General features: G+C 38.8%; 1 protein-coding gene across 1 annotated transcript; it reads left to right on the plus strand.

The window, feature by feature from the left end:
- Positions 1–6,503: 6,503 nt before the first annotated feature.
- On the plus strand, positions 6,504–50,682 carry LOC127673246 (zinc finger protein 431-like). The gene is made up of 4 exons (XM_052168837.1): positions 6,504–6,524; positions 8,939–8,999; positions 10,204–10,917; positions 49,626–50,682. The coding sequence occupies exons 1-4, from the start codon at positions 6,504–6,506 to the stop codon at positions 50,654–50,656; spliced, it is 1,827 nt and encodes a 608-aa protein (XP_052024797.1). The 3' UTR covers positions 50,657–50,682.
- Positions 50,683–72,089: the final 21,407 nt, after the last annotated feature.

Raw genomic sequence — 72,089 nt, forward strand, 5'->3', positions numbered from 1 at the left:
ATCAGGAATATATTTCATGAAAATCTTCCCTTTCATCCCAAATTTTTCTATGTCCTTGGTCATTCAGTAAAAATAAAATTATCTACAATTTTTAACATTATTTTCCAACAAATTCTTCAGTTTTAACACATTTTTCAATATATTACTTTAATTTTCTCGGAAATGTTTTACATGTAAACCCTCAATTTTATCAAAAAATGTTTCTAGTTTATTTTTCAATCGTTTTAGGAATTTTTTATGTCTACTGTTTATCTGTATTATTTTTCAAATAAAACCTTCACTATTTCAAGTTCTACTTTATTTTTTTCACAAATATTTTCAGTGAATGTTTCTACTACCTTTTTCAATGAGTTTAGAAATAGTTTATATGTCTAATATTTTATCTGTACTATCTTTTCTGATATCTTCAATTATAATACATTTCCTGTATATTACGTCAATTGTATTAGAAATATTTTCCATCAAAATCTTCAATTTTATCAAAAATTTTTTCTAGGTTATTGGACAATGTTCTATTTTCTATGTTTACTATTTTACTATTATTATTTTCCATTTAATTCTTCAATTTGAACACACACATATATCTTCAATATCACTACAGATATTAGTTAAGATAAACTTTAATTTTATCAGAAAATATTTCTATATAATTTTACAATTATTTAGAGATGTTTTTTATGTACACAAAATTATCTGAATAATTTCCAGTGAAAATCTTCAATTTAACACTACTTTTCTATATATTGTTTAAATTATATCAGAAACAAATTCCTTGAAAATCATGAATTTTATGAGAAAATGTTTCTAGGTGCTTGATTTAGTAAAGATAATTTTTTTTTACCATTATTATTTTCCAACAGATTTTTCAATTTTAACACATTATTTTTCAAATTATTCCTAAAATTGAATTTGTCTACACATTTAGTTCTCTTTTTCAACTTTTTATGTCTATTTATTTTCAATGCCAAATCTTAATTTTAAATAAATTTTCTATATATTTCTTCAGTTTTATAAGAAGTATTTTCCATGAAAGGCATCAATTTGATTAGAATTTTTTTACATGGTTTGTCAGGCAGTTTTGATGTATTATCTATGTTTACACTTTCATGTGTATTATTTTACATCAAATTCTTCAATTTTAACACACATATTTATATATTTCTTCAAATTCAGTGAAAATGTCACATTGGCCTCACTGTCAGTCACTCAGAGACTGCTGGCCCTGCACCTGACTTCACGCCAACCCCGCCTCTCGCCCATCTATTTCAGCCCCAGGCGGGAGCCATGTTGGCATCCCTGTCTGTTACCCGGCAAACTCTAGCACCACCCCTGACGTCACCGCAGTGCCCGCCCTGCATTCAGCCTCCTGGAATGATGTCATTTCCTGTCTTTAATTTTTATGAATGAAAGTGGGCTGGGAGTTTGAATGTGCATGAAGGTCTGGCAGAGGCGGGAAGGAGGTGAGTGCGCGCATTTAGCGTCTGCTGGGATTGCAGAGCTTCCTGGGCTCTGAGCAGCCCGGCCTGGAATTGTGGAACAGGACCGCATTCTCATGCGCATTCGGATGTAGATAGTGCTCCATGCTGCGGGTGTCTGTGAGCTCTGGAGTAACTCCGTACTATCCTCCTGTCGTCTCCACAGATGCGGTCTGTAAGTTTGGAGAGGCCGGGCAAGACGCGGGCTTCCCGCTCTGGAAAGTTTGCAGGGGGACAGAGTTCAAACCCTCTCTGTGCTCCTCTGGGCAGGGACAGTGGGCAGGCAAGGCACGGGCTTCCCGCTCTGCTCTGGAAAGTGTGCAGCGGGGCAGAAGTGCAAACCCTCTCTGTGCTCCTCCAGGCAGGGACAGTGGCTGGGAAAGGTGCGGGCTTCCCGCTCTGGAAAGTTTGCAGCAGGGCAGAGTGCAAATCCTCTCTGTGATCCTCCAGGCGGGCACAGTGGCCTCCTAGCACGACCCTCCTGTGGGAACAGAAGCCAAGCCTTTGCCGCCCTGGATCACTGGTCTGTGCGCCCTGCCCTCACTTCTGTGTGTGACCTGGTGAGACAGGTAGGGAATTCACAGGCCAATAAACTGCATCCTGTTCCTTAAAGACACAGGCTGGGCTGTGAAACGACAAAGACCTGGTAGAGTTTACAGAGGTCTGGGCTGGTGCTTTCCCAATTAACATTAATGATAAAGTTGCAGCTGGCTGGGGTCAAGGGCTGTAGGTTTGGCAGGGCTAGGTCCCAGTGTAACTTGTTTTTTGTTGTTGTTGTTGTTGTTGTTGTTAGTTTTGTTAATTATTTCTGTAGTGGTTTTTTTTTATTGCTTTATTTTAGTTGCTTAGTGTTTCAATTATTGTTCAGTAAAGGGACATTCCCCCAATCTGTTTGGTATTTTGCATGCTTTTACATTAACTCTGGCTATATATTTATAATAACTCTGGCTATTCTTATACAGGCACCTTCTTTAGTTTAGGACATTTTCATTTAGGATTTTATTGGAAATGTTTTCTAGACATTTATGCTGATTGATCTTCTTCACTCTCGCCCTCACCTTCTCCTTCTGAGGTGTTCCCTGTGGGTGTGCAGCTTGAATGCTTCTCTGTGTCCTGCTCTGAGCTCTGCTGTTGTGTGCTGGGAGGGGACCTCAGGGAAGTTCTGAAATCAAGATATGGTGAGTACACAATATCTGCCCACAATGGGGAGGAAAATGAGGCTGAGCAGTGGGTGCTGGGGTGGTGGGTCCTCTATGGGGTTGGATTAGAAGCATCAGCCAGATGTGACTTCCTGTGAGGTTTCTAGTGGTTCTTCTTACTTGCAAGTTCAGGCCATGACCTCTGAATAACTTCAGTATCATGGCTGATTGTAATTCTGTCCAGAACATCTGGACCAGTTGCTTTTTTTGTAGAAGCATGGGTGGTTTCTATGACTATGTATTACCTGGGTCCAAACCTTTTTGTCTTTTATAATATACATTAAGAAGGCAGGGTCAGGCCTGGAGAGATGGCTCAAAGGTTAAGAGCTCTGGCTGTTCTTACACAGACCAGGAGTTCAATTCTTAGCAATCACATGGAGGCTCACAAGTATATGTAATGGGATCTGGTGCCTTCCTCTGCCCTGCAAGAATACATGCAGGGAGAACTTTGTATAAGTAATTAATTGATTCCTTAAAAATAAGAATGTGGGTATGAAAATAAGAGTTGTAATTTCATACATTTCTAGTTTTTTTGTATAGTTTGTTAAATTTTTTGCAGCAGTTTTTTTAAATATTTCTTTATCTTATATGTTTAGTGTTTTATTATGTGACAAAGGCACTTGTCACACTCTGTTTAGTATTTTTGATGGTTCTTGTACATTACCAGACACCTTCTTTAGTTTAGGAAAATTTTCATTTATGATTTTATTGGAAATATATGACAGACCTTTATCATCATCATATTCTTCTTCTTCTTCTTCTTCTTCTTCTTCTTCTTCTTCTTCTTCTTCTTCTTCTTCTTCTTCTTCTTCTTCTTCTTCTTCTTCCTCCTCCTCCTCCTCCTCTTCCTCCTCCTCCTCCTCTTCCTCCTCCTCCTCCTCCTCTTTCTCTTCCTTCTTCTCTTCCTTCTCCTCCTTCTTCCTCTTATTCCTCTTCCTCCTCTTCCTCCTCTTCTTCCTCCTCCTCCTCCTCCTCTTCTTCCTCTTCCTGTTCCTCTTCCTGTTACTCTTCCTACTCCTCCTCTCCTCCTCCTCCTCCTCATTTGTATTTTCTCCTTCTTATATGTTGCAGAAATCTTTGTTGTTTAATGCCAGGAAAGTTTTATAATCCAGATTTTTTTTTGACCAATGTGACCATTTTTTTGTATTAATTATTTTTCTTTTTTTATTAAATCTATTCTTTATTTACATTTTACATTTTGTAACTGTCCTGGTTCTCCCCGCCCTCGAAAATTGCATTAAGCCATCTCCCCTTCCTCAATCAACCCTCCCCCGCTCCCTTGTCCTGATATTCCTCTACTCTATGGCATCAAGCCTTTCCAGGGGCAAGGTCCTCTCCTCCCCTTGGTGTCTAAAAAGGCTGTCCCCTGCGGCCTGTGCGTCTAGAGCCATGAACAATTCCATATGTACTCTTTGATTGATGATTTTTTCCCCTGAGAGCTCTGAGAGTACTGGGTCACTCATTGTTCCTTCTGTGGTGCTGCAAACTCCTTAAGCTCCTTGGGTTCTTTCTCTAGTTCCCCCATTGGGGACAAGTGATATCTCACAGTTATTATTAGGAAAATATATGCAAAATAGTCTGTCCGCTGGGCAGTGGTGGCACAAGTCTTTAATCCCAGCACTTGTGAGGCAGAGGGAGGCACATTTCTCAGTTTGAGGCCAGCCTGGTTTACAGAGTGAGTTCCAGGACAGCCAGGACTACACTGAGATACCCTGTCTCGAAAAATCTAAAAAAAAAAAAAAAAAAAAAAAAAAAAAAAAAATCTGTCCAATTCTAGTGCTTTAAATTTTACTATAAATACCAATTCCATATTTACCACATCACGGTTGCTTTAATTGTTATTTTCTGTTCAATGATTGAAATGGAATGGAAAATAAGATGGCTGATGATACTCAGAAGTCCCGGCTCTTGTTCTTTCTAGAAAATGTGCTTTCAGACAGCTTTTTAAGAAGATAAATGGGTGACCTTGAACTGGAACTATATAGAATCAAGGTAGAACACATAGTAGTGTATGTATGTGTGTTTATCTATCTATCTATCTATCTATCTATCTATCTATATATATATATATATATATTTATATATATATATCCTTCTTTATTAAGACTTAAATATTACCACCAAATGATACAATATGTTTAACAAATAAATCCACAATATATTGTCAGAACATTAATTCAGGAGTGGGGAATAAACAATTTTTATTCCCTCTTTCTACGTTTCAATAACACGACACTTTAAAAGTATCATAGTTTATCAAGGGATAAAGGTAAAATTATTGTTTTTCCCTAAAGAAAATTGGCAAAGCATTTCTTTTAGAAAAAAAGATTTATTTATTTCTTTCATGTATGTGAGCATAATATCCCTGCCTTCATACACAGAAGAAGAGGGCATAGGATCCCATGACAGATGGTAGTGATTCACCTTATGGTTGCTGGGAATTGAACTCAGAACCTCTGGAAGAGCAGCTAGTGCTCTTAACTTCTGAGCCTTCCCTCAAGTCCTGAAGCACATTCTATACATCAAAAGCAATTTACTCAGGATGTTTTTAGTCAAATTCACATGACCTAACTAGTTATTCCCCCTAGAAATTATACAAATACTTTATGAATAGAATGAACTTAGTCAAAGTTAACCAGTTTACTTTACTTGTAATCTATTGGTGTTAAGAAAAATATGTGAAGAATTAATCATGATTCCATGTGAATATTCTATATATAAGTAATAAAATTCAAATTTCATTAAGCCATGAATTTATATTTATTGCTTGTCCAAGATACTTTTTCCATAATTTTGATTGATTATCTTGTGAAAACTTCACATCAAAATCGTTAGTAAGCATACTTTTGGTTTGTACAGAAAGTAAACCATACATATCTACAGCAGAAGAGTACTGAAGGCCATTTTATCTCAGAGGAAAATTAGCTACATGACAGTGAGACCCAGCATAGGGTAGCCCAATTATTCTTTGCTGGCAGCAGTCTGTCTTGCCCTTGGCAACTTATCCCTTGATTATCTGTTTGATTTTGTGAACATCAAAGTCATCTCTTCCTTTGTTAGTATGCTAGTTTGGAAGTGCTAAGGATAAAATTTTCGGTTCTTTACAGAAACCAATGAATGAATAAGGTAGAAGCTATCAGAATAAGAATAAAACAAAACATTAAGATATAAAATGAATAACCTATAGGTCTGATATTTTATGTAATAGGGATTCTATTGACTCTGTGAGACCACCAAGAATAATGATGGAGACCATCACATTACAATTTTGTCTTGTACCATTGGTTATATTTACTAAGGCCTTGGTGAAGACAAATGGCCCATGCAATATTTATGCTATCATTAAAAAAGATGGCCTTTCAAATCTCTGCATGAATAGGCATATCTCTCTTACTGAGGCCAGACAAGGCAGCCAAATTTGGGGAACAATTAGGACAGACAGACATCAGCATAAGGGACATCTCCTGCTCCATTTGTTGGGGGAAACACATGAAGACTGAGTAGCCTTTCTACTACATCCATGGTAGAAGATTCATTCCAGAATGTGTATTCTCTTTAGTTGGTGATTCAGTCCCAGAGAGTCTCCTATTGTCCAGGTTAGTGGACACTGGCGGTCTTCTTATGGACTTCCTATTCATTCCGAGACCCTCAATCCTTTCCCCAACTCTTCCAAAAGACCCGCTGTGCTCTTTTAGGGCTGTGGGTGTCTGTATCTGTTTCAGTCAGGGGCTGGGTAGAGACTCTCAGAGGACAAGAATGCTATGCTGCTCTCTGGAAGTATAATAACATATATCCTCAGTAATGTCAGGGATTGGATTTTGCCCACGAGATGGGTCTCAAGTTGGGCACGGTACAGTCTGGCCATCCCTCATAGTCTGCTCCACCTTTTCACCTGCATTAATAGTAGACAGGAAAAAATTGGGTGGAAATGATTTTGGATCAGTTTGTGACCTTAACTCCCCACTCAGTGTCCTGTCAGACTGCAGGATCTAGCATCTTCAGAGTCCATATCTCATTACCATGCATTTCTGCTAAGATTACCCCCCATCGACTCCTTATTGCCCTCCAATTTGTTATCTTTAGCACATCCTAAAGATACACCACCCTTCCATCCACACCTGCTGTAGATTTTAATTCATTGTCTTGGCACTCTGGTCCTCTCTTGTCTCTCACCCCATCTGTTCCTGTTCTCTCTCCTTTCCCATTTCTTATCTGCTCTCTTATCCAGTTCTCTCTCTTCTATCTTCCTGATATGACTGCTTTATTCCCCCTTTTGAGTGAGATTCAACCATGCTCCTTTGGGTCTTCCTTCCTGTTTGCTTCTTTTGATCTATGGAGAGCAGTGTGGATATCCTATACTTTATGACTAATATTCACTTGTAAATGGGAACAGACCTGTTTGTCCTTTTGTGTCTGGATTATCTCAGACTGTGTCATAGTTTCTAGTTGTATCCATTTGCGTAGAAAATTCATGATGCCCTTGCTTTTAATAGCTGAATATTATTAAAATTTGAAAATGAGATGCATTTTCTCTATCCATATTTCAGTTGAGTGGCATCTGGACATTTTCAAGTTTCTAGCTCTTTTAAATAAAACAGATGTGAACTTTCTGTAGCAAATGTTTTGGTGGGTATATGCCTGAGGAGGTACCCTAAGTGAAATTCTTCCTCCTGCTAGGTCATGATTTATTTGAACGTGTGAGCAAATTATTTCCCAGGAACAGGAAGGAACATTAAATAAAATCTGCTGCAATTGTAGACCAAGTGAGACAGTGTCCATCAACGTAGAAGCCACCCTTGATAGGATCACACATTTTATGCTGGTTCTGGAAACTGACAGATGAAAATTTCAAGGCCATGGGTTCTTCCTTTATGGTTTCAGTTTTGCAGCATTCTAGCCATCTTTGGCAGAGTCAGAGTCTCAGTTAATGCTCTGAGAGTTCATTGCATAGAAGTTGTGAGGATGATGCTTAAGTTGCATTTTGGACCCAGAGGATGTAGAGATACCTAAGACATTGATAAATCCTCTAAGAATAGAGACATACAGAGGTTGGAAATTCCCAAAGTGAGAGATGTATGAGAAGTTACAGGAAGAGGAGCATCTAAGCCCTTAGAAACTGAAGTCCAATGTGTTTAAGACGAAGCTACAGGATTTGGTGTTTGTCCTGCTGTGTTTCTTGCCTTGGTCCAGACTTCTCTCCATATGTGCAAATTCCGATTTATTGGAAGGGAAGGAGTATTCTGTACCATTGCTTGTTGGAAGGATACAACATGCTTTCTGACTTTGCAATATGTGGCTTTCAACATATTGCCTTGAGTTTCAGAGGAGACTTTAGAATTTTGAACAGTGTGAGATCTCCTATAGACTATGAGGATCAAAGTAGACGGAATGCATTTTCACCACAGGATGAGCGTGAACCTATTATGACCAGGGTCACAATGCAGTTGATTGAAAATTAAACATGTAGATAGGATGATGTTTTTGAATATTTGTCTGTTCTGTCTGGCTTCCATTGTAGTTTTTGGGAAGGTCTTGTATGAGGAGCCTTTCCAGATACCAATTTTCAGAAAGGACAGTGATTATAGACTGGAAATATTTATTTCTTCCTTACAGTTTTTCTATCTCCAATAGTTTATATATTTTTCATATCCATAGTCCCTGTCTCCATGAAAGGTCCTTTTCCCTCACAAACTCTTTCCTCTCAATCCCCTCTGCTTTTCCTGTTAGAAAATGTGGGTCACATGGGTATCCCCACACCATTCAATTTTATTCAAAAATTACATGGTGATTAGATTATAACTTCTGTGTCAAGAAGTAAGTGGAGGAAGCACCAGAATTAAACGAATATATTGTCAAGAAAGCACACCTTTATTTTTATACTGATATCAGTATCATTTTTTGTTGTACACATGTGTGGGACATTTTAGGATGCAGTGACTTATGATGATGTGCATGTGAACTTCACTGCCCAAGAATGGAATTTACTTGATTCTTCTCAGAAAAATCTCTACAAAGATGTGATGTTGGAGACCTACTGGAACCTCACTGTTATAGGTAAGACTTTGAAATTTCTTTTGATTTTCAAAATAAGGAATAGATGATTCTTGGTTATTGGTCATCTCCTTTATTTTAATTGAGAGCCAGGAATATTGAGTTGAATAAATTGGGTTCAATGCTGTGAAAAGTAACACTACCTTGAATTTTACCTAAATTCCAATATCGTGCAATAAAGTATATCATTCCTGTTCTGGTACTGTGTTTTAGGGTCCTATTGGCAAGACCATCATATTGAAGAACAATGCCAAAATTTTAGAAGTCATGAAAGGTAATTTCCTTGTTGAAACTGATACAAATATGCCTCTGTCAAAATTTTAATATCTTCTGGATGCTCTAAAGTAAAGCAAGCATATTAAATTTCAGTCCTTTACATGTAGCTATGATTATAATATTCTTGCAAAAACATACATCTCATTGTAGGTTATCTGAATTGTGTATGCAAGGCAATCCCTTAATAAAGATGACAAGTAAACAATGCCTTTAGAGATAACTTAATTTGATTTATAGCTCCATTAGAGCTATGTGGTAATTCTTCAGTTTTATAAAATCTCATAATATTTAGATGTTACAAATTAAATTATGGTAAATGTATGACCAAAACTCTATAATAAGCTAATACTCCATGGTAAAGTTGGTGATATTCGTATTCTTTCAGTGACATTGATAAGTTTATTCAGAGGTCTGTTTATGAAAGTCTAGATTGTTGTCATGGAGAAACCTTAATCCATGTATCAGATGTCTATGAGGAACAAAATGTCAAAAAATATGAAGGCAATATGTGAGAAAACCTTTCATTTGTTCTTCTTTTATAGGTTTATGATGTATCACAATGAATTATAGACTCATGAGCATAGGGATATTGATATAAGTAATGTAATTTTTTTCTCCCAAAACCATACAGGAATATGTAGTATTTTACTTTTGGCAAATTTTCTGAATATGATTGAAGTTTGTAATTAATTGGTTTTCTAATTTTATGCCAAACTTCCACAAAATCAAACTGTAGAAAATTATTTTGTGTACTAGAATTTGGAAAATCTTGTCTTTCTCCTGGTTCACTTTGAATGTGATATTATTTACAGTACAGAAAATATTATGAATTGAAACAGTGTTATGAATCTCTGAGTTGTTCCTTTTTTTCTTTAGATACAAAGTACAATAGGAAGTATATTTCTTCATATGGCAATGCCATATAAAAACAGATGTTATAAATATGATCCATGCAATAACTATCACACGTATCTTCAGTAACCCATAATGCAGGACAACACCAAGAACATATGATGCGATAAAAACATAAGATCTGATGCTTCTATACCATTAAAACCAAATTGTAAACTTAATTCATACTGATAAAACAATTGATCAGGGTAATGAATGTAGTAAAGATTTCACATGTGCCAATTACTGTTGCAGGCATGTAAAAAGTCATAGTGGAGAGAAACCCTATGAATATAATCAATGTGGTAAAGCCTTTGCAAGATCCAGTCATCCTCAGTATCATTTGGGGATACATACTGGAGAGAAAACTAATAATTGTAATCGACGTGGTAAAGCCTTTGCAGGACCCTGTGATCTCCAATATCATAAAAGAACACATACTGGAGAGAAACCTTATGAATGTAATCAATGTCGTAAGACCTTTTCATGTAACGGTAGTCTCCAAAGACATAAAATAACTCATAGTGTAGAAAAACCTTATGAATGTAATCTGTGTGGTAAAGCCTTTGCAAGATCCAGTTATCTCAAGTGTCATAAAAGAACACATACTGGAGAGAAGCCTTTTGAATGTAATGTATGTGGTAAAGCTTTTACAGTAGCCAGTAATCTTCAATATCATAAACGAACACATACTGGAGAGAAACCTTATGAATGCAATCAATGTGGTAAAGCCTTTACAGTATCCAGGAATCTTCAATATCATAAAAGAACACATACCGGAGAGAAACCTTATGAATGTAATCAGTGTGGTAAAACCTTTACAGCATCCAGTAATCTTAAATATCATAAAAGAACACATACTGGAGAGAAACCTTATGAATGTAATCAATGTGGTAAAGCCTTTGCAGTTCAGTGTAACCTCAAAAGACATAAAAGAACACATACTGGAGAGAAACCTTACAAATGTAATCAATGTGGTAAAGCCTTTACAGCTTCCAGTAATCTTAAATATCATAAAAGAACACATTAACCTTATGAATATAATCGAAGTGGTAATATATTCACAAGGGAAAAGTCTTCAAATTCTATGTACTGGAGAGAAACCTAAGTTTGAAAATGCAAGGCATCATCAGGAAGTTGAATGAAGTTAAATCCTGTCATCAAGGAAATTCAATGGTATTAAAGGAATGGCTGCATTAGGTTAAGATTCCATCCAGCTAAACATATGGATTTGCAGTTGTAGGAATACAAACTGTATCATTTTATGAATTATTATTACCTGGTTTTGTTTTCTTGTGGAGATTTGAAAATACAAATATGTGTCAAACTGAGAAGGGATGGATCTTGACTGCTTTTATGGGTTTTCAATTTAGAATCTGAAATGAAAAGCTTAGGTTCAGCCACGTTGTGACATGATTTTTACCACAGCATTCAGGATACAGAGCCCTGCAGATCTCTGAGTTCAAGGTTAATGTACTGGGAAAGTTCGAGGACCATAAAGCTTAGGCAGTGAAGTTTTGGAAAAATAGAAAGTGGATGATAATGTAATAGAAGTGTCCATGTTTCAGCCACATCAAGTGGCAGAACTCAGCAGCTTTGTCTATGTGGCTCTGGATTTAAAGACAAAATAGAATGTACTAGTGAGTCAACGAATACTTAATAGTTTTAGTTCAAGAATTAGAGGAGATGGAGAAGATATCAGCATCACTGTGTTAAAATATTCTGGGAAGTGTTTTCTGAGTGACAAGGAATGTGTGCTACAGAGATCAAGGTAGGACCTAGTGGTGCAGTTGGACTTCGTCATATGTAAGAATCACCAGGTTGTATTGTTTTTGAAAGCATGAAGTTGTCATGCAGAGCAGCTGAGGCTTGGCATCATTGAGTAAGTGTAAGGGAGACTATGGGTCAGGCATTGTTGTAGCAGAAGAACTCAGCATCCTGAAGGTGCAAGTACCAGGGGATGGGCAGCAAGAACAGAAGGATCAGGAGAGTGGTGTCAAACAGAGCTAACAGTGATACAGGGGGCAATGTGGGAAACGTGACCCAATCTTTTTGGAGGAACACAGAAGATTCTTTGTGGATCTTGGACATTGAAAGGAGAAGTTCTGATACTGAAGTTATTTTGGAGACACCTAAGATCTTGAGATATTTTAACTGTGTCATACCTGCTCAGGAAAACTGCTTTAAGGGAATAAAACTATTCAAAGAAAAAGAATTCTGCTACATTGAACAAAGCAGAAAGGTGTTGGAGATCTGAAGAACACTTTGAGAGCAGATGTGGAGACGCAGAGTTTGGAGATTGCTCAGCTGGTTTGGTCTTATTTAGGTCCAGTATTTCCTTATGCTGCCTTTAGGAATGGTGAAGTATAAACTGTAAATTTGGAGATACATGGTGTGCTTTTTTTGAACACGATTACATGATAGGATTAATTTCAGAAGAGTCTTTGATCTTTGCACATTATTGAGAATGCTATATACAGTTTTTGAAGTAGAAGCTCATGTATTCTACTTGTTTAAGTATGATACCTATGTTCTAATGTGTTTGGACAATCATAAGATGGCCACGAAGTGGAATGTAGTAATTTAAATATGCCACAGTAAGTGAGTCATATTATGAAGTAGTGTGGCCTTGTTGGAGGAAGTGCATCACTGTGTTAGTGGGCTTTGATATTACTACAAGTGCTGAAGAGATCCTTCTCTTAGATCCCTGGAAGACAATCTCTTCCTAGCTCCCTTTGGATTAAGATGCAGAACTCTCAACTAAGTGGGTCTTTTATACAAGTTTCCTTTTTCATTATTTCTTTTTTAGCAATGGAAATGAAAGAAAAAAAATATTGTGACTTCATTTAATGTTGTTAAGACTGAACAATTCTGTAGTCTTCATTTTCATGAAGGAAAATGTGTTGGAGAGAAACCTCATGAATGTGTTTAGTATAATGAAGCCTTTGTACACTTCTATAGTGTTCATCATAATGAAACCATTCATACTGGAGAGAAATTTTATGAACGTTATCAATGTTGTAAAGCATTTATGTTATGGGATCGACTGAATTCCAACACAATTCAAACTCTAGTACAATTCAAATGACAAGAAATTTTTGTAGTCAACTTGTTACTTATAAATCAAAACCACAAAAATATATGCAGACACCTAGCCATTGAATTTTTTTTGTATATTTTAGTTAGTTATATATCCAACAACTTTCCTGAACATGTCTATCAGCTCAGGAATTGCCTTTGTGTAATTTTGGTTCATTATGCATATGACTATGTCATCTTCAAATAAATGTAATTTTACCTACTCCTTTCTAATTCATATTGCGTTCATCCCCTTCTGTTATATTGCTCTAATTAAACTTTTAGATAGAACTTTGGACAGAGAATGAACCACCTTGTCTTGTATGTGAATTAGTGGAATTAATTTTGAATATCTCTGCCTTTAATTTAATGTTGGCTATAGACTTGCTGTAACATGATGTTAGTATGTTTACAGATATTCATTGTGTCCTTATTTACCCCAAGTATTTGTCCATAAAGTGGTGTTGGATATTGTCAGAGAATTTTCATCACCTAATGAAATCACCTAATGCTGTATATGTCTATATACATAAATAAATCATTTTTAATGTTGTTTATCTTAGTTTGATTTAATTATGGTAAGTTGATTCTATCCAAGGAATTACCTATTTTTTCAGCATATCCAAATCAGTGGAGGACAGGTTTTTAAAAACTAGGTTTTAATTGTACTGTGAATTTTTTCATTTTCTGTTATTTTTCCCCATTTTCATTTTAGATTTCAGTAACTTTGATATTCTCTATATTTCAATAAGGGATTGCCTGTCTTGTCTAATAAAATAATCATAGGATCAACTCCATGATTCATTGATTCCTTATTTTCTTCTCTTTCTATTTTATTGATTTCAGCCCCCAGTTGAATAATTTTTTGATGTCTACACCATTTCATAATTGTTCATTCACTTCTTTCAGTTCTAGACTATAAATTATGTTCTCAAGTTACCAATATATGAACTTTCCAATTTTTTTAATATGGGCATTTTTGCTATAAACATTCTTCTAAGAACCACTTTATTTTCCTGGTGTTAAATAGAATTGTGCATATTCATATTCATTAGATTCTAGAAAATCTCTAATTTTTTCCTCTATTTCTGCTTTAACCTATTTTTCATTCAGTAGTGTGGTTTGCAGGTTCTGTGTGTTTTTATGCCTTGTATTCTTCCTGGTTTTGTTGATATCAAGCTGTAATTCATGGTGGTCTGATAAGACACATGACGTTGTTTCAATTTCCTTGTATATATAAAAACTGGCAATGTGTCTGAATATGTGGTCAGTTTATGAATAAGTTTCATGAGGTGGTGAGCAGAAGGTATATTATCTTTTATTTCAGTAGAATGTTCTGTAAATATCAGCTGTATTCATTTCCATGCTATCAGTTAGCAGGAATATGTCTCTGTTTAGTTTTGGTCTGGAGAATTTGTCCATTGCTGAGATGGGTATTGAAATCACTTAGAATTTGTGTATGAGAGTAATTAGATCATTTTAGCTCAAAAATTTTTTTCTTTTACATAGGTTGCTTACCATGTATTTTAGGCAAAGATAATCAAAATTACATTGTAATCTTTTGTGATATTATTCCTTTGAGGAATATGTAAAACATTTCGATTCTTTTGATTATTTGAGGGGGGTGTAAAAATCTATTTTGCTAAATTCTAAAATGGCTATACCAGCTTGCTTTTTTGGTTCACTTGATTTCATTTGAGTATGTATTGGCACCCCTTTACCTTGCAGCAATGTCTGTTCTTTATTTTAAGTTGTAATTCCTGTATACAACAGAAGGATAGGTTTCTGGTAGCATCCATTTTGTTAGCCTGTGCCTTTTTATTGGTGAATTGAGATAATGGATATTGAAAGAGTTAATGAATAGCGATTGTTAACTTCTGGAATTTTGTTGTTGTTGTTATTGTTATTGTGGATACTGCTGGTTGTGTTGGTATTAGTGTGTGTGTGTCCGTCCAATTTCCCTTCTTTTGCAGATAGCACAAGATATTTTGCAACCTGTGTATCATTAACTGCTTTGAGTTGGATACTTCTTCTATCACTTTGTGTAGGTCGTCTGTATTTGTAGACAGATATTACTCAAATTTGACTTTATTGTGGACTGTCTTATTTTTCCATTTGTGTTGATTAAACTTTTTCTACATATAATAATCTCCACATCTGTAGTTTCTGCAGCACATGTGTTCAAACTTTTCTAGCATTAACAGACTCCAGTGAAAAGTTATCTGTGATTCCAATACATCTTACTTCATATGTTTTTTGGCTTTTATACCTTTGCAGCCTTTAATATTATTTCTTTTATTGTATGTTTTGATTATTATTCAGGGAAGAGACTTCATTTTATGGTCCATTCTGTTTGGTGCTTTTATAATTCTTGTACTTTGATAGGTACCTAGCTATTTAGGTTGCGGAATTTGTATGTTTTTGTTTCCAATACTTTCTGAAACTTTGATCTAGTGTTCTTCCTCTATTCTTAGCATTCTAATGTTTTGTCCGTTCACAGCGTCCTGGATTTTCTGGATATTTTATGTCAGAAAGTATTAGATTTAGCTTTTTTTTTGGCCGATGTGTCCATCCCTTCTATTGTTGCTTCAATGCCTGAGATTTGTCTTCCATTTCTGTATTCTCTCAGTGAACCTTGCCTCACTGGTTCCAATGTTCACACCTAAAGTTTTATTTCCATTATTCCCTCAGTTTGTATTTTCTTCATTGCTTCTATTTCATAGTCCCTAAGAGTTTGTTTCTTTCAACCCTTGGTTTATGTTTTCTTGACTCTACTCACAGAATTTATTGGTTTCCTGCACTTATTTTTTCTGTTTTCCTGGCTGTCTTTCATGTATTGCTTGATTTCCTCCAAATGTGTTATCCTGGATTTCTTAAAGTGATTTAGTCATTTCCTCTTTAAGGACCTCGAGGAACTTCTTATAGTTGGCTTCAAAGCCTTTGTCTTATAATGCAGCAATGTTGGGATATTTAAGACCTTCTTTGTTAATATAAATGGACCCACAGTCATTAACCAGAGAGGGATCAATGTTTGTCCTTATTACATCATCTTTTGCCAACATCATGGAATGGAATGGTGTTATCACTTCTCGAAGTGAAAAGTTCCTTTGCATGTGGATGAACTTGATATATAATAGTTTGTTTCCATACAATGAAATTTATTGTGGGGACCACCTAAGAAACCATGATAGAAACAGAATGAATACTACCTAATTGATTCTATCTTTATTTCTTTAAAAATTCAATAATTAATCTCAAACGCATTACTGTTATAATCTCTTGTTTGGTTTAATTCCCCTACAATTCCAGATAATTAAGAATCCCTTCATGTTTTTTTTTCAAGTCCTATTGATTGTTTATTTCTGTCCTCAGAAAAGCTGTCTGTAGCTGAGGCTTCCTCTATTCATGTAATTGAAAATTGCTTTGAGCACCCCATCATTTCTCTGCTACTCAGTGCAGGAACATGTGTCTTTCAACTCTTACAGACTATTCATTGACTGTTCAGTAAAAAGCAATAATAAAACAGTAAGTGGGTTTCCTCCAACCTCTCCCTCTTCTTGGGGCTTAAAATGAAGAGGTGCCTGTGCTAGAATCAATTTCTAAGTCCATCTTTGAAGCATGGCTGGTCACAGTACAAAAAGGGTTGGAAAAAGAAGGTAAAAGCTTCCCTGCTTTGACTCTGATTTGTATTAGTAAGGAGTTGAGAGGTAGTTAATTGTAGATGATCAATAAATGTCCTGACTGGCCATTTCTTGGATCTGCACACTAGACAATCAAGAATCTAGATAAAATACTTTATGTTTAACCAATATACTTTAAGTTTTTTTTGGTAATGTTTTGTTAAAAATAATTTATGTTAAACCATATTGCTGTAGTTACACTAGTTCCACCAAAATTGGAAATCTGGGCATCATGATGAGTCCCTATCTACAAGGAAAATTATTTTCAAGATTTAAACTATTCAGCTTGAGAGAAAAAATTATAAGCAAAATTTATGTGTTCTAATACGAGATCGTAGACTCTGGACACATGGCCATGAAGCATGGTACATTTTACAATAATTTTGGGATTATAATGATATCATTTCTTCCGTGCCTTCCAAGTTTAATTATTAAAATGCATAAAGCCTAATACGGGGGATAAGAAAGGTAGATGGTGCTTCAGTTCCCAGGCTTGGTGTCTGAGGTTGAGACCATGAAGGAGAGAGAAGAGGAAGAAAAATGGGCCATGGGTTTGGTGGATTGGCCAGGAGGACTGGCCTGGGTGTATGAGCAGCCTAGTTAGAACATGGCAAGTCATGTCTCACTGTTATTAACAGGAACTATACAACATAGTCTGTCCAACTGTAGAGCTTTAAGTCTTATTATAAATACCAAGTCTTTTGTGTCTTTTTTTTTTTGTTTGTTTTTGGATTTGGTTTTTTTCGAGACAGGGTTTCTCTGTGTAGCCCTGGCTGTCCTGGAACTCACTCTGTAGACCAGGCTGGCCTCAAACTCAGAGATCCGCCTGCCTCTGCCTCCCAGAGTGTCTTTTGTGTCTTTTATTTTTACCTTTATGATTCAAGTGTAGTAAAAAAATAAATAATTAATGAATATTTCCCACAACAAGGTGTCTTTAATTATTGTTTCTGTCTGATGATTGAAATGGATTGAAAATTATGATGGCAGAGGATACTCAATAGTCCTGGTTCTTGTTCCTTCCAAAAAAAGTCACAGTTTAATCAAAAGTATAACATGTGACAAATAGTCTACACAACAGGTATGTCCTAAAATGTGTAATAATTTCACTCTAATTCCTATGGTTTGTTGCTACTTTGTTTCCAACCCAAATCCCCAATATAAGAAAGCTTAGCTCAATCAGTTAACCAAATAAGGTACAAGCCTAGATTGGGCAGAACTCCAACTACTCTATTTCCATCTCTGTTATCCCATACAACTTGCAGCTTCTCCAGGCCCCCAGCTTCTCTCTCTGCTGCCTCTCCATTCATCTCCTGTAGTTCCTCCAGCTCCTGTTTACCCCACAACTTGGAGAAATGGGGCTTTGCAGATCAGTTTTAGGGGTTGGATTCGCTGCTGCTGCTGCTACTGCTGCTGCTGCTACTGCTGCCCTTACAATTCTCTAGTGATGACTCAGTTTACCACTGAGAAGTTGTTGATAGGATAAGGTAAGTCCACATCTTGATGTTTCTCCTTATGGCCTATGAATGACCCATCTGTCTTCAAAAGGAAGTATCTTGGCCTCCAATTTCTTTTCATATTCTCCCAGCTGCCATCTTATGAATCCTGTGCTTCCTTTCCACCTGTAGGTGCCACTAAACAGGACTCTGTTTTAAAAGGTCCTTTGGAGAAACTCCTGTCCATATTGTCTAGAAATTGGCAGTTTGGCTCACAGGTCAGCAGGCAGTGGCAGATCAAGCCACTCACAAACATGTCATGGATACATCAGCAGTCCAGGTCAGTAGAGTCAGGTTAGCAACAATGGTGAAAGACCCCTCTTCTGATCCCAACCTTCTTTCACTATGGTAACATCGCTCATGATGGCTCCCCCAACTTGGTCAAAGTAGCTACATTTTTTTAAAATATAGTTATTAAATACATATTTGTGGTCCAGATACAGAGGTCACACATGGATCTGGAGGTTGTCTGGTAGGGGAAGGCCATGAAAACCTGCCGTATAAAAGATACATCACATAATGGCCAGCATGAGGTTTTGTTTTCTTATTAAGCAGCAGCAAAGCCTGCTTTCAAACAAGACACTGGCATTGTTTATCTCAAGAGAAGCCTAATGAGGTGGAAGCAGAGATTGAGAGCTGGAGCAAAAGCATCTGAGTATGAGAAATAAATCAGAAACCTGTAGAGCAGTTCATAGCCTAGATGTCAGCACTGTGGTGAACAGTGAAGAGAGGAGGCAGCTAGGCTAAAAATTGACTTAGTGAAATCCTTACTTCAGAAGATGAGCACATCTCTTGGTACATGGTGTGTAGTTACTGATCTAGTAAATGCCTTTTAGCCAATTTATCTCCATTAACATCAATTTAATTGATGCAATTTGTTTTATTTTAGAAGCAATTTGCTTTATTTGGCATTGACAGTGGTATACCTTTATATTTTTGCCTTGAGAATATATTATGTTTGCAGTCCTGTGTCTTAAATAAGGTAGAAGGGATCTTGATCATCTGTGTCTTCCGATAAATAACATATTAATGATATAAAGTGCACATTATGTAGAAATTACCAAGAGAGCACAAGGTGTCAATTAATTTGAACTCATTGTTAATCCATAAGGGCATCAGAGGACTGAAAATAAATCCTCCTAAAATTGAGTAGTCTTCTAATTCAGTAAAATGCTTAGGAATCTAGTGGTGTAGGGTACACAGAAACATTAATTACAAGGTGGAAGATAAGTCATTGTACTTGGCCCTTCCCACTACAAAGAAAAAAGCACAAAAGTTAGTGTGCCTATTAGGACTCTGGAGACACCGCAATCCTCACTTGGATTTGTTACCCAGCCAGGATTCCAAGTTGTTGAGAAAGCTGACACTCTGACCGAGAGATGAAAACAAAGGTTACAGTGTATTCTATGTATCTGATGCTCTGTCAGTCAGGCTGTGAGAAACCCATCTCACCAGACACTCCCCAACAGTTGTGTATCTAAATTTGTCAACATATGTCCAAATTCTCCATTTCCTAAACAGCTCTCATCTGTCCCTCAGACATTTCCAAAAATATTCTATAACTGAATTAACGACAGTATATCACACACGACTGCCTCCAGGTGTGGACTAAATGTCACAAATCTAACAACACCCCTTTAATCTTTGCAGATCACAGTTCCTATTATCCAGGAGATGAGTGTTTTCTGGAGGGAGATAATGACCACCAAGCCTGAGCATGGACAGTGATCTCTAGCCTGGTCTCTAGAGTCCTTCCTTGCATGGGAAGGATATAGCTGTGAAGCCCTATGTGGCCATATAGTTATAAATTTCATATTCTCATGGAAAAGATAATTTTTTGCCTTGAATGTTAAGAATCCGAAATACAGTCTCAAAATTAATCCAGAATTAGCTCACCTGTGATCCTAATCTGGAGGCTCAGAGATACAAGTTTCTGACCTGGATCTTAGCGAGGAGATTTTGAAGCATAGTTTCTGTGAATTCCAAAAGATTGAGATAAGGAGATCTCCAAGTTCAAGATCATTTGGGATTAAAGTCACAGTAGCACTTTGCTTTAATCTGGGCCAAGTCCCCTGCTGGAGACTGAGAATCCTTTAATCTGGGCCACACCCCCTGCTGGAGACTGACAGCCTTAAATCTGGGCCACACCCTCTCCTGGAGACCTACATAAGGACATTGGAAGGAGGCAGACACTCTTCTTTGCCTGCTTGCCTCATGGGACTGAGCGACTGCTCGATCCTTGGACGTGTATCTAGAGCAACTGCTGACCATGGTTGGGGAGTTGGACTGCAGACTGTGAGTCCTCGAGAAACTCCCTAAATATATAGAGACCACCCATATGTTCTGTGACTCAGAAGAACCCTGACTAATAAAAACATTGGAATGGGAGAGTGGGGAATTGTGATGGGACAGTGGGGCCTTGTGATGGGACAGTGGGGCATTGTGATGGGACATCAGGGAATTGTGATGTGAAAATGTATCATTGTGATGGGACAGGGGGCATTGTGATGGGTCATTTTGTCACTGTGATGTGATAGAGGGGCACTATGATCAGAGAATGAGGCATTGTGATGGGACAGTGGGGCATTGTGATGGGAGAGTGGGGCATTGGTTTGGGACGATGGGGCATTGTGATGTGACAATGTGACATTGTGATGGGACAGTGGGGAATTGTGATGGGACAGTGGGACACTGTGATGGAACAATGGGGCATTGTGATGGGACAATGGGACATTGTGATGGGACAATGGGGCATTGTGATGGGACAGTAGGGTACTGTGATGGGGCACTGTGATGAGACAATGGGGCACTGTGATGGGACAATGGGATACTGTGATGGGACAATGGGATACTGTAATGGGACAATGGGATACTGTGATGGGACAGTGGGGCACTGTGAAAGGACAATGGGACATTGTGATGGGACAATGGGGAATTGTGATGTGACAATGTGTCATTGTGATGGGACAGTGGGGAATTATGACGGGACAGTGGGGCACTGTGATGGGACAGTGGGACATTGTGATGGGACAAAATACCAGTATGCCAACACGGAACACAAAAAATGCATTCACAAATGTGTAATGTTTCCAAGCTACGAAGACCCCTTGTGTATGGCTCTTGCCTTAATAGCCTTCTATTTCTCTGCATTCACAGCTGTGGTACTCTGTGTCTTTGTCAAGCACCATGACACTCCTATTGTGAGGGCCAATAACAGAATCCTCAACTACCTATTATTTATTTCCCTCATTTTCTGTGTTCCTTTTTCTTCATTGGCCATCCTAACAAATCAACCTGTATCTTGGAGCAAATTACATTGGGTATTGTTTTCAGGGTGGCTGTTTCCACAGCTCTGGCCAAAGCAGTCACTGTGGTTCTGGCTTGCAAAGTCACAGACCCCGGAAGAAGGTTGAGAATATTCCTTGTATCTGGAACATCCAACTACATTATTCCCATATGCTCCCTGTTTCATTGTATTCTGTGTGCAATATGGCTAGGTGTTTCTCCTCCCATTGTTGATATTGATGAACATTCTGAGTATGGCCACATCATCACTGTGTGCAACAAGGGCTCAGTTGCTGCATTCTACTGTGTCCTGGGATACTTGGCCTGCCTGGCCTTGGAAGCTTCACTGTTGCTTTCTTTGCAAGGAATCTGCCTGACACATTCAACGAAGCCAAGTACTTGACCTTCAGCCTGCTGGTGTTCCGCAGTGTCTGGGTCACCTTCCTCCCTGTCTACCATAGCACCAAGGACAAGGTCATGGTTGCTGTGGAGATCTTCTCCATCTTGCCATCCAGTACAGGGATGCTTGGATGCATCTTTGTGCCCAAGGTCTACATCATTTTAATAAGACCAGACAGAAATTCTATCCAAAATTTCAGGGAGAAATCATATTTCTTAAAAAATAGTTAAAGATTTATGTGAAAGTTTGGCACATATCTATCAAATCTTGGATTACAGTGCATGTATCTAGTTTTAAAATCACTCTCACTGGCTCCTCTAGTGATGGCTGGAAGTATCATATCTGCCAATCTGGTAAACTTTCTCCATAAAATCTTAACTCATTCACTTACTTTGTTTACTCTGGAAGAAATACAATTTGCATATCCTTTTAAAAAATGTATTCATCATTTTGCTTTTGTGGACATTTCTCCCCTAGTAACTTATAATAAAATTTGATAATTCAGTTGAACCTATGACCTTGGACAGAAAGAATATAGATGTAATGTTCTCGCCTATCATAGTCATATGTTCTTTGGTGGATAGGAACAAGCATTATATTTTGAGGAATAAAACAGGAGTAATGGAAATTACGGTTATGAATAGTTGTTATGTTTTGGAGAACAATCATGAGTAATGAAAGCTACCTAGATATTGTTAAGTAGTAAGGTCAGCTATAACCTGGCACTTAAATTTAGTTTGAACTTAAGTTTAAATGGACGTTGTTAGCAAAAAGGCAGTCCTTAGGACAAATTTCTTTTTGCTTGTTCCCAACATTTATATATTATAGTCATACATATACACGCACATATATATGTAAGTCATCATATATATATATATATATATATATATATATTAAATACATCATATCAAATGTACAACAGAACACATCTTACAAATGCAATAAGTATGATAAGACATTTTCACAACACATTTATCTATAGATATATAAATGAACCCATCCTGGAGAGAAACGCTATGCATAAGAAATGTGTTAAAGCCTCTGCTTGTAACAGTAGTCTTAGAAAAATACTATGAAGAAGTCATAAGAAAAGTCATAATTCAGATAAACCCCATAAATTTAGACGATGGGTTAATGTTTTGCACTTTCTGGCATCGTTGTACAAGAGGAAACTCTTTGGTATGCAATCAATCTACTAAAGCCCTTACATTTTACAGTAGTCTTTGAAAACAATCAAGATTACCAAACCTAATCTGTGACTACAAAGAATTAGTCAAGATCTGAAGCAACACACTTACATTGTTTCACTGAAGATTATATATTTTTCTTAAAAGAAAAAAACTGTGACAAGTGTCAAGAATCAATTTAAACTTTATGATGCCCCTCGATTTTATTTGCACTTGTAACAGGTATTGAGGAAAGACACATGAAGGCAACAGTAAGGAAACCTTTTTGTATTTCACAATGCTCTTAAGTTACATGAAAGAACTTTTGCAGTTGTAAAAATTTATGGCGTGTACTAGTGCCTTTTGTGTTGTACTCATAAATTATAACGTCTAAGGTTACCTCTGAATGAGTTTAATTTGTTTTATGATTCCAGAGGGATATGGGTTGACCATGAAAGTGGAAACACAGCAAGTGTCTCTCAAGTGGGAGAATTAGCCTGAGGCAGAGAGACTTTTCAAATTGCTTATCCTATGCACGTCTTCACCTAATTGTTCATCCCTGGACCATATACACACAACCAACAGAAATGCACTCAGCATATAGTATTCTTATATTTGTACATACTTTCTAAAACATACTTAAAATGATTGACTTGGTAGATGTAGTGAAGGCAATGGGACAGCACAAGACATAACAAAATATACTTTAATTAAAAGTTAAAATAATTTTTCAATAAAAGTGCAGGTAGACCAGCAGAAAGCTAGTGAAGAACATTGTGAACTAAAAGAAAACATTTTTCATTCCTAGAACAACTTGGTAGGCGATCCACTCCTGTAAATACAGTCCCAAAGGATCTGATGCTCCTCTGGCCTTGCAGGAACTGCACAAAGATATACGCAGGCAACACATCCAAGCACATAAAATAAAAATGATACTAAAAATGAATTCACTATAGTCCTGTCTTAGCCACGAGACAGAGCACAGTCAGGGCGAGTTAAAATGGACTCCTTCTGGTCTGGATTCAGCCGCAGCTGTGGACATCCTTGGAACCAGCCTCCTTAGAGTCAAAACCGACCATATACTGAGGATAGAATAGCAGAACATAGCTGTTCATCTGAGATCTACAACCATGGTGCTGTTAGAACACTTTTCCTTGATGTTATCTGTATTATTTGTCCTTGAAATGTCTGCAAAAAATTGAGCTGAGAATTTGAGGGGGCTTGTATTAAATCTGATGACTGCTGCTTTTGGATTGCTGTCACCATATTAGGTTAAATCTACATATTTTTAAATCCACATATTTTTGAATATTAGAGATGTTTCAGTCTTATTTTTATTTACTCTTTTACTTTTTATTACTTCCATTTTTTTTAGTTCAGTTGTTACCACTCTCCTGGTACACAATCCCAGAATTCCCCAGCCCATTCCTCTTCTCCTGTCTCTCCAATAGCATGTCTCAATCCTCCAACACACAGCTCAAAGTATTAGAAAAAAAATCTCCAAAAACCTCATTAAAAAACCCTTCTTCAACTAAAAAAAAAGGCCATCAACATATAAGAAGCCTATAGATCCCCAAATAATTTAGAGCATAAATAAAATTTTCTTGTCACACTATATTCCAAACACTAAGTGTGAGAGCTGATCCTGTGTCACAGTTCTCCATACCCAAATACTGTAGTGAGAGAGCGGGTCTCCCAGGAGTTCTGATAAGCCTGTGAGTAGAGGTAAGAATACCACTTCTGCTCAAAGCGACCCCGACAGAGCACTCAGTTCGACAGAACTGAGCAGCAGCCTGGGACATGATCCTTTTATTCTCTGCCTGCACCCAGAGCTGATCCCCTGCCACAGTGATCCATATCCAAATTCTGTGTGGAGAGAGTTGATCTCCCAGAAATTCCATCACACCTGTAAGCTCCACCTCTGCTCAAATCCCCGGACCATGAGAGAGCCACACAGAGCCATCAGAACCCAGGAACCAAGGGACAGCTGGGGACAGGATCCTTCTAGATGCTGTCTGCACCTTGGAGGTAGCTGATTATATGCCAATTATTTCCATACAAAAATTCCTCCTGGAGAGAACTGTTCTCTCAGGAGTACTGACACACAGACTCGCAGGAGAGACAAGCCTCAATCAGAGACAGATCAGCTAACATCAGAGATAACCAGAGAGCAGGACACAAGGGCAAGATCATAAGCAACAGAACCCATGGCAAATTGGTATCATCAACATCTAGTTCTCCCACCTGAGCAAGCCCTGGATACCCCAACACACAAGAAAAGGAAGTCTCTGATTTAAAATGATATCTCCTGATGACGATAGAGGACTTTAAGAAGAGCAGAAATAACTCTCTTAAAGATATACAGAACACAGGAAAACATCCAGTATCCCTTAATGAGGGCAAACAAAAATCCCTTAATGGTTTTCAGAAAAAGGCAAATAAAAAGTGGAAGGAACTGAACAAAACCATCCGGGATCTAAAAATGGAAATAGATACAATAAAGAATTCATAAAGGGAGACAACCCTGGAGATAGGATACCTAGAAAAGTGATCGGGAGTCGTAGATGCAAACATCAATAAAATGCAAGAAAGAGAAGAAAGAATCTCAGGTGTAGAAGATGCCGTAGAAAATACTGACAGAATAGTCAAAGAAAATGTAAATGCAAAAATTCCTTAACCAAAAATATCCAGGAAATCCAGGACAAAATGAGAAGGCCAAATCTAAGGTAATAGATGCAGAAGAGAGCAAAAATTCCCAACCTAAAGGGCCGGTAAATATCTTCAACAAAATTACAGAGGAAAACTCCCCTAACCTTAAGAAAGAGATGCCCATGAATATATCAGACAACTAAAGAACTCCAAATAGACTGGACTAGAAAAGAAATTTCTACTCTCACATAATCTATGCACCAAATGCACAATTCAAAGAAAGAATATTTAAAGCAGTAAGGGAGAATGGTTAAGTAACATAAACACAGGTCTATCAGAATTTCACCAGACTTCATATCAGAAAATATGAAAGCCAGAAGATCCTGGGCAGGTGTTATACACACCTTAACCGTTCCTATGGGCAGCCATCCTAGCCCCAAAATCAGGCCATTCCAAGGCACAAAAGGTCTGTCACTGCTTTTTCCTAATTTCTACTGATAAATTCCGTCCTCAAGCCCTAATTTCCATCCAATGGTCCTTAGTCAAAGACAAAGGGGTTGTCACTGTCTTCCCCATGACAAAAACAAAAAACAAAAGGTACAAGAACAAAACACAAACAATAAACACTAGCACGTCCAAGCACACTCGTTCGTGTCTGGACTTAAACAGCCAAACACAACTTCTGACGGGGTGGGATTCTGCTTCCACTCCCTTCTCGGTAGAAGAAGCACTCTGTCCCCTTCGTTCCTGAAAACCACAGTCAGGTCCCCCTGACCGTTCCATCACCCTTGGAGAGTCCTCCAAGCTTGCAGCCTCCGGGACTCTAGGACGTCTCCCTCTGTGGCAGCTGGGTCCTTATGGCCTGCAGGGGCAGCTGCAAACAAACTGTGGAGTGGAATTCTGCTTCCACTCCTATCTGTTAACAAACTGAAACCAAAACACACACACAGAGGTGCGGCACTCAGACACTCAGGACATTTAGAACAAAAACATTGCCAGCGCACACACATACAAACATACCTCCAAGGGGGTCTTCGAGGTTCCTGGGTGCCACCTATATCCCCGTACGGGCCACCAAATGTAGGACCTCCTTTTTGGGGAGTCCCCCACTCCGTTCTCGGGATAGTGTACACCCAAGGAAACATGAGAGACCAACTTGATGGAAACACAGGAGGCAGTTTATTATCAGAGCTCCAGGGCCGACATGTATCTCACACAGGAGACAGAGGAGTGGACCCTGAGGCTCAAAAGTTAGGGGATTATATAGGAAAAGTCAAGGCGTTTTGGCGTGGTCACACATGATTTGCTGATACAAACATTGTTGGGGAATTCTGGCGCACGGAGGGGCTTTTTGGCATACATACAGCTCGGACCATCAGCAATGTAGGAGGGTGATTTATTTTGTTAGCAGGAGGTCACTTCGACATTAGTAAACTGCATCCAAGAGACAGGAGAGAGGAGACTCCAGTCCAGATGGTGTATGACCCATAGGAGTTTTCCCAGGCATGTCCCTTATCTTTTATGGCCGGTCTGTTTGTGGAATGACTCAATCACAACCTTGCTTCAAGCTTGTCTGGCGTGCCCGGGCTCTAAGTCTGCCTGCTGCCTCAACTATGGATTCTGAGAAATCCTAGCTCCCTTCAATGTCTACCATTTATCTGTATTATTTTTCAATTAAAACCTGCACTATTTCAAGTTCTACTTAATTTTTTCACAAATATCTTCAGTAAATGATTCTACTACCCTTTTCAATTAGTTTAGAAATATTTTATATGTCTAATATTTCATCTGTATTATCTTTTCTGATATCTTAAATTATACTGTATTTCCTGTATATTACTTCAATTGTATTAGAAATATTTCCATCAAAATCTTCAATTTTATTAAAATTGTTTCTAGGTTCTTAGACAATGTTCTAAGTATATTTTCTATGTTTACTAATTTACTATTATTATTTTCCAACTAATTCTTCAATTTTAACACATATCTATATATATTTCTTCAATATTACTTGAATATTAGTTAAGAGAAACTTTAATTTTAACAGAAAATATTTCTATTTAATTTTTCAATTATTTAGAGATGTTTTTATGTACACAATACTATCTGAATAATTTCCCATGATAAATCTTTAACACTATTTTCCTATACACTGCTTCAATTTTATCAGAAATATTTTCCATGAAAATCATTAATTTAATAAGAAAAGTGTAAGTTCTTGATTTAGTAAAGATGATTTATCTTTTACCATTATTATTTTCCAACATATTCTTCAATTTTAACACTTTATTTTTCAATTTTTTCCTAAAATTGAGTTTGCCTACACATTTAGTTTTCTTTGTCAACTTTTTATGTGTATTTATTTTCAATGCCAAATCTTAATTTAAATAAATTTTCTGTATATTTCTTCAATTTTATAAGAAGTATTTTCCAAGAACCCTGGTATCCCTCAACAGAAGAGTGGATGCAAAAAATGTGGCATATCTACACAATGGAGTACTATTCAGCCATTAGAAACAATGAATTCTTGAAATTCTTAGGCAAATGGATGGAGCTGGAGAACATCATACTAAGTGAGGTAACCCAGACTTAAAAGGTGAATCATGGTATGCACTCACTAATAAGTGGATATTAACCTAGAAAACTGGAATACCCAAAAATACCAAGAAGTATTTTCAATGAAAGCAATTTTCAATTTGATTAGAAATTTTTTACATGGTTTGTCAAGCAGTTTTGATGTATTATCTATGTGTACACTTTCATGTGTATTATTTTAAATCAAATTCTTCAATTTTAATACATATAATTATATATTTCTTCAAATTCAGTGAAAATGTCACATTGGCATCACTGTCAGTCACTCAGAGACTGCTGACCCTGCCCCTGATGTCACGCCAACCCCGCCCCTCGCCCGCCAGTCTATCTCAGCCCCTGGCGGGAGCCATGTTGGATTCCCTGACTGACACCCAGCAACCGCTGGCCACGCCCCCTGACATTCCCTGAGCCCGACCACGCCCAGTGACCTTGCACCTCAGCCCCTGGCGGGCGCCATGTTAGAGTCCCTGTCTGGCACCCGGCAACTGCTGGCCCCACCCCTGAAGTCACCACAGTGCCCGCCCTGCATCCAGCCTCCTGGAATGTCGTCATTTCCTGTCTTTAATTTTTATGAATGAAAGAGGACTGGGAGTTTGAATGTGCAAGTTAGTCAGAGGTCTGGCAGAGGCGGGAAGGAGGTGAGCGCGCGCATTTACAGCTGCTGGGATTGCTGAGCTTCCCGGGCTCTGAGCAGCCAGGCCTGGAATTGTGGAATGGGACCGCATTGCCATGCGCATCTGGATGAAGATAGTGCTCCATGCTGCGGGTGTCTGTGAGCTCTCAAGTCACACCACGCTATCCTACTGTCGTCTCCACAGAAGCAGTCTGTAAGTTTGGAGAGGCCAGGCAAGACGCTGGCTTCCCGCTGTGTAAAGTTTACAGTGGGGCGGAGTGCAAACCCTCTCTGTGCTCTGGGCAGGGACAGTGGCCAGGCAAGGCACGGGCTTCCCGCTCTGGAAAGTTTGCAGCAGGGCTGAGTGCAAATCCTCGCTCTGATCCTCCGGGCAGGGACAATGGCTGGGCAAGGCGCAGGCTTCCCGCTCTGCTCTGGAAACTTTGCAGCAGGGCAGAGTGCAAACTCTCTCTGTGCTCCGGGCAGGAACAGTGGCCGGGCAAAGCGCAGGCTTCCTGCTCTGGAAAGTTTGCAGCGGGGCAGAGTGCAAACCCTCTCTGTGCTCCTCCAGGCGGGGACAGTGGCCTCCTAGCACAACCCTCCTGTGGGAATGGCCTGGCCGACCTGGATCTCTGGGCTGTGCGCCCGGCCCTGGCTTCTGGCTGTGAGCTGGTAAGACAGGTAGGGAATTCACAGGACAATAAACTGCATCCTGTTCCTTAATGACACAGGCTGGGCTGTGACATGACAAAGACCTGGTAGAGTTTACAGAGGTCTGGGCTGGCGCTTTTCCAAGGAACATAAATGATCAAGCTGGAGCTGGCTGGGGTCAAAGGCTGTGGGATGGGTGGGGCTAGGTCCCAGGATATTTTTTTTCTTTAGTTTTGTTAATTATTTATGTAGTAGTTATTTATATTGTTTTCCTTTGATGCTTGCTGTTTTGATTACTGTGCAGCAAAGACACTTTTCAACAATCTGTTTGATATTTTGGATGCTTCTTTTACATTAACAGGCACCTCCATTAGTTTAAGAAAGTTTTCATTTATGGTTTTATTTGGAAATGTTTTCTATACATTTATGCTGATTGAGCGTTTTCCCTGTGGCTGTGCAGCTTGAAGGGTTCTCTGTGTCCTGCTCTGAGCTCTGCTGTTGTGTGTTCTGAGGGGACCTCAGGGAAGCTCTGAAATCAAGACATGGTAAGTAAAGGATCACTGCCCACAATGGGGAGGAACATGCAGCTGGGCTGTGTGCATTGGGGTGGTGGGTCCTCTATGGGGTTGGATCAGAAGCATGAGCCAGATCTGACTTCCTGTGAGGTTTCTAGTGGTTCTTCTTACTTGCAATTTCAGGCCATGACCTCTGAAAAACTTCAGTATCATGGCTGATTGTAATTCTGTCCAAAACATCTGGACCATTTGCTTTTTTGTAGCAGCATGGGTGGTTTCTATGACTATGCATCACCTGTGTCCAAACCTTTTTGTCTTTTATAATATACATTAAGAAGGCAGGAATAGGCCTGGAGAGATGGCTCAGAGGTTAACAGCTCTGGCTGTTCCAACACAGGTCAGGAGTTCAATTCTTAGCAACAACGTGGTGGCTCATAACCAAAGGAAATGGAATCTTTTGCACTCTTCTGCTCCGCAGGAATACGTGCAGAGATAATATTGTATAAGTAATGAATTAATCCTAAAAAATAAGACAATAGGTATGAATCTAATAATTCTGATATGTTTAGTGTGTTGATTATTAAGTGGCAAAGGGACTTTTTCTCACTCTGTTTGGTATTGTTGATGCTTCTTGTACGTGACCAGGCACCTTATTTAGTTTAAGAAAGTTTTCATTTATGATTTTATTGGAAATGTTTTCCCAACCTTTATCATCATCAACTTCTTCTTCTTCTCCTCCTTCTTCTTCTTCTTCTTCTTCTTCTTCTTCTTCTTCTTCTTCTTCTTCTTCTTCTTCTTCTTCTTCTTCTTCTTCTTCTTCTTCTTCTTCTGCTTTTCCTCCTTCTCCTCCTTCTCCTCCTCCTCTTCCTCTTTCTTCTCCTTCTCCTCCTCTTTCTCCTCCTCCTCCTCCTTACTTTTTCCAGTCGTTTGTGAGTTGGCCTTCTCATAAGTTGCAGAAATCCTTGAGGGTTAGTACCAGGAAAGTTTATAATACAGATTTTTTTGACCACTGTATCTATTTTTTTTTCTTTTTTAATTAGATATATTCTTTATTTACATTTCAAACTTTGTCTGCTGTCCTTGAGCCCCCCTCTCTTGAAAATCCATTTAGCCATCTCACTTCCCCAATCAACTCTCTCCCTCCCTCTATCCTGATAATCCTCTACACTGTGGCATCAAATCTTTCCAGGGTCAAGGGCCTCTCCTCCTTTTGGTGTCTCTAACAAGACCGTCCTCTGCTGCCGATGTGTTTGGAGACATGAGTAATTCCATGTGTACTCTTTGGTTGATGATTTTGTCCCTGGGAGCTCTGGGAGTACTGGGTGACTCATTGCTGTTCCTTCTGTGGCACTGCAAAGCCCTTCAGCTCCTTGGATCCTTTCTCTTACTCCCCACTGCAGACAAATGATATCTCACAATTATTAACAGGAACTATACAAAATAGTCCGTCCAACTCTAATGTTTTAAATCTTATTATAAACACCAAGTCTTTTGTGTCTTTTACTTGGAATCCTTATCATTCAATTGTGGTAAAAAATATAATAATATTTACCCCAACAAGGTGGCTTTAATTATTCTTTCTGTCCAATGATTGGAATGAAAAATAAGATGGCCAATGATACACAGTAGTCCTGGCTCTTTTTCTTTCTAGAAAATATGCTTTCAGAAAGCTTTTTAAGAAGATAAAAGGATGACCTTGAACTCCAACTATATAGGATCAGAGTAGAAGACATAGAAGTCTCTATATATAAATACTTCTTTTTTAAGACTGTTAAATGTTAACACCATAAGTTAAAATAGTTTTCACAAATAAATCCACCATTTATTGTCAGAATTTTAATTCAGGAGTGGGGAATAAAATATTTTTATTCCCCATTTCTTTTTTTTTTTTTTTTTATTTGGTTTTTTCGAGACAGGGATTCTCTGTATAGCCCTGGCTGTTCTGGAACTCACTCTGTAGACCAGGCTGGCCTCGAACTCAGAAATCCACCTGCCTCTGCCTCCCAGAGTGCTGGGATTACAGGTGTGCGCCACCACCGCCCGGTCTTATTCCCCATTTCTAAGTTTCAATGATACCACATTTTAAAAGTATCATAGTTTATCAAAGGATAAAAGGTAAAATTATTGTTTTTCCCTAAAGAAAATTGACAAAGCATTTCTTTAAAAAAAGATTTATTTATTTATTTCATGTATGGGAGCATAATATCCCTGTCTTCAGACACAGAAGTAGAGGGCATATGATCCTGTGACATATGGTAGTGATCCACCTTGTGGTTGTTGGGAATTGAACTCAGAACCTCTCGAAGAGCAGCCAGTGCTCTTAAATGCTGAGCCTTCTCTCCAGCCCGGAAGTACATTCTATACATCAAAAACAATTTACTCAGGATATCTTTAGACAAATTCACATGACCTAACTAGTTATTCCCCCTAAAAGTTATAGAAATATTGGCCACCCATGTTCTCTCATTTCACAGAGTTTTAATAACATTTAAAAAGACCTTCTGTGATTATATTAATCCAAGGGAGTTGAAGATATGAAAATGGTTGTTGTTTAATTTAGACAATAAGTCAGAAGCCCTGTGCTGATTTTCTATCTTAGTATATTTATTGGTTTTTAATGAGTCATTTTGGGAAATAAATATTGTTTAAATTATTAAAGTGTTTTTGTCTATATAAATACTTACACATGTATATTTCATTTTCAAATGCACTCATGTATCATTATTACATTTAGTGAAGACAATGTCCAATATAAAAAACAAATCCCGCTCTAGGGAAGCAAAAATCTTTAAAACTAATTTAGAACCCTAAGGAATAGTGACCATGTTGTGTACTAGAATTGGGATAGGGTTCATAGAGATACCACTGTGACCAGATCTGTGTGTTTACATATATCAGGTACTTAAAAGTAGACATTACAATTTACATATATATCCTCATGTTACCCATTACAAATAAAGATTCAGAGACATAATGTCATTTCATATTTATTTTACCTGTGGGGATTTATTGATTAAATATACATTTGTCTATTCATATTAATTTTTAAGTTTTATTTATTCTGAATAAAAATAACTTAGTCTAATTTAACCAGTTTACTTTACTTGTAATCTAGTTGGTATTAAGAAAAAGATGTGAAGAATAAACCATGATCCCATGTGGATATTCTATACATAAGTAATAAAAGACAAATTTCATTAAGCCATGAATTTATGTTTATTGCTTGTGTAAGATTTTTTTCCATAATTTTCATTGATTATTTTGTAAAAACTTCACAAAAAAAATCTTTAGTAAGCATAGTTTTAATTTGGACAGAAAGTAAACCATACATATCTAGAGCAGAAGAGTACTGAAGGCAATTTTATCACTGTGGGGATTTAGCTGCATAAATAACTGACACTGAGACCCAACACAGGGTAGCACAGTTATTCTTTGCTGGCAGCAGTCGGTCTTGCACTTGGCAACTTGTCCCTTGATTATCTGTTTGATTTTGTGAATATCAGAGTCATCACTTACTTTTTCAGTATGCTAGTTTGGAAGTGGTATGGATAAACTTTTAGGTTCTTTAGAGAAACCATTGAGTGAATAAGGTAGAAGCTATCAGAATAAGAACAGAACAAAACATTAAACTTATAGTTGTATATAAAATGAATAGCTTATAGTTGTGGTATTTTGTGCAATTGGGTTCCTATTGACTCAGGGAGACCAGCAAGAGTAATGATGGAGACCATTTTGTCTCGTACCATTAGGTTATATTTACTAAAGATGTGGTGAAGACAAATGGCCCGTGCAATACTTACGATATTACCAAAGAGGGGCACCAAGTCCCGTGACTTTTGTACATCTTATGAGGATCCCCAGGTGAAACTTAGAAAAACTAAAGGAGAAGTGGTTTTCTGTTGTCTGTGAACAGGACCTCATAATAATGCAAAGATATTTCCCATCTGGGAATTCTAGGTTCATGGATAACTCACATTCCACTTTCACTGGGACAGGAAAGATTTTGATATTATAAAAAATGAGGACTAGGAAAGCAGATGAGCAAAAAGATAGAAACTGAGTTCACATACAACAACAAACAAATCCTTTGACCTGATCCTGAGACTGACCACAACCCTAACATTTCTTCGTTGTGTAACAGGGATACGATTGACTCAGTGGGACCATCAAGAATAATGATGGCCATCTTAACCTTAAGCATGAGTCAAGCCCTGGGACTTTTACTAAATCTATAATCCTATCTTAACCCCTTAATTTCCTAAGCATCGTAACCCTAACAACCCTTGTCCTGATCCTAACCATAACCCCCTAATCCCCTAACCCTAACTCTCACCCTGCTTACTCTGGGGGATGTTTCTTAATTATACCTTTTGAAGTGAGAAACCCTTTCTTAATCTTGATCTTTTGTGATGTTCTTATCCACTTTTGATCTAGGCTATATGTGCTTCTTGCAACCTACCTATAGAAGTGTCAAAGCAGTTCTTTTGTTTTGGTACTTGTACTTTTTTATTTTATAAAGCAAAGTTGATTTGTTTGTTTGTTTTTTAAACTGGCATTAAGAAGTACTTATATCTTAAATATCCTGGCATACACTGAAGATCAGTTGTAATAACCTGCAACATGAAATCCACCAGTCCTTGATTTTTCTAACTCCCCTTGGCTTACATCCTTTATAAGGACATTCTGTTAACTACCCTTTCTCTATACATAGAAAGATTAGTTTTTCTCTATGATTTGAGATAGGCTTATCTAGAAAATCTGTACTAATACAACTGTATTTTGTTATTTAATTTGCCACTGTTGAAAATGTGCTGACTAGTAATAGTGCTCAAGAGTGTTTCCATTATGTTTCCCTTATGTTTCTGGCTTTTCTTATGGGGTTGTTTGAGAAGGGAGCTTCAGTTTCCCTGAGCCCAGGATTTAGACAAAACAAAACAAAACAAACAAAAAAAGCCCACTTGGTTTGTTTTTGTTATTTTTTTCTTTCTTTTTGTTTGGAGACAATTGTTTCTCTGTATAGCAGAGGCTGACCTGGACCTCACTCTGTAGACCAGGCTGGTGTTACATTGGGTCATCAATTCCTGGGTCAAATTGATACATCTAATAAACCTTTAGTAATGGTCTAGGCAAATGTTTCATCATTATTATGGAAAGAAGACAAGTGCTTTGAGGAAAGTTCAGGCACAGGTACTGGTAAATGCACGGTCCTGGCATCAGAGGGGGAGAAGCAGGAAGCTGACCAGCCTGAGCTGGAATGTTGTCCCTCCCTCAGGGCTGTGTGGGGTGTGATGCCTCTTGATATCTTATTTCAAATGTTAATGGAATGCAAACTACTCCTGAGATCTTGAGTAGGTGTGGTCCTGGATAGGAAGCACACTTTAACCTGAGGAGGGCTAAGACTCACTGGCCAATCAGAGAGCGCCAGGCAGACCTGCCAGGCAGAAAAAGAGGTGGGATCCTCAGGGTGCCTTTTGGTGTGTTCCCTGTGGCTATGCAGTTTGAATGATTCTCTGTGTCCTGCTCTGAGCTCTGCTGTTGTTTGCTGTGTGGGGACCTCAGGGAAACGCTGAAATCAAGACATGGTGAGTAAAGGATCACTGCCCACAATGGGGAGGAACATGCAGCTGAGCTGTGTGCATTGGGGTGGTGGGTCCTCTATGGGGTTGGATCAGAAACATCAGCCAGATCTGACTTCCTGTGAGGTTTCTAGTGGTTCTTCTTACTTGCAATTTCAGGCCATGACCTCTGAATAACTTCAGTATCATGGCTGATTGTAATTCTGTCCAAAACATCTGGACCATTTGCTTTTTTGTAGCAGCATGGGTGGTTTCTATGACTATGCATCACCTGTGTCCAAACCTTTTTGTCTTTTATAATATACATTAAGAAGGCAGGAATAGGCCTGGAGAGATGGCTCAGAGGTTAACAGCTCTGGCTGTTCCAACACAGGTCAGGAGTTCAATTCTTAGCAACAACGTGGTGGCTCATAACCAAAGGAAATGGAATCTTTTGCACTCTTCTGCTCCGCAGGAATACGTGCTGAGATAATATTGTATAAGTAATGAATTAATCCTAAAAAATAAGACAATAGGTATGAATCTAATAATTCTGATATGTTTAGTGTTTTGATTATTACGTGGCAAAGGGACTTTTTCTCACTCTGTTTGGTATTGTTGATGCTTCTTGTACGTGACCAGGCACCTTCTTTAGTTTAAGAAAGTTTTCATTTATGATTTTATTGGAAATGTTTTCCCGACCTTTATCATCATCAACTTCTTCTTCTCCTCCTTCTTCTTCTTCTTCTTCTTCTTCTTCTTCTTCTTCTTCTTCTTCTTCTTCTTCTTCTTCTTCTTCTTCTTCTTCTTCTTCTTCTTCTTCTTCTTCTTCTTCTTCTTCTGCTGCTTCTGCTGCTTTTCCTCCTTCTCCTCCTTCTCCTCCTCCTCCTCTTCCTCCTTCTTCTCCTTCTCCTCCTCTTTCTCCTCCTCCTCCTCCTCCTTACTTTTTCCAGTCGTTTGTGAGTTGGCCTTCTCATAAGTTGCAGAAATCTTTGAGGGTTAGTACCAGGAAAGTTTATAATACAGATTTTTTTGACCACTGTATCTATTTTTTTCTTTTTTAATTAGATATATTCTTTATTTACATTTCAAACTTTTTCTACTGTCCTTGAGCCCCCCTCTCCTGAAAATCCATTAAGCCATCTCACTTCCCCAATCAACTCTCTCCCGCCCTCTATCCTGGTAATCCTCTACACCGTGGCATCAAATCTTTCCAGGGTCAAGGGCCTCTCCTCCTTTTGGTGTCTCTAACAAGACCGTCCTCTGCTGCCGATGTGTTTGGAGACATGAGTAATTCCATGTGTACTCTTTGGTTGATGATTTTGTCCCTGGGAGCTCTGGGAGTACTGGGTGACTCATTGCTGTTCCTTCTGTGGCACTGCAAAGCCCTTCAGCTCCTTGGATCCTTTCTCTTACTCCCCATTGCAGACAAATGATATCTCACAATTATTAACAGGAACTATACAAAATAGTCCGTCCAACTCTAATGTTTTAAATCTTATTATAAACACCAAGTCTTTTGTGTCTTTTACTTGGAATCCTTATCATTCAATTGTGGTAAAAAATATAATAATATTTACCCCAACAAGGTGGCTTTAATTATTCTTTCTGTCCAATGATTGGAATGAAAAATAAGATGGCCAATGATACTCAGTAGTCCTGGCTCTTTTTCTTTCTAGAAAATATGCTTTCAGAAAGCTTTTTAAGAAGATAAAAGGATGACCTTGAACTCCAAATATATAGGATCAGAGTAGAAGACATAGAAGTCTCTATATATAAATACTTCTTTTTTAAGACTGTTAAATGTTAACACCATAAGTTAAAATAGTTTTCACAAATAAATCCACAATTTATTGTCAGAATATTAATTCAGGAGTGGGGAATAAAATATTTTTATTCCCCATTTCTTTTTTTTTTTATTTGGTTTTTTCGAGACAGGGATTCTCTGTATAGCCCTGGCTGTCCTGGAACTCACTCTGTAGAACAGGCTGGCCTCGAACTCAGAAATCCACCTGCCTCTGCCTCCCAGAGTGCTGGGATTACAGGTGTGCGCCACCACCGCCCGGTCTTATTCCCCATTTCTAAGTTTCAATGATACCACATTTTAAAAGTATCATAGTTTATCAAAGGATAAAAGGTAAAATTATTGTTTGTCCCTAAAGAAAATTGACAAAGCATTTCTTTAAAAAAAGATTTATTTATTTATTTCATGTATGGGAGCATAATATCCCTGTCTTCAGACACAGAGGAAGAGGGCATATGATCCTGTGACATATGGTAGTGATCCACCTTGTGGTTGTTGGGAATTGAACTCAGAACCTCTCGAAGAGCAGCCAGTGCTCTTAAATGCTGAGCCTTCTCTCCAGCCCGGAAGTACATTCTATACATCAAAAACAATTTACTCAGGATATCTTTAGACAAATTCACATGACCTAACTAGTTATTTCCCTTACAAGTTATAGAAATATTGGCCACCCATGTCCTCTCATTTCACAGAGTTTTAATAACATTTAAGAAGACCTTCTGTGATTATATTAATTCAAGGGAGTTGAAGATATGAAAATGGTTGTTGTTTACTTTAGACAATAAGTCAGAAGCCCTGTGCTGATCTTTCTATCTTAGTATATTTATTGGTTTTTAATGAGTCATTTTGGGAAATAAATATTGTTTAAATTATTAAAGTGTTTTTGTCTATATAAATACTTACACATGTATATTTCATTTTCAAATGCACTCATGTATCATTATTACATTTAGTGAAGACAATGTCCAATATAAAAAACAAATCCCGCTCTAGGGAAGCAAAAATCTTTAAAACTAATTTAGAACCCTAAGGAATAGTGACCATGTTGTGTACTAGAATTGGGATAGGGTTCATAGAGATACCACTGTGACCAGATCTGTGTGTTTACATATATCAGGTACTTAAAAGTAGACATTACAATTTACATATATATCCTCATGTTACCCATTACAAATAAAGATTCAGAGACATAATGTCATATTTATTTTACCTGTGGGGATTTATTGATTAAATATACATTTGTCTATTCATATTAATTTTTAAGTTTTATTTATTCTGAATAAAAATAACTTAGTCTAAGTTAACCAGTTTACTTTACTTGTAATCTAGTTGGTATTAAGAAAAAGATGTGAAGAATTAACCATGATCCCATGTGGATATTCTATACATAAGTAATAAAAGACAAATTTCATTAAGCCATGAATTTATGTTTATTGCTTGTGTAAGATTTTTTTTCCATAATTTTCATTGATTATTTTGTAAAAACTTCACAAAAAAAAATCTTTAGTAAGCATAGTTTTAATTTGGACAGAAAGTAAACCATACATATCTAGAGCAGAAGAGTACTGAAGGCAATTTTATCACTGTGGGGATTTAGCTGCATAAATAACTGACACTGAGACCCAACACAGGGTAGCACAGTTATTCTTTGCTGGCAGCAGTCGGTTTTGCACTTGGCAACTTGTCCCTTGATTATCTGTTTGATTTTGTGAATATCAGAGTCATCACTTACTTTTTCAGTATGCTAGTTTGGAAGTGGTATGGATAAACTTTTAGGTTCTTTAGAGAAACCATTGAGTGAATAAGGTAGAAGCTATCAGAATAAGAACAGAACAAAACATTAAACTTATAGTTGTATATAAAATGAATAGCTTATAGTTGTGGTATTTTGTGCAATTGGGTTCCTATTGACTCAGGGAGACCAGCAAGAGTGATGATGGAGACCATTTTGTCTTGTACCATTTGGTTATATTTACTAAAGATGTGGTGAAGACAAATGGCCCATGCAATACTTACGATATTACCAAAGAGGGGCACCAAGTCCCGTGACTTTTGTACATCTTATGAGGATCCCCAGGTGAAACTTAGAAAAACTAAAGGAGAAGTAGTTTTCTGTTGTCTGTGAACAGGACCTCATAATAATGAAAAGATATTTCCCATCTTGGAATTATAGGTTCATGGATAACTCACATTCCACTTTCACTGGGACAGGAAAGATTTTGATATTATAAAAAATGAGGACTAGGAAAGCAGATGAGCAAAAAGATAGAAACTGAGTTCACATACAACAACAAACAAATCCTTTGACCTGATCCTGAGACTGACCACACCCCTAACATTTCTTCATTGTGTAACAGGGATACGATTGACTCAGTGGGACCATCAAAAATAATGATGGCCATCTTAACCTTAAGCATGAGTCAAGCCCTGGGACTTTTACTAAATCTATAATCCTATCTTAACCCCTTAATTTCCTAAGCATCGTAACCCTAACAACCCTTGTCCTGATCCTAACCATAACCCCCTAATCCCCTAACCCTAACTCTAACCCTGCTTACTATGGGGGATGTTTCTTAATTATACCTTTTGAAGTGAGAAACCCTTTCTTAATCTTGATCTTTTGAGATGTTCTTATTCACTTTTGATCTAGGCTATATGTGCTTTTTGCAACCTACATATAGAAGTGTCATGAAAAAGCAGTTCTTTTGTTTTGGTACTTGTACTTTTTTATTTTACAAAAGAAAGGTGAATTGTTTGTTTTTTAAACTGGCATTAGAAAGTACTTATTTCTTAAATATGCTGGTATACACTGAAGATCAGCTGTAATATCCTGCAACATGAACTCCACCAGTCTTTGATTTTTCTAACTCCCCTTGGCTGACGGCCTTTATAAGGACATTCTGTTAACTACCCTTTCTATATACATAGAAAGATTCATTTTCTCTATGATTTGCGATAGGCTTATCTAGAAAATCTGTACTAATCCAACTGTACTTTGTTTTTTAATTTGCCACTGTTGAAAATGTGCTGACTAGTAATAGTGCTCAACAGTGTTTCCCTTATGTTTCGCTTATGTTTCTGGCTTTTCTTATGGGGTTGTTTGAGAAGGGAGCTTCAGTTTCCCTGAGGCCAGGATTTAGACAAAACAAAACAAAACAAAAAAACCCCACTTGGTTTGTTTTTGTTATTTTTTTCTTTCTTTTTTTTTTTGGAGACAAGTGTTTCTCTGTATAGCAGAGGCTGACTTGGACCTCACTCTGTTGACCAGGCTGGTGTTACATTCGGTTATCAATTCCTGGGTCAGATTGATACATACAATGAACTTTCAGGAAAGGTCTAGGCAAACTTTTCATCATTATTATGGAAAGAAAACAAGTGCTTTGAGGAAAGCTCAGGCACAGGTACTGGTAAATGCAGGGTCCTGGCATCAGAGGGGGAGAAGCAGGAAGCTGACAAGCCTAAGCTGGAATGTTGTTCCTCCCTCAGGGCTGGGTGGGGTGTGATGCCTCTTGATATCTTATTTCAAATGTTAATGGAATTCAAACCACTATGGAGATCTTGAAAAGGTGTGGTCCTGGATAGGAAGCACACTTTAACCTGAGGAGGGCTAAGACTCACTGGCCAATCAAAGGGAGCCAGGCAGACCTGCCAGTCAAACAAAGAGGTGGGATCTTCAGGGTGCCTTTTGGTGTGTTCCCTGTGGCTATGCAGTGTGAATGAGTCTCTGTGTCCTGCTCTGAGCCCTGCTGTTGTTTGCTTTGAGGGGGACCTCAGGGAAACGCTGAAATCAAGACATGGTGAGCACAAGATATCTGCCCACAATGGGGAGGAACATGGGGCTGAGCTGTATGCACAGGGGTGGTGGGTCCTCTATGGGGTTGGATCAGAAACATCAGCCAGATGTGACCACCTGTGAGGTTTGTAGTGGTGCTTCTAACCTGCTATTTCAGGCAATGACCTCTTAATAACTTCAGTATCACGGCTGATTTTAATTCTGTCCAAAACATCTGGACTAGTTGCTTTCATGTAGAAGCTTGGGTGGGTTCTGTGACTATGCAGCAACTGTGTCCAAAGCTTTTTGTCTTTTACAATATACATTACGAAGGCAGGATTAGGCCTGGAGAGATGGCTCCAGAGCTCTGGCTGTTCTTACACAGGCCATGAGTTCAATTCTCAGCAGCCACATGGTGTTCCATGATCATATGTAATGGGACCTGGTGCCCTCTTCTGGACTGCAGTAATACATGCAGGGAGAACATTGCATAAGGAAGGAATTTATTCATTAAAAAAAGAACACTGATATGAATCTAATATTTCTGATTTCAAACATTACTAGTTTTTCTTTTGCTTGGTTTGTTAATTTTTTTCTGCTGTAATTTTTTTTGTTTCTTTAATATGTTTATTGTTTTGATTATGATGTGGCAAACATCTCTTTCCTAATCTGGTATTTTTGATGCTTCTTGTACATTAATAGACACCTTCCTTTAGTCAATGAAAGCTTTCATTTGTGGTTTTCTTGGAAATATTTTCTTTATGCTGATTTTCTTCTTCTGCTTCTTCTTCTTCTTCTTCTTCTTCTTCTTCTTCCTCCTCCTCCTCCTCCTCTCCTCCTCCTCCTCTTCTCCTCCTCCTCCTCCTCCTCGTCCCCCTCCTCTTCCTCCTCTTTCTCTAACATATATTGAGAAAGTAAAACACACAAGGGCTCTGATACAAAAGAGGTTGTTTGTGGGAAAGGAGAGGAGTGAGAGCCTGAGGATGGTGACTTATTTTCTTGGCTGGTTTTAAATATATTTCTACGCTGGTCCTAGGTATTTGCATTTTTGGTGATTATTGGTCTAGGTACTAGTTTCTATGTTGTCTTGTTTTTCTGGGAGTTTTATTCCTGTGTTACATTTTTCTTTGTAGATTTTTAACGTGTTGGCTGAGTGCTGGCTCTTTTACTGACCTGTTTGTTATGTTAAAGAGAGATTGCTAGTTAATGTTAGAAGCTAGGTGAGGAGGTGGGCAGGGTAAGAAAATCCTAGCAATCCATAAGGAAACATAATCAGGAGAGAGGTGAAGTTGATAGCATTTCAACCTTTCAGAGCTACAGTCATCTGAAGGATGGCTGGTGGCTCAGTCTCTGAGAGTTTCCTAGTGCCCAGGTTAGTTGACACTGAGGGACTTCTTATGGGTTTCTTTTTCTTTGGAGGCCCTCATTTCTTTCCCCAACTCTTCCAAAAATCCCCTGTGTTCTTGCAATGTTAGGCTGTGGGCTCTGTATCTGTTTCATTCAGGTGCTGGATGGAGACTCTCAGAGAACAATTATGCTAAGCTACTCTCTGGAAGTATAACAGAGTATATCCTCAGTATAGTCAGGGATTGGTGATTGCCCATGGGATGGGTCTCAACTTGGGCAGGGTATAGTTTGGCGAGTCCCTCATTCTCTACTCCATATTTTTGCCTGCATTTCTTGTAGACAAGATAAATTTTGGTTGAAAAGGTTTTTGGTTTGTTTGGCGTAGTTAACTTTCCACTGGGAGTTCTGCCTGTCTTTAGGGTGTGGCCCTCTTCAGTGTCCAAATCTCACTGCTATGTATTTCAGCTATGATCACCCCCCATAACTGCCTGTTGCCCTCGCTTTCATGGTCTGTAGCAGATCCTAAGGATGCCTAAACTCTTAGATCCCTGACAGCTGGAGATTTCAATTCATTTTCCTTGTCCTATGTCCCTTCCTTTTCTCTCACCACAGCTGTTCCTTACCTCCCCTTCCCCTTTCTTAACTACTGGCCCTTCCAGTTCTCTCTCTCTTTCATCTGCCCCCTTTGACTGTTTTATTTCCACTTCAGAGTGTGATTCAACCATGCTCATTTTAGCCTTCTTTCTTTTTAAAAATATATTTATTTTTTATATGTAAGTACCCTGTATTTGTTTTCAGACACACCAGAGGAGGGCATCAGATCTCATTACTGGTGGTTGTGAGCCACCATGTCGGTGCTGGGATATGAACTCAGGACCTTCACATGAGCAGTCAGTGCTCTTACCAGCTGAGCCATCTTTTCAGCCCCTTAGGCTTCCTTCTTGTTTAGCTTCTTCAGGACGAAGAAATATCATGCAGATATCCTGTACTTTATGGTTATTATCCATTTGTAGTGAGTACATACATTCATGTCCCTTTGGGTCTGGGATAGTTCACTTAGGATGATAGTATTTAGTTGTATCCATTTGCCTGCAAGATTCATAATCATCTTGTTTTTACTAGCTGAATAGAATTCTGTTTTGTAAATGAACCACATAATCTTTATTCAAATTTTGGTTGAGGGACATCTTGATTTTTTCAGTTTCTAGCTGTTATAAGTGGACATATATTGAGAAAGTAAAACACACAAGAGCTCTGATACAAAAGAGATTGTTTGTGGAAAAGGAGAGGAGTGAGAGCCTAAGGATGGTGACTTATTTTCCTGGCTGGTATTACATATCTTTCTATGCTGGTCCTAGGTATTTGCATTTTTGGTGATTATTGGTCTAGGTACTAGTTTCTCAGTTTGTCTTGTTTTTGTGGGAGTGTTATTCCTGTGTAACAGTTTTCTTTGTAGATTTTTAGAGTGTTGGCTGAGTGCTGGCTCTTTTACTGACCTGTTGGCTATGTTCAAGAGAGATTGCTGGTTGATGTTGGAAGCTAGGAGAGTAGGTGGGGAGGGTATGAAAATCCTAGCAATCCATAAGGAAACATAATCAGGAGAGAGGTGAAGTTGATAGCATTTCAACCTTTCAGAGCTACAGTCATCTGAAGGATGGCTGGTGGCTCAGTCTCTGAGAGTTTCCTAGTGCCCAGGTTAGGTGACACTGAGGGACTTCTTATGGGTTTCTTTTTCTTTGGAGGCCCTCATTTCTTTCCCCAACTCTTCCAAAGATCCCCTGTGTTCTGTGCAATGTTAGGCTGTGGGCTCTGCATCTGTTTCAGTAAGGTGCTGGATGGAGACTCTCAGAGAACAATTATGCTAAGCTACTCTCTGGAAGTATAACAAAGTATATCCTCAGTATAGTCAGGGATTGGTGATTGCCCATGGGATGGTTCTCAATTTGAGCTGGGTATAGTTTGATGAGTCGCTCATTCTCTACTCCATATTTTTTTTTCTATTTTTTTTAATTTATTGATAAGTACTCCATATTTTTGCCTGTATTTCTTGTAGACAAGATATATTTTGGTTAGAATGGTTTTGGGTTTGGTTGGCATAGTTAACTTTCCACTGGGACTTCTGCCTGTCTTTATGGTGTGGTCCTCTTCAGTGTCCAAATCTCACTGCTATGCATTTCAGCTATGATCACCCCCCATAGACCGCCTGTTGCCCTCCCTTTCATGGTCTGTAGCAGATCCTAAATATGCCTAAACTCTTAGATCCCTGTCAGCTGGAGATTTCAATTCATTTTCCTTGTCCTATGGCCCTTCCTTTTCTCTCACCACATCTGTTCCTTACCTCCCCTTCCCCTTTCTTAACTACTGGCCCTTCCAGTTCTCTCTGTCTCTTTCATCTGCCTCCTTTGACTGTTTTATTTCCACTTCAGAGTGTGATTCAACCATGCTCATTTGAGCCTTCATTCTTTTTAAAAATATATTTATTTTTTATATGTAAGTACCCTGTATTTGTTTTCAGACACACCAGAGGAGGGCATCAGATCTCATTACTGGTGTTTGTGAGCCACCATGTGGTTGCTGGGATATGAACTCAGGACCTTCACAAGAGCAGTCAGTGCTCTTACCAGCTGAGCCATCTATTCTGCCCCTTAGGCTTCCTTCTTGTTTAGCTTCTTCAGGACGAAGAAATATCATGCAGATATCCTGTACTTTATGGTTATTATTCATTAGTACGTGAGTACATACATGCATGTCCCTTTGGGTCTGGGATAGTTCACTTAGGATGATAGTATCTAGTTGTATCCATTTGCCTGCAAGATTCATAATGATCTTTTTTTTACTAGCTGAATAGAATTTTGTTTTGTAAATGAACCACATAAGCTTTATTCAAATTTTGGTTGAGGGACATCTTGATTTTTTCAGTTTCTAGCTGTTATAAGTGGACCAGGTGAGGCAGAGACCATCACCTTAGAAGCCAAACTTAAGAGGATCTTTTATATGGTGTGGCTTCTGAAAACTGATAGATGATAAATTCGAGTTCCTGGATTCTTCCTGTATAGTTTCAATTTGGCACGATTCCAGCCAACTTTTGGCAGAGTCAGAGCGATGGGAAGAATCCATGAGAGTTCATTGCAGTGAAATTTTGAGGATGATTCTTGAAATGCATTTTGCGACCACAGCTTGTTGAGATAACTAAGGCATTGGTAAATCAGCCATGGAGAGATGTATACAAGGAGAGCGTGTACCCAAACTGTTACAAGAGGTGACCTTCAAGATTTTGCCTTGTGTGTCAGAAGAGACTTTAGATGTTTGAACAGTGTAGGAGTTCCTGCAGACTCTTAGGATCCCTGAAGAAAGACTGAATGCATTTTCATCACAGGATCAATATTTGCCCATAATGTCAAGGGTCAGGATGCAGTTGATTGAAACAAAAAGCTTCTAGATAGGATGACGTCTTTAGCTGCTTGTCTGTCCTGTCTGGCTTTCTTTGTGAAGATTGTGGAAGATCTTCTGGTAGGAGCCATTCCAGATACCTTCCAGGATAGTGTTTATAGAATGAAAATTTTATTTTTCTCCCTTTTTTTTGCTTTTCCAATAATTTATATATTCATTGTCACCCTTATCACTATCCCCATTATATGTCCCTTGCTATGGCAGAGTCCGTCCTCCAGTCTCCTCTGTTTTTCTTTGAGAGGTTGTGGGGCCCCCAGGTATCCCAAAAATTGGTGCATCAATTCTATTGTGAGTTAAGTACATCCTCTCTCACTGAGGCCAGATATGGCAGCCCAGTTAAGGAAACAGATTCAAAAGATATCCCACCCCCACAACTATAGGGAAAGCCCTTGCTACAGTTGTTATTAGACGACCATCTGAGCCTCTGTGCTGCACAACTGCTATATATGTGCCAGGGGCTTTAGTCCGTCCTGTGTATGCTATTTGGTTTGTGGCTTAGTCTCTGAGTGTCCTCAATGGTGCTTGTTACTTGACTCTCTTGGTCTTCCTGTGGAGTTCCTATCCTCCTCAGGGATTTCAATCTTCCTGCCAACTCTTCCCCAAGATTCCCCAAGGTCCATGCAAGGTTTGACTCTGGATCTGTGCAGCTTTTTCAGTCAGCTGGTGGGTGGATCCTCTCAATAGACAATTAACCAAGGCTTCTGTGTGGGAGCATAACAGAGTGTCATTAATAATGTCATGGATTGGTGCCTGTCCATAGGATGGCACTCTCAAGTGGGGAAATTTTTCATTGGCCATGCCCTCAGTCTCTGCTCCAGATTTCACCGAGCATTTCTTTTAGAGGGGAAACATTGTGTCCTTGGTGTGTTCTGTGTTGTGAATGAAACTGACCCTTCAGCTTTCTTCTCATGCTCAAAAACCTTCACTATATTCTCTTTTGTTAAATTATATAAAATACAATAGATACATTTGCTATTCAGTAAAAATCTATTTATTATTCCGGTTGTTTTATATTTTTAAATTTATTTTATTTATTGCTTTTATTTTCCAAAACATATTTTCTGTGAACCTCGTCTGTCCTTAACGTAGGAAGAGAAACCGCAAAAGACACATGTCTTGTGGTTGTAATATAAGCATATTTTTGTGCAGTTTTTCCCTCCACATCTTTAGTGTTGAAATTTGCCCAAATATATAGATTATATTCTATTTCTCATAATAGCATATATTCATGACATCAATATTATCTGAGGATTCAGGTTCATTAGGTTTCACATGAATGCTGTTCTTTCTCAGTCTTGTGTTTGTTCTCAAATGTTTGAATAAATGGAAATATTTTGCCTGTGTGCATGAATAGGAATACCATCTTTGTCTCATCTTTAGTGTTGTCAGAGGATAGCCTCAGAACTCCTGATCTTGAAGTAATGAGTAGCTGTTGGTCTCCCATGTGTTTACCAGGAATTTTCCACCATTATGTGGAAGATCAGCAGGTGCTTTCCAATGCTGAGCTCTCTCTCCTACCCTAAGTTGCTTATTTATGATCAACATTTATATTACTATTATTTTCTTCTTTCCATTTGTAACAACTTAATCATGTATTATCTTTTAGTAAAATTTTATTAATGTTATAGTTTAAACTGTTACACTTCCTGTTTCTGCCCGATGAATTCAGATGTGCAGTGAATGTATAATTCTTTGTAGGAACTTTAGTAAAGAACTGTGATTGCTATATCATTTTTATTTCCTTGGCTGATTTTTGTATGGATTGACGGTTTTAAAATATAACGTTTAGTCTCCTAGAACACATTACAAAGGTCATGCCAGTGTCTAGGTAAATGACATACACCTGCCTGTGACTCTGTGATTAAAGACATGAGCAAATACACCCAGCTTGCCCATCATGTTTGTAGTTAGTAAATGTTCATACAATTTTTCAGGTGTGTGCTCAGTACTGTGGATCTGTTTCCCCTGCATGTCCATCTCAGTTGACATTTCTCTAGCAAGGCTGTATCCTATTCAAAGTGTTCAAAAGTGACAGAGGTGTAACTTATAATTAAAGATCCTTCTAAAATGACACAGCGATTATAAATTCTGAGTCAGAAAATAAGCAGAGCAAGCACGAGAATTATGTGAATATATATTTGAGACAGTATAGATTTATTTTCTGGTGATGTTAGTATCATGCTTTGTGTTGTGCATGTATGGGATATTTAGGATGCCGTGACTTTTGATGATGTGCATGTGAAATTCACTGAGGAGGAGTGGAATTTGCTGAATCCTTCCCAGAAGAGTCTCTACAAAAATGTGATGTTGGAAACCTACCTGAACCTCAAAGCTACAGGTAAGACTGTTATTTTTTTTCTGAAGGAACCTAATGTTTCTTGGTTATTGACGATCTTCTATTATTTTAATTGTATAAAAATTGAGCTGAATAATTCAGTTTCACAGAATTTTCACTGTAACTATCACGGTGCAGTTAAAATTCACAGTACCTTTAATATTGCCTATTTTCCAATACTGTATCATTCATTTTCTATTACTGTGTTTTAGGCTATAATTGCAAAGAGCATCATCTTGAAGAACATTTTCAAAATAATAGAAGTCATGAAAGGTAATTTTCATGTGCAAGCTCTTACAAATTTGTCTCTGAGGAAATTTTAATATCTTATGGAATCTCTAGCAAAAAGCAAAAGTGTAAAATAACAGTCCTTTAAGTGTAGATATGATTATAATATTCTTACAAAACCATGTACCTCAATATCCAATATCTGATTTGTGTATCCATTTGATAAGTAGCTCCTTTAGACCTGTGCTGTGGATCTGCCAATCTGTATAGTCTCATAGTATTTAGAAATTGCACATTGAATAGTGATAAATTTATATCCAAAACATTCTAATAAGCAAATAGTCTATAGAAAATTTGGTGATACTCATATTCTTGTAGAAATATGGTTCAGTTTGGTGAGAGGGAATTTTATGAGAATCAAGAATATTGTTGTGGTGAAACATTAGTCCATATTGCACATGTTATGAGAAACAAAAATTCAAACAGTGTGAATGCAATGAGTAAACCTTTCATTTATCATTCTTTTTATTAGGTATATCATGTGTCACAATGGATAATAATCATGTGAGCATAGGGATATGGAAAGAAGAAACAAAATTTTTGTTCTAAAACAAGAAGATATGTAGTATTCTACCTTTGAAAGAAATTAAGAATATGAAATCCATTTGCAATTAGTTGGTTTTTTAGCTTTACAGGGACTATCCCAAAACTCACTGTGTAAAAAAATCTTTATGGGTAGTAGGAATTTGGAAATTCTTCTGTGTGTCCTGATTCCTAGTCACATGTGTTGTAATTCACACTAGAGGAAAAATATGAATACAATCAGTGTTATACTAATCAGAGATTTTCTAACTTTATTCAGATAGCTAAAATACATCATATAAAAAGAGGGTATTATAAATATGAGCCATGTAATAACCATCACACTTATCTTGAACAACTCATAATGAGAGAGAACAATATCAACATATAAAGAGCTAAAATCTTAGGATATGATGCTTCTTTACCATTAGACAAATTGTAAGCATAATTCATATTGATTACTTGATTGATCAGAGTAATGAATGTGATAATGTTTTCACATGTGCTAATTATCATTGCAGGCATGTAAGAAGATATACTGGAGTGAAACTCTATGAGTGTAATATATGTGGTAAAGCCTTTACAAGATGCAGTAATCTCCAATATCATAAAACAACACATACTAGAGAGAAACCGCATGAATGTAATCAATGTGGTAAAGCCATTGCAAGATCCAGTTATCTCCAAAGACATAAAATTACACATACAGGAGAGAAGCCTTATGAATGTGATCAATGTGGTAAAGTCTTTGCACAGCGTAGTAAATTTCAATATCATAAAAGAACACATACTGGAGAGAATCCTTATGTATGCAATCAATGTGGGAAAGCCTTTGCATGTCACAGTACATTCCAATATCATAGAGTAACACATACTGGAAAGAAACCTTATGAGTGCAATCAATGTGGTAAAGCCTTTGCATATCACAGTGCTCTTCAAATACATAAAAGAACACATACTGGAGAGAAACCTTATGAATGTAATCAATGTGGTAAAGCCTTTGCACAGCACAGTTATCTCCAAATTCATAAAAGAACACATACTGGAGAGAAACTTTATGAATGTAATCAATGTGGTAAAGCCTTTGCATGTCACAGTAATCTGCAAACACATAATAGAACACATACTGGAGAGAAACCTTATGAATGTAATCAATGTGGTAAAGCTTTTACATGTCACAGTAATCTGCAAACACATCAAAGAACGCATACTGGAGAGAAACCTTATGAATGTAATCAATGTGGTAAAGCCTTTGCACGGCGCAGTACTCTCCAATATCATAAAAGAACACATACTGGAGAGAAACCTTATGACTGTAATCATTGTGGTAAAGCCTTTGCACGGCGCAGTACTCTCCAATATCATAAAAGATCACATACTGGAGAGAAACCTTATGAATGTAATCAATGTGGTAAAGCTTTTACACATCACGATAATCTCCAATATCATAAAAGAACACATACTGGAGAGAAACCTTATGAATGTAAACAATGTGGTAAAGCCTTTGCAAGACCCAGTCATCTCCAGTATCATAAAAGAACACACACCGGACAGAAAACTTATTAATGTAATCAATGTGGTAAAGTGTTTTCACCTGGAATAAGTCTCCAAATTCTGTGTGCTGAAGAGAAACATAATGAATATGATCATGAATTAAGTGGGAATTAGGAGGGTATCAGAGTAGGATATGATAGACATGGGTGCTTTGGATTATTTCCACTCTGGAAATTTTTTTTTATGCTTTTGCAAAGAAGGTTGCTATCCCCGTCTGAAGAGTTTCCTTGAGGTTCAGGTAAAGATATTTACATTAATTGTATTGACAAAGTAAGTCACGAAAATCACCGCATAGAATTTGGCATGAAAATTTTTAAGAAACATAGAAACTAAGAAAGGAAAAATAAAAAAAGAGAGGTTCACGATACAAGGCTTTATCGGGAATTTGAATGAAGTTTAATCTTGTGATCAAGGATATTCAATGGCTTTAAAGGAATGGTTACATTAGGAAAAGATTGCATTCAGCTAAACATATGGATTTGCAGTTGTATGAAAGAGAACTGTATCATGTTAGGAATTTTTATTACCTGGTTACTGTTTTGTTGTAGACATATGAAGATACAATTATGTGTCAACTTGCCAAGAGATAGATTTGGATTCTGGGTTCTGAATTTAAAATATAAGCAGAATTGCTTAGTTCATGTCATGGTGTTACATGCTTTTTAACCCACCATTCACGAGACAGAGTCATGCAGATCTCTGAGATCAAGGTAGATCTCTAAGCAAGTTCCAGGAAAGCCAAGATTAGGCAGTGATATATTTGAAATATTGAAAGCTGCTGATAAAGTAACAGAAGGAGCTGTGTTCCAGCCCCAGTAAGCAGCAGAACTCAGCAGCTCGGTCTTAAATGGTAATAATACAGAGACAATTGATGCTGGCTAGCTAGTAATTAGAGGTGATGAAGAAGAAATCAGCATCACTGTGGTGAAAACTGACTGCTATTTTCGGAGTGACAGAAAAGGTGTGTTCTAGAGATCACCAAGGTTGGACATAATGGTGCAACTGGGCTTTGTCATGTGTAAGAATAACCCAGGTGGTATTAAATTTGAGTTCATGAAGTTGTCATGCAGAACAGCTCAGGCTTGGCACCACTGAGCAAGCATAAGGGACGCTATGGGGTCAAGACTTGTTCTAGCAGAAGAACCCAGCATCTTGAAGATTGAAATACCATGGGATGAACAGCAAGAACAGCAGGAGCAGGAGAATGAAGTCAACCAGAGCTTAAAGTGATACAGAGGGCAGAGCTGGAAAAGTGACCCAATCTCTTTGGAGGAGCCGAGAAGATCATGTGTGGATCCAGGACATTGAAACAAGAACCTGTGAAATTGAAGTTATCTTAGAGACCCCAAGTTTTTGAGATGTTAGAACTGTATGATACCTGCTCAGGATTTGGATAAAAGCAAAGAGAATGAATTGTGCTTCAGTGAACAAAGCAGAAAGGATTTGGAGACCTGAAGAACACTTTGACATCAGACATGGAGATGCAGAGTTTGGAGATTGTTCTGCTGGCTTTGGACTTTCTTAGGTTCAGTATTTCCTCATGATTACGTTTACGATTAATAAAGAATATCATGTGAATTTCAAGGTATATGGTGAGCTTTATTGTTTCCAAAAATATAGCGGATTCCTCTTGCATGATAAGATTAATCACAGAAGAGTCTTTGACCTTTGGACTTTTAACATATTTGAGATTTTGATAGATGATGGTGCCTTTTGACATTGGAGATCAGGGATTTTGCAATATGCTTTCTTTAAGTATGGATGCCATACACTCTTATGTTTGAACAATCATATGGGGCCAGGCAGTGGAATGTGGTAGTTATGATTTATGTGGGGCAGGGAGTGGAAATAATAGGAGATGTGGTTTTTTGAAAAAAGTTTAACAGTGTTGGGGTGGGCTTTGGGGATCCTCCCAGTGCTGAAGAAACCCTCCTTTTACCACCATGGAAGATGTCTCTTCCTAATTTTCTTTGGCTCAAGATGCAGAACGCTTATATGCTTCTCCAGCATTATGTTTGCCTGTATGCGTACCATGTTTCCTCCTATGAGGAAAATTTTCTAAACTTCTGAAATTGAAAGATGGCCCCAATTAAATGTTCGCTTTTATAAATGTTGCATTGATCATTTCATCTATTCTTAGTAATTAAAATTTAATTTAGAACAAAGTGAGCAAATTTAGATTGGTGAAGCTTCTGCACAATTCTGCAATCTTCATCATGTAAGAATTAGTACTGCAGATAATCCTTGTGAATATATTTGGTATGGTGTAGGCTTTGCAAAAATCTGTAGTCTTTATCATTATGAAATTATGCATGCTGGAGAGAAATTATATGATATACAGCAATGTGGTATATCATTTATGTTGTGTGTCCCCTGAAATCCATCAGAACTCAACCATCAGAAGAATGGAAATGATATTAAATTATTGTAATCAAGTCAGTACTGATAAATCTGGGCGAGAAAAATAAACTCCCATGCTTATCTGAAATATTCTACTCCTATCCACACAGATTCTGAAAGTTATATAGCTTCGATTCTTGAAATCCACAAATACCAGTGACAAGTTATATCTACATTTTCCCCTCAATCACTACATTTTTCTATTCTTAATGTATTTCAACTAATACAGAATATAGATGTTATGTTCTTGCCTATCATAGCCATATGTTCTTTTGTGGATAGGGACAGGCATTATATTTTGAGGAATAAAACAGGAGTAATGAAAATTACAGTTATGAATTGTTGTTAGGTTTTGGGGAACAGAACATGAATAATGAAAGCTACCTAGATATTGTTAAGTACTAAAGTCAGCTATAACCTGGCACTTAAATTTAGTTTGAACTTACTTTAAATGAATGTTGTTAACAACAAGGCAGTCCTTAGGACAAATTTCATTTTGCTTGTTCCCAACATTTATATATTATAGTCATACATATATACGTAAGTCATATATACACATACATATATATGTAAGTCATCATATCAAATGTACAACAGAACACATCTTACAAATGCAATAAGTGTGATAAGACATTTTCACAACGCATTTATCTATAAATATATAAATGAACACATCCTGGAGAGAAACACTGTGCATAAGCAATGTGTTAAAGCTTCTGCTTGTAACAGTAGTCTTAGAAAAAGACTGTGAAAAAGTCATAAGAAAAAGTCATAATTCACATAAACCCCATAAACATAGACGATTGGTTAATACTTTGCACTTTCTTGTGTCCTTGTACAAGAGGAAACTCTTTGGTATGCAATCAATCCACTGAAACCCTTACATATAACAATAGTCTTTGAAAACAATCAAGAATACCAAATGTAATCTGTGACTACAAAGAAATTGGCAAAATCTGAAGCAACACACTTAACATTGTTTCACTCAAGATTATTTATTTTTGTTAAAAAAAAAAAAAAAAACTTTGACAAGCGTCAAGATTCAATTTAGACTTTATGAAGTCCCTTAAGTTTATTTGCACGTGTAAACATGTATTGAGAAAAGACACATGAAGGCAAGAGTAAGGAAACCTTTTTGTATTTCACAATTCCCTTAAGTTACATGATGGAACTTTTGCAGGTGTAAAAAACTATGGCTGTGTACTAGTGCCTTTTATGTAGTAATGATAAAATATAATGTCTAAGGCCATGTGTAAAAAAAAGTTTAATTTGGTTTATTATTCCAGAGGGATATGGGTTGACCATGAAAATGGAAACACAGCAAGTGTCTCTCAAGTGGGAGAATTAGCCTGAGGCAGAGAGACTTTTCAAATTGCTTACCAATGCATGTGTTCATCTAAGTGTTTATCCCTGAATCACATATACACAGCCAACAGAAATTCACTCATCATATTGTATCCTCATATCTGTACATACATTCTAAAACATACTGAAAATGAATAACTTCAAAGGGAAGAAGTGGGGACGGCATTGAGAGAGAACAATGTATAACGAGATATACTTTAATTAAAATGTCAAATCATGTTTCAATAAAATCACAGGTAGACAGGCAGCATGCTAGTGAAGAAGATTGTGAACTGAAGGAAGATAAGGTTCAGTCCCATAAACAACTTGGTAGGTAATCAAGTCCTGTAAATACAGTCCCAAGGGATCTGATGGTCCTTGGCCTTGCAGGTATTGCACAGAGATGTACACAAGCAACACATCCATGCACATAAAAATGAAACTATAAAGGAATTGACTATAGTGCTGACTTAGCCCTGAGTCAGAGCACAGTCAGGGCGAGTTAAAATGGATTCCTTCTGGTGTGGATTTAGGTGCAGCTGTGCACATCCTTGGAACCATCCTCCTTAGAGTCAAAACCGGCCATTTGCTAAGGATATAATAGCACAACACAGCTGTTCATCTGAGATTTGCATCCACAGTGCTATTAGAATACTTTCCTTCATGGTATCTGAATTATTTGTCCTTGAAATGTCAGCAAAAATTAAGCTGAAAATTTTAGGGGGCTTGTATTAATCTGATGACTGCTGCTTTTAGTTTGTTGTCATCATATTATGTTAAATCTATATATCCTTGAATATGGGAGATCTTTCAGTCTTGTTTTTTTTACCTTTTAACTCTTTTATTACTTTCATATTTTTGTCTAGTTCTTACCTCTCTCATGGTACACAATCCCAAAAATGCCCATCCCATTCCTCTATCCCTCTCTCTGTAATAGCATGTTCTAATCCCTCAAAACCCAGTTCAAACTACTAGAAAAAAATCATCAATAAAATCATTTAAATAAATACCTTCTCAAACCTAAATAAGAGTATGGCCGTAAATATCCAAGAATCCTATAAAACCCCAAAATAATTTAGACAAAAAATAAAATTCTCATGTCACATATAATCAAACCACTAAATGTGAAAGATAAATCTGTGCCACGTTCTCCATCCCCAAATACTGCAGTGTGAGAGAGGCTCTTCCAAGAGTGATGGCAATCCTGTGAGTACAATTAAGACTACCACATCTGCACAAAAAGACCCCCGCAGAGAACTCAGGTCAAACAACTGAGGAGCAGCCTGGGACATGACCCTTCCATTGTCCTCCTGCACCCAGAGCTGATCCTGTGCCACAGTGCTCCATATCCAAATACTGTGGGGAGGAGCTGATCTCCCAGGAGTAACACCACACCTGCAAACATAGGTAAGACTCCACTCCTTCTTAAAATTCCAGGCCCAAGAGGAAACCACCCAGAGCCATCAGGACACAGAAACCAAGTAACAGCTGGGGACAGGATCCTTCTGAAGCTCCACCTAGGAGCAGGCTGACTATGTGCATATTATCCCCATACCAAAATTCCTCCTGGAGAGAACTTTTGTCAGGAGTACTGACACACAAGCTTGCAGGAGAGAGAAACCTCAGTCACAGACAGATCAGCTGACACCAGAGACAACCAGAGAGTGAGACACAAGGGCAAAAACAAAAGCAACAGAAACCAAGGCAAAGTGGTATCATCAAAATCTAGTTCTCCCACCACAGCATGCCATCGATACCCCAACACACCAGAAAAGCAATGATGTTGTGAGTCATGTTTATTCTTCTGTTGTATGTGAACTGGGCCCCATAATAATGTAAAGATAGTTCCCATTTGGTAATTCTAGGTTCATGGGTAACTCACTGACCTATTTCTTTGGGGACAAGAAAGAAGATTTCGATATTATGAAAACGAGCACTAGGAAAGCAGATGAGAGAAAAGATAGAAGCTGAATTCACAAAGCACAACAAATTCTTTGACCTAATCCTGAGACTGACCCTAATCCTGACATTTCTTTCTTTAATAGGGATACTATTGATATATATATATACTATTGATACTTATAATACTATTGATATTGATATATATATCTTAAAAGCTTGATACATATTGATACTATTGATACTTATAATATATATATATATTATATATATATATTATATATTATATATTGAATGTATACTATATATATATTCAATATATATATATATATTGAATGTTTACTATTTTACCATTAGTATTTTCCAAAAATTCTGCAAGTTTAACTCCTTTTTCCATTTTTTCAAATATATCATTACTAATGGACCAAACACATAGGAAAACATTTTTTTCTTTTTTTTTTGGATTTGGTTTTTTTTCGAGACATGGTTTCTTTGTAATGCCCTGGCTGTCCTGGAGCGCACTCTGTAGAGCAGGCTGGACTCGAACTCAGAAATCCACCTGCCTCTGCCTCCCAGAGTGCTGGGATTACAGGTGTGTGCTACCACTGCCCGGCAGGAAAACATTTTTAATATATTGATGAATTTGATGGTGAATATTTCTAATAAAATTAAAGGATTATAGGAAATGTATCAAAAGCAATGATTGTCATGGAAAATAATACAGAAAAGTGGTAGACATAGAAAACATTTCTAAAACTATTTCAAGAGTTAAATAGAAATATTTTCTCATAAAATAGAAAACTTACATCGAATATAAATGGTGAGAAACTTGAAACAATCCCAGTGAAGTCAGGGACCAGACAAGGCTGCCCGCTCTCTCTATATCTGTTCAATATAGTGCTCAAAATCCTAGGCAGAGCAAATCTCCCGAGGGCGAGGACCCAGGCTGTTATTTTCTCTGCCAAATATGTTCCTGGGTTTGAAGAGGAGCTACGCCATTCTCCATATATGAGGGCCTAATGGAAAGACTTGCTGGATGAGGCTAGCCCTCCATACATCTCTCTCTCCCTCCCTCTCTCTCTCCCTCTCTCTCTCCCCCCCCCCTCTCTCTCTCTCTCTCACTCACATTCTCTCTCTGCCTCTATGTCTATCTGCCTCTCTGTCTCTTTAATTGTTTTATTTACTTATATTCCATATGTAGCCTCAGTACCCAGTACCCCCTCCCAGGGTTCTTTACTCTACTGCCCCTCCCTTTTGCCTTTGAGAGTGTGCTCCATCACCCCCACCTCCACTCCTCTCATCCACCCTTCCTCCACCAGCTCACCTCCCCCATTTTCCTTCCCTGGGACAGCCTCTCTATTCAAGATTAGACAAATAGTGTCCCATTTAGTACAGATAATGTCTTCATCTGCTACGTATGTCATGGCCAGCCCATGCTTTTAGGTTGATGGCTTAGTCTCTGAGCTCCCAGGGGTCTGGGGTACTTGATATTGTTGGCCTTCTTAAGGGATTGACATCCCATCCAACCATTCAATCGGAACTGGTGGAATTTCAGACATGGCTGTCACCATGGCGGCAGCTTGGACGGGTCTCCGCCCCTCTCTGCCCTGCTAGGACTTCTCAACAGGTGTGGTTGGTGTGGAGGTGTTGGCAATGGCTTTGGAACACAGCCTCAGAAATGTAGCTCTGGACTGAAAGCCAGCCAACGTATCATGCCAGGGCCATGAGTTCTAGAATGCATTCTATTCCCACCTTGGAACAGACCAGGCAGTGTTGCTGACTGAACTGTGCTTTAAGGTCGGCCAATGGTCAAGCCTGTGTGGCCGCAGGGACCTTTCTTCTGCAGGAGGGGAACCTGCTCACAGTGTAACGAGTCCCATTGTGTGTTCATTGTGTGTCCAGAATGGCTTTCACTCAAAGCATTCTGACCACAGAATCTTTCTGTGGGACTTCACACTCATGAGATGTGTGATTCTTGAGGCCTCTCTGCTGACAAATATTCATCAAGAGCTCACCTTGTGTTTCCATCGGGGTGTGTACAGAAAGCAGATGCCGTGAGAAGATTTGTTGAGGTGGGTTCCCCTGACCCTGTGAGACTGTTTAGAAAGGTATGGGGTCAGGGCCACACAGGAAGAAATAGCTACTTGTGAGTAGCCTGTTCTACAAAGCAAGTTCCATCGAGGTGAGAAGAGATTTGTGGTGCTAGGGAAATGTTAGTGATCTACAAAATAACAGACAGGAGCCGAACTGGTGTAACTTATATTATGGTTGTTATTTTATTTTATTTTATTTTATTTTATTTTATTTTATTTTTTTCCAGTTATCTTGGTCCCTTCCAAGGAACCACTCTCATGCAGGATGGTTTTGGTGGTTGAGGGCAATGCAGGAACCAAAGTCAAGGAATGAGGCCTGGCAAGAAGGCTAAAGTCTCCATGTGCAGACCCTCAGTCCTCCTACAGAGCAGCAGTCCAGAAAGTCTCCACCAGTTACTCCTGTAAGCTAAGGAAGGAAAGAATAGAATATCCTCATCTGGGTCCACTCTAACCCTAGATTTTCCCTAGGGCCATTTCAATAAGAACACAAATTTCCAGCTTTTTAACACTTTTATTAAGAAAGATGTAAAGAAGCAAGTAAACAAACACCAGATGGTTGCAAAGAGACTACGTCCTTGTGTGTGCCTTTGCTTTAGTAGAAGAGCTGACAGAAGATCCCCTAATTTCAGGTCTTAGCAGGCATCAGGGCTCCTGGACTCCAAACAGAGTTCTGGCTGACTTGTTCACTTCTTTGTCTTCTTTTGGACAAAAGCCTTTTGAAGCCATGTCCAGCATCCTAGGTTCCTGGGACTGTCAGAAGCAGGATGCTGGTCAGGACAGTCTACACCATCATAGGTCTCAAGTTCTAGCCCTTTGTTCCTCAGCAAGTTTGGTGAGGGTTGGTCTACTTCCTCTATACGTTTGTCTTGTTGCTGTCCACATCTACTGAAGACACACGTGGCTTCCTCTGACTCAAAATCTGTGAGACCTCTGCTCTTCTTCATGTCACAATTCAATCTTTGGTCGTATCTCAGGTAGTCCAAGCTCTCAAATACACAAAAGGAGTATAGATCACAATCTGCAAAACAGCCATCCTCAGAGCAGTGGTTTGACTCTCCACAGAAACAACATGGCTCAGACATGGAAGATCTTGTAGTCATGGCTGGCAAATCACATCCACTCGGGAGCCCATCCTTTTCAGAATCTGATGTGTTTTTGACAAATCTTAGACGGAACTCCCTCAGAACCTTCAGGTTATCCATGGAACACTGAGGGCAAGTCCTTGACCTTCCAATACAGAGAAATCTCCAGTTAGTTAATTATACTCTCCTGAGCATTACACTGTGGAATATTATTGGGTGTTAAACCCACAATAATAGCATCTATTTGCATTGCCTAATAGAGGCAAAATTCTGCCCAGCCTGGCGATGCAATACTTTAGTCTCAGCACCTATAGGAAAGACGCAGATTGGGGATAGAAGTAGAAGCAGTGCATCTCTGATCTCAAGGACAACCTGTTAGTCAGACCTAGTTTCAAGACAGCTAGGGCTACACAGGAACACCTACTCAAAAATCAAAACAAGCAAACAATAAAGGAGTGAAGTTTCTCAAATTAAGATCCTATCACTCTGGATGCAATTGTCTAGAGTTAAAATTAGAGTGGACTGATGAGACAGACAATGGGGGAAGTGCTCATGGGTCAGTATATCTACTTGGGGTGCCTGTTTTAAAGAGTAAAAAAATCACATAGAATGATCTCTCAGTCACTCTCTCTTTCCTGATAGGGGATTATATTAGAATGACTTACAGGATGCCGTCTGCCTTATTCTACAACAGCTGGATGGGAAGCAAAGTCCAAGAATCCAGAAGTTCTCAGTCCCCGATGCTGGATGTCTCAGCTGGTCTTCAGTAGAAGATGGAATAACAGACAAGTAATCAATAATGCCAGGGAAGTCCTAAGTCTTGCTATCTAGGAGAGCGCAAGCAGGCAATGTGAAAACTTACTTCCTCTGTGTCCTTATATAGGCCTCAAGATGAAGGTGTGGCCCAAATTAAAGGTGTGTGTTCCAGATTCAATCTCTGGATTAAAGGTGAGTGTCTTCTGCTTCGTGTGGCGACTCAGACATTTAATCCAAGCACTATGGGACTGAATCAAGCAGCTGGATCTCTGTTAGTAGCCTGGTCTACAAAGTGAGTTCCAACGATTTGAGAAGAAAAGTGTAGTGCTAGGGAAATGTTAGTGATCTACAAAATAACAGATAGGAGCCGATCTGATGTAACTCATACTAGGGTTGTTATTTTATTATTTTATATTATTTGAATTAGCTTGGACACTCCAAGGAACCACTGTCATACAGGATGGGTGTGGTTGTTGAGGGCAATGCAGAAGCCAGAGCCATGGAATGAGGCCTGGCAAGAAGGCTAGAGTCTCCATTTTCAGATCTTCAGTTCTCCTACAGAGCTGCAGCCCTTATACACCTTCACCACAGGGTTTGCTGCGGCACTGGCGCTCCAGGTGGTGTGGACCTCAGTGGTCACACTGTGGGATCCCCTTCTCTAGTAGCTATGACTTGTCCCCCAAGCCAAGTTCTTCTAGGCTGTCAGCAGGCCTGAGTTGTTTTCCGAAGGTGATTTGGAACCTCATAAGTGTTTTTGTTCCTCTGAACATTTCCTGTGCTGATAGGATTTGTCTCTGCTAGGTGAACAGTGGTAGAAGTATGAAGGAGCTCAGGGTCTGGAAGGTGTGCTGCTAAAGGCTGACCAAAATGCCTGTTGCCCGGATTCAAGGAAGGAGATGCATTGCAGGTTTCATGGGTTCAATTTGTTTTCTGCCCCACTAAGCCTCCTGAATTTTCAGAAAGCAGACTTCATCTGTCTACCTTAGGTAAATTACCCATTCAGCAATACAAGTGTACCAAGACTTGTGATACATCTCCCCCCCCCCCCATGGAATGCAACAAACTCAGTGCAAACACAAATCTCCTTGCAGCTGCTTTCCTTTCTGATCTATGATTTTCCAGGTGGCACAGACAAGTGATCAACTGGTATTCTGTCTCAGCGGGTCTTTTCATGTAGCTGTAGTTTCCCTGTTGCCTTGGGGTCATGGCCCAAGAGTACACTTGACAGGGAAAGCACAGGACAACCATGGTTGACTGATTCACTCACGCCCGGCCCTCGCTTCTGCGTGTGAGCTGCTGAGACAGGTAGGGAATTCACAGGGTGATAAAGTGAATCCGGTTCCTTTACAAGACAGGCCGGGCTGTGAAACCAGAAAGATCTGGTAGAGTTTACAGAGGACTGGGCTGGCGTTTTCCCAAGGAACTTAAATGATCAAGTTTTATGTGAGTGTTGAAATCCTGGTAAGGCAGGCCCATAGTTAGTTCCCCTCTCTGCGTGTCCATACTTGTAGAGACCACAGCTAGACCAGGGACCATGGAAGGATCCTGAAACTCCAATGCTTCCTAGTTCCACAGCTCTGCCTCTGAGCTCCAGGCACTGACACTTCTTCCCAGCAGGGGTCACCATGGGCTGCTCTTCCACCAGAGAGGAATTCAATGTTCAGTGCCCATGTTTGCATTCTCAGGGCCCTACTAACTGTGAATTTCCCACACAGCCAAGTTTTCCATGGGTGTTGGCTTGCACAAGCTGAAATCATTTCCAACAGCGTCCATGATGTTGCATCTTGGGGCTTTCTTTTTGTCAGCCAAATCAGATTATACCCAGCAAGCTGCAGTGGGACTTGATTCGAACCCAGGGTGTGCTCCTAAATGCTGACAGAACAGCCTGGTGCCCAGGGATGAGTCATTCTCTCAGTGAATCCAAGATGTATTACCTGAGTCTTCCCACCTCTGTTGAAAGTTCTAGGTAATGTGAATTACAAAAAAAATATTGAATATTCAAAGGAAAACATGCTGGTCAGCATTTCTGTGCAGTGTCCATTTTTTTTCCTACATACAATGCCTGAGAAATGAAGTTCAGAGAGTCAAATGTAAGAAATCATTCTTTAGCCTGGTACACGGCTTACCCTACTGAGGGATTCAACTGTAAGGAAGACCAACAATAAAAGTAAGGATTGTAAGAGGTGAAGTTCTTCCTAGACTGGAAGCACTTAAAAGACACACAGTTGAGGCCAGGGAGCTGGGTTTTCTGTGTCAGGGCCAGCACTGCCCTGAACTTCCAACTTAGCCTGTCCGGTTTCTGCAGGTGTGTTCCCTTGTGTAGCAGAAATTTCCAAAGGAAATTGCTGAAAATAGAAAGAATCCCCTGTGCAGAAGTCTTGGCACAGGCCTCTAATCCCCATACTAGAGAGACAAGGCAATGTAAATCTGAGTTCAGGGCTAGTCTAGTCTACACAGAAGGAAGAAGGGGTAAAATGGAAGTTGCAGGTGGCCCCTAGATTAATTTGTAAAGGAAGCACTGGGTAGATCACTCCTCAACCATGTTGATTAATCAGAGCGGATTCCCAAAGTGCTCAAAGTGGTTATTTATGTCCCAGCACACATGAAAACCAGGATGTCAAAGTCTCCTAAGGACTTTTTTAAAACAAACCACCAGTTACTCCTGTAACCTGTAGGAAAGATTAGAATATCCTCATCTGGGTCCACTCTACCTCCATATTTTCCCTTGAGCTATTCAATAAGAATACAAATTTCCAGCTTTTAGCACTTTTATTAAGAAAGCTGTAAGGTGGGTGGTGGTGACACAAGCCTGTAATCCCAGCACTTGGGAGGCAGAGGCAGGTGGATTTCTGAGTTCGCGGGCAGCCTGGTCTACAGAGTGAGTTCCAGGGCAGCCAGGCCTATACAGAGAAACCCTGTCTCAAGAAAACCAAATCTGAATAACAAAAAAAAAAAAAAGAAAGAAAGAAAGAAAAAAGAAAAAAAGAAAGAAAGAAAAGAAAAGAAATTTGTAGATTTTGATTCAATATATTTCTGATAAATTTGAAGAAATATAAGCAAAATTGTGTTAAAATGGAAGATTTTCATGGAAAATAATACAGGTAAAATGTTAGATATATTAAACATTTCTGAATTAATTGAGTGGTAAGTAGAAACCTTTTCTGGTAAAATTGAAGAGTTACACAGAAAATATTTCTGATCAAATTAAAGAAATATATAGAAAATGTGTTAACACTAAAGAATTTCTTCGAAAATAATAATTGTATAATAGTAAACATGTAGTAAATGTGTTAAAATTGAATTTGTTGGTGAGGGGTTAGGGTTGGCCCCTGCAGTTTCTTTATGTATAAAAACCATTGCTTGAGAGGTGGGAAATACACTCAGATTCAACCTGCCCTTGTGTGTGTTTCTGTGTGTCACCACTGAATCCATACCTCAGCCCCAGGTTGGAGGTGTGTTACCATCCCTGTCACCTGGTGACCGCTGGCTCAAACCCCTGATGTCACCCATAGCCCCGCCCATGGCCCGTGTCCATCCACCTCAGCCCTAGGCAGGTGCTCAGTTGGTACCCCTGTCAGTCACCTGGCAACTGCTGGCCCCACCCTGATGTCACCCCACCACCTTCCTGCTTCTGTCAATCTCAGCCCCTTGTGGGTGCCATGTTGTTGTTCCTGTCCATCACCTGGAGATGGCTGGCCCCACCCCTGATGTCACGCTGGCCCTGCCTGTTTTCTAACCTCCTGGAACGTCATTTTTTGTCTTTCATTTTTATGAATGAAAGTGGGCCGGGAGTTTGAACATGAGTATCGGTTCGTGGTGTGGCAGAGGGGGGAGGTAGGTGAGCCCATGCTTTTATCGACTACTGGGATTGCCAAACTTCAAGCGTGGGCACAGAATGGCCAGGCGGGGAATGGGGGGACGGGACCACATTCGCATGCGCTTTCAGATGAAGATAGTGCTCCACGCTGAAGGTGTCTGTGAGCTCTGGTGTCACTCCGCGCTATCCTCCTGCTGTCTCCACAGACGTGGTCCATGAGTTTGGAGAGGCCAGGCAAGGCACAGGCTTCCTGCTCTGAAAAGTTTGCAGCGGGGTGGAGTGCAAACCCTCTCTGTGCTCCTCCAGGCGGGTACAGTGGCCTCCTGGCACGACCCTCCTGTGGGAATGGAAGCCAAGCCTGGCCACCATGGATCGCTGGGCTATGCGCCTAGCCCTGGCTTCTGCATGGGAGCTGGTGAGACAGGTAGGGAATTCACAGGGTGATAAACTGCATCCTGTTCCTTAATGACACAGGCTGGGCTGAGAAACAACAAAGACTGGTAGAGTTTAGAGAGGACTGGGCTGGTGCTTTTCCAAGGAACATTAATGATCAAGTTGCAGCTGACTGTGGTCAAGGGCTGTGGGAAGGGTGGGGCTAGGTCTTTATCAAAGAATAGTACCAAGTTCGATGATTGCTTCCATCTTATGAGGGAAGAACCCCAAGTGAAATGTGGAACAACCAAAGCTGTTGTGGTTTTCTATTTTATGTGACCTGGTCCCCACAGTAGTAAAGACGTTTCCAGTCAGGAAATCCCAAATTCTTGGATAAGGTAATCTCAGATTCTTGGATAATTTACTTTCCACTTTCCTTGGGGCCATAAAACAGCTGTTGATACTTTGAAAACGAGGGCAAGGAAGGCAGAGGAGAGAAAAGATAGAAGCTGATTTCCAAAAGCACAACAAATACTTTGCCCTAACCCTGAACCTCTGAGCCAAACTCTAACCCTGATATTTCTTCTTTGTGTAATATTCATACTATAGACTTAGTGAAACCATCAAGAATAATGTTGACCACCTTAACCCTAACCCTTCCCCTCACTCTGGGAATTACTCTAAAGCACTAACCCTCTCTTAACCCCTAAATTTCCTAATCACACAAACCCTAAGAACTTTACCCTCTTCCTCAATATAATACTTTAATCATGTAACTCTTATGCAAACCCTCCTTACTGATAGGATTTATTTTTTGTTTTTTTGAGACAGGTTTCTCTGTGTAGCCCTGGCTGACCTAGAACTCACTCTGTAGACCAGGCTGGCCTCAAAGTCAGAAATTCGCCTGCCTCTACCTCCCAACTGCTGGGATTAAAGGCGTGTGCCACCACCACCTGGTGGGAAATTTCTTAATTATACTTTTTGAAGTAAGAAACCCTTTCTTAATCTTGATCTTTTGAGATCCACCTTTGATCTAGGTTATAGATTCTCTTGGCAAACTATATATATATATGGTAATGAACATAGTGGGAGTGGGGTTTTTTTGTTTGTTTGTTTTGTTTTGTATTGTATTTTTTTTTGGTTGTGACCCTATATTTTTTAACAAAAATAGTTGATTTCTTTGTTTTTTCTTTGTTTTTTGTTTTTGTTTTTGTTTTTTTAAACTGGCATTAGTATGTACTTATTTCTTCAAAATTCTGGTATATACTGAATATAAGTTTTAATATCCTGCAACATGAAATCAACCAGTCCATGATTTTTCTAATTCTCTTTGGCTGGTAGCCTTTATTGGGACATTCTATTAACTAACCTTTCTGTATACTTAGATTTATTACCTTTATGATTTCAGACATGTTTATCTAGAGAAACTATACTAATCCAACTGTGTTTTTTCTCGACTTAGCCACAAATGAAGATATGCAGGCTAACAATATTGCTCAACAGGGTTTCCCTTATGTTTCTGGCTTTTCTCCCAGGGTTGTTTGATACCTATCATCTGGTGAAAGGGAGCTGCAATTTCCCTGAGGCTAGAATGAAGCCAAGAAACAAAATTCTTTTTTCTTGAAGATTTACTTATTTATTATGTTGAAGTACACTGTAGCTGTCTTCAGACACCCAAGAAGAGGATGTCAGATTTCATTACAGATGGTTGTGAGCCACCATGTAGTTGCTGGAATTTGAACTCAGGACCTTCGGAAGAGCAGACAGTGCTCTTAATAGCTGAGCCATCTCACCAGCCCCTTTAAAATTAAAGAAAACAAAACAAAACAAAACAAAACAAAAAACAAAACAAAAAAAAACAACTCTTTTTTTCTTTTTGTCTTTTTGTCTTTCTTTCTTTCTTTCTTTCTTTCTTTCTTTCTTTCTTTCTTTCTTTCTTTCTTTCTTTCTTTCTTTCTTTCTTTCTGTCTTTCTTTGTTTCTTTTGATATTCAAGGCAGGGTTTCTCTGTATAGCCCTGGCTCTTCTGGAACTCACTCAGTAGACAAGGCTGGCCTTGAACTCAGAAATCCGCCTGCCTCGGCCTCCAAAGTGCTAGGTTTAAAGGTGTGTGCCACCACCACCAGCCCAACAAAATTTTTGATTCGTAAAACCCCTCTTTAATGCTAATAGCCTGGTTAACTTTCCACTCCTGAGTCAGGCTGACAGCCACACTGTACCTTGAATAATGTGCTATGCAAGCTGTTCACCTGGATTTCTGGAAGAAGCAGACAAGTACTGTGGGGAAATTTCAGGAAAGGTCTAAATGTCTAAAGTCAGGATTATTGCTAACAGATGGGAGTAGTGAGCAGCCCAATTGGTAAGTCCTCCCCCAGTGCTGGGTGGGGTGAGATTCCTCCTGGAGGGTGAGCCTAAATGCTAATTTAGTGTAAACCAGTTCTGAGATCTAGAAAGAGTCTGTCTCTAGAGAGGAAGCACACTTTAACCTTTAGGAAGGATTAGACTCACTGGCTAATCAAGGCCACCAGGTAGACCTGCCAGTCAGACAAAGAGGCGGGATCATCTAGGTGCCTGACTATGGTGATCGCTGTGGCTGTGCAGGCTTGAATGATTCTTTGTGCCCTGCTTTGAGCTCTGTTGTTGGGTGTTGTGAGGGAACTTCAGAGAAACTCTGAAATTGAGACATGGTGAGCACAGTTTATCTACCCACAGAGGGGAGATACAGGCGGCTGAGCAGAGGGCGCTGGGATGGTGGGTCCTCCATGTGGTTGTATTGGAAATATCAGCCAGATGTGATCTCCTGTGAGATTTTTAGAGGTGCTTCTTATTTGCTTGTTCAGGCCATGAACGTTTTTTTTTTTTTTTTTTTTTTTTTTTTTTTTTTTTTTTGAGACAGGGTTTCTCTAAATATCCCTGACTGTCCTGGAGGTGACTCTGTAGACCAGACTGGCCTTGTACTCAGAAGTCCGCCTGCCTCTGCCTCCCAAGTGCTGGGATTACAAGTGTGCACCACCATGCCCGGCTAGGTCATGACCTCTTAATAATTTTAGTATCATGGCAGATTGTAAATCTGTCCAAAATATCTGGACCAGTTGCTTTCTTTTAGATGCATGGGCACTTTCTGTGATAATGCAGCAACTGTGTCCAAACCTTTCTGACTTTTATAATGTAAATTAAGAAGGCAGGAATAGGGCTGGTGGGATGGCTAAGAGATTAAGAGCTCTGGCTGTTCTTACACATGTCAGGAGTTCAATACTTACCAACCACATGGTGGCTCACACACATACCTAATGGAATCTGGTGATCACTTCTGGACTGCAGGAATAAATGCAGGGAGAACATTTCATACTTAATGGATTAAATACTTAAAAAAAGACAGACATGAATCTACTAGTTCTGAATTTATACATTACTAGTTTTTTTTGTTGTTTAATTTGTTAATTTTTTTGACTGTAGTTTTTTTATATTTAGTATTTTGATTATTATGTGGGAAAGGGACTTTTTCTCACTCTGGTTGATATTTTTGATGCCTCTTGTACATTAACAGGCACCTTCTTTTGCTTAGGAAAGTTTTCATTTGTGATTTTATTGGAAGTATTTTCCAGAACTTTATCTTCTTTGTCCTCCTCCTCCTCCTTCTCCTCCTCCTCCTCCCCCATTCTCTCTTTTTTTGTTTGTTTATCTCATTGAAGACAGGGTTTCTCTGTGTAGCCCTGGCTGTTCTGAAACTCAGTTTATAGACTAGACTGTATTCAAACTCTACAGAGGCAGAGGAATCTGCCTGCCTCTGACTCTCAAGTGCTGGGATTAAAGGTGTGTGCCACCAACACTGGGCGCTCCTTCTCCTTCTTCTACTTCCTCTTCCTCCTCATCTTCCTTCCTTCTCTTCCACCTCCTCCTCCTAATTCTTCTCCAAACGTTTGTGTTCTTGACTTCTCATATGTTGCTGAACTCTTGGTTGTTTAATGCCATGAAAGTGCTAGAATACAGGTTTTTTGAATAATTTATCCATTTTTTCTATTAAATTTAAATATTTTAATTTTCTATATTCTTTGTTTACATTCCAAATGATTTCCCCTTTCCCGGATCCCCCCTCCCCATATGTCCCATAAACCTTTTTCTCTCCATCCATTCTCTAATCAACTCCATCCTTTTTCTCTGTCCTTATATTCCCTTCCAATGCTAGATCAGTCCTTTCGAGGATCAGGACCCTCTCCATACTTCATGGGAGTCATTTGTTATGCATTTCGTGCCTTGGGTATTCAGGGCTTCTGGGCTAATTAATATCCACTTATCAGAGATTGCATTCCATGTGTATTCTTTGTGATTGGGTTACCTCACTTAGCATGATATTTTCCAGATCAAACCATTTGCCTAAAAATTTTGTGAATTCATTGTTTCTAATTGCTGAGTAGTATTCCATTGTGTAAATATACCACATTTTCTGTATCCATTCCTCCTTTGAGGGGCATCTGGGTTGTTTCCAGCTTCTGGCTATTATACATAAGGCTGCTACAAACATAATGGAGCATGTGTCTTTATTGCATGCCTGGGAATCCTTTGGGTATATGCCCAGGAGTGGTATAGCAGGGTCCTCCGGAAGTGTCATGTCCAGATTTCTGAGGAACCACCAGACTGGTTTCCAAAGTGATTGTACCATTTTACAGCCCCACCAGCAGTGGAGGCCTGTTCCTCTTTCTCCACAGCCTCGCCAACACCTGCTGTCTCCTGAGTTTTTGACCTTAGCCGTTCTGACTGGTGTAAGGTAAAATCTCAGGATTGTTTTGATTTGCATTTCCCTAATGACTAATGAAGTTGAGCACTTCTTAAGGTGCCTCTCGGCCATCTGAATTTCTTCAGGTGAAAATTCTTTGTTTAGATCTGTACCCCATTTTTAATAGGGTTATTTGTTTCCCTGGGGTCTAACTTCTTGAGTTCTTTGTATACATTGAATATTAGCCCTCTATCAGATATAGGGTTGGTGAAGATCCTTTCCCAATTTGTTGGTTGCCTTTTTGTCCTTTTAACAGTGTCCTTTGCTCTACAGAAACTTTGTAATTTTATGAGGTCCCATTTGTCAATTCTTGATCTTAGAGCATAAGCTATTGGTGTTCTGTTCAGGAACTTTTAAAAATAGTTGATTTATTTGTTTCGTTTTTGTTTGTTTTCTGTTTTTTTTTGTTTTTGTTTTTTTTTGTTTTTTTGTTTTTTTGTTTTTTTTTAAACTGGCATTAGTAAGTACTTCTTCAAAATTTTGGTATATACTAAAAATCATTGGAAATATCCTGCAACATGAAATCAACCAGTCCCTGAGTTTTCTAATTCTCTTTGGCTGGCAGCCTTTATTGGGACATTCTATTAACTAACCTTTCTGTATACTTAGATTCATTTTCTTTATGATTTCAGATATGAATATCTAGAGAAACTATACTAAACCAACTGTGTTTTTCTCCACTTAGCCACAGATGAAGATGTGCTTGATAATAATAATGCTCAACAGGGTTTCCCTTATGTTTCTGGCTTTTCTCCCAGGGCTATTTGATACCTATCATCTGGTGAAAGGGAGCTGCAATTTCCCTGAGGCCAGAATAAAACCAAGAAACAAAATTCTATTTTTAAGTTTATTTATTTATTATATTTAAGTACACTGTAGCTGTCTTCAGAGACTCCAGAAGAGGATGTCAGATTTCATTATGGATGATTGTGAGCCACCATGTGCTTGCTGGGATTTGAACTCAAGACCTTTGGAAGAGCAGACAGTGGTCTTAACAGCTGAGCCATCTCACCAGCCCCTTTAAAAAACTTTATTTATTTTTGGTTTTTTGAGACACAGTTTCTCTGTATAGCCCTGGCTCTCCTGGAACTCAATCTGTAGACAAAGCTGGCCTTGAATTCAGAAATCCTACAGCCTCTGCCTCCCAAGTGCTAGGATTAAAGGTGTGGGCCACCATTGCTAGGCCAAAACAATTCTTGCTTCCTAAAATCCCTCTTTAATTCTAATAGCCTGGTTAACTTCCCCCTCCTGAGTCAGACTGACATTTCCACTGCACCTTGAATATTCGGCTATTCAAGCTGTTCACCTTGATTTCTGGAAGAAGCAGGCTAGTGCTGTGGGGAAATTTCAGGAAAGGTCTAAATTTCAGGAAAGGTCTAAATGTCTAAAGTCAGTATTATTGCTAACAGATGGGAGGACTGGGCAGCTGGAATGGTAAGCCCTCCCCCAGTGCAGGGTGGGGTGAGATTCCTTCTGGAGGATGGGCTTAAATGCTAATTAAGAGTAAACCAGTCCTGAGATCTGGAAAGGGACTGGCTCTGGACAGGAAGCACACTTTTGCCTTTAGGAAGGATTAGACTCACTGGCCAATCAAGGCCACCAGGTAGACCTGCCAGTCACACAAAGAGGCGGGAACATCTAGGTGCCTTTCTGTGGTGTTCGCTGTGGCTGTGAAGGCTTGAATGATTCTCTGTGCCCTGGCTTGAGCTTTGCTGTTGGGTGCTGTGAGGGGACTTCAGGGATCCTCTGAAATTGAGACATGGTGAGCAAAGGTTATCTACCCACAAAGGGGAGATACTGGGGGCTGAGCAGTGGGGTGGTGGGTCCTCCTTGTGGTTGTATTGGAAACATCAGCCAGATTACAATTATGCTAAGCTACTCTCTGGAAGTATGACAAAATATATCGTCAATAATGTCAGGGATTGGTGCTTGCCAATGGTGTCTCAAGTTGGGCAGGGTGTAGTCTGGCTATTCCCTCATTCTCTGCTCCATCTTTTTTCTGAATTTCTAGCAGACAGGACAAGTTTTGGGTGGGAACATTATCGGTTCTGTTAGTGTCGTTACCTCTCCACCGCGGGTCCTGTCTGGCTGCAGGATGTTGCCTCTTTAGGCATATATCACCGCTATGCAACTCAGCTAAGATCAGGCCCATAGACTCCTTTGCTGCACTCCATTTCGTGGTCTGTGGCACATCCTAAAGATGCCTGCACCCTTAGACCCCTGACACATGCAGACATCAATTAATTTTTCTTGCCCTATGGCCCTTCCTTCTCTCTCACCACACATATACATTGCCTCCTCTTCCCCCTTTTTAACTACGTGTCCTTCCTCTTATTTCTCTTTCATCTTCCTCCTATGATTGTTTTATTTCCACTTCTGAGTGAAATTTAACTACGCTCCTTTTAGCCTTCACGTTTCTTTTTAAAGATTTATTTATTTATTATACATAAGCCCACTGTATAATGTGCTTTCTTCAGACACTCCAGAAGAGGCAGTTGGATCTCATTATGGGTAGTTCTGAGCCACCATGTGGGTCCTGAGACCTGAGCTCTGGACTTTTTCAAGAGCAGTCATTGCTATTTCCAGCTGAGCCATCAATTGAGTTCCTTAGCCTTCCTTCTTGTTTATCGTCTTCAGAGCCAAGAAATGTAGTGTGGATATTCTATACATTATGGTTATTATTCCTTTGTAAGTGTGTACACACATGCATGTGCTATTATGTCTTGAATACCTTACTCAAATTGGTAGTATCTGGTTGTACATATTTGCCTGCAATTTTTTTCTAAAATATGTTTACATATGTTGTAAACATATCTTTTCATGCTGTTTTATATCCACATCTTTAATTTTGAAATTTTTCCAAATATAGAGGTTATATTTTGCTTCTCGTGATTGCATATGTTCATGAC

Source organism: Apodemus sylvaticus, chromosome 22 (assembly GCF_947179515.1).
Source record: "Apodemus sylvaticus chromosome 22, mApoSyl1.1, whole genome shotgun sequence".
In the NCBI taxonomy this organism is placed as follows: Eukaryota; Metazoa; Chordata; class Mammalia; order Rodentia; family Muridae; genus Apodemus; species Apodemus sylvaticus.

Coding starts and splice junctions, on each gene's coding strand:
- LOC127673246 (XM_052168837.1), top strand. CDS start 6,504: ATGGGTCTCAAGTTGGGCACG. Junction 9,000..10,203: donor AATTTTAGAAGTCATGAAAG/GTAATTTCCTTG, acceptor AATGTGGTAAAG/CCTTTGCAAGATCCAGTCAT. Junction 10,918..49,625: donor TAAATATCATAAAAGAACAC/ATTAACCTTATG, acceptor ATGTAAGAAGAT/ATACTGGAGTGAAACTCTAT.